Source organism: Leptosomus discolor, chromosome 5 (genome assembly GCF_034619465.1).
Source record: "Leptosomus discolor isolate bLepDis1 chromosome 5, bLepDis1.hap2, whole genome shotgun sequence".
NCBI lineage: Eukaryota > Metazoa > Chordata > Aves > Leptosomiformes > Leptosomidae > Leptosomus > Leptosomus discolor.
In genome coordinates this window covers 7693270-7747367 of record NC_141395.1, presented here as the reverse complement: position 1 = coordinate 7747367, position 54098 = coordinate 7693270, and the positions used below count along the sequence as shown (strand labels likewise).

The 54098-nt window shown below is 39.6% G+C and overlaps 1 protein-coding gene across 5 annotated transcripts; it reads left to right on the top strand.

Moving 5' to 3' along the window:
- Positions 1-1043: 1043 nt before the first annotated feature.
- R3HDM1 (R3H domain containing 1) lies at positions 1044-53855 on the top strand. 5 transcript variants are annotated; one of them, XM_086465612.1, is made up of 26 exons: positions 1044-1214; positions 9379-9420; positions 9869-9958; positions 15392-15506; positions 17749-17827; positions 19393-19452; positions 19534-19674; positions 22261-22369; positions 22467-22562; positions 23991-24028; positions 24111-24161; positions 24314-24540; positions 27220-27474; positions 30943-31097; positions 32551-32652; positions 36054-36314; positions 36818-36938; positions 41817-41977; positions 42575-42723; positions 44853-44956; positions 45546-45713; positions 48721-48884; positions 49095-49245; positions 50678-50760; positions 51405-51489; positions 52461-53855. In XM_086465612.1, exons 1-26 carry the CDS (start codon positions 1044-1046, stop codon positions 52826-52828), a joined length of 3546 nt encoding a protein of 1181 aa, XP_086321738.1. In that variant the 3' UTR covers positions 52829-53855. The 5 variants fall into 5 exon arrangements, with proteins under 5 accessions (XP_086321738.1, XP_086321737.1, XP_086321739.1 ...); XM_086465611.1 differs by having other exon boundaries at positions 48715-48884; XM_086465613.1 differs by lacking the exon at positions 27220-27474 and having other exon boundaries at positions 48715-48884.
- Positions 53856-54098: the final 243 nt, after the last annotated feature.

Here is a 54098-nt window from a genome sequence, read left to right as displayed (position 1 = left end):
TTACAACTAACATCTTGGTTGACAACTGTGAAAAAGAACTTTGGATTATTTTATTTTATTTTTGTGGGAGATCACAATCCCCAAACTGTAGGACATATCAGGTACTAAATCATACTTGGATTTTTCCATAATTCTGTTTGATTATTATTTATTTTCTATGAAGGACTTTAAGCATTCAGATCTTATTCTTTGTTGCTTTTAAGAAATGGAAAATTTTTGGTTTTACATCTTGCACTGTAATTGAGTAATGGCAAGAAGTTGTATTTCTTATTTGTTAGAGAAAATTGGGGTGGTTCTGTTATAGCTTTAATCATTAGAGTTATCTTTGTATAGTATTTAAAATTATTATTATAAATTATTATTTTAAGTTCTAATTACTGATAATGGTTGTTATTATCCTAATTACCAACGCTGTCTCTTTCTTTTTTTTGTTGCTTTTGAGAGAGTGCTTAATTTTATTAAGACTGGTTTTGCCACATTTAGTAGGTAAGATAGTTACTGCGTGCAGAGCTTGCCCAGTTGTTAACTGACAACTAGGAAACTTAAAAAGTTTTAATGAAATTTATGGATGTTTGCACAGTTGGCGCATTATGATTCATCTATTTGCTTTCCACCCTTTTAATATAACTATATGTAATTTTCTTTCATTTTCAAATGAGAAAAACTTCCCTTGTTTCTGTTGGAGCTAGTTTGATTTGGAGTATCTGAATGCTCTGGTATTTGTTTTAAAATACAGAAGGGAATATCTGCAGGTGTTATCCTATAGCGTAGCTCTTAGTTCTCATTTATATAGATGTCTGTTATTGTAAGCTTCTTGATAGAAGTGGTTAAAAAGAAAATGACAACTCTCTCCCTCTGATATAAGACAGGAAAAAATACCATAACAGGCGGGGGAATTCCTTTTGCAGCAAAATCATGTTTGTTTTGGGTAGCTGTTTAGGTATGTGATTTTATTAAATTAATTTAAAATTACTCAGTGATCCACTTTTTCTTTGTCCTAAAGGTTCCATATTTCTTGTAGAATTTTAAAGTAACTTTTTCTAATGAGGATGTCTGATATTCTTACTGTAAAAGATGAAACTGATGCAATGAAGGGTTCAGAAGCTGAATTTAAAGATACAGACCCAGTTGAAAGCCTTATAAAATCAGGAAGTCAGGAGCAGATTCAAGCAGAAAAGGATGAAAACTGTCCTGATAGCAAAAACAATATGCCGGTAAGAAGCTTTTAATTTTATTTTTCCCTAGTATATCATGTTAAATAAGTCTGTGTCGTCTTCTTCTCCCTTTTTCATGATCCTCGTGCATGTTTCTTTGTGTACAGGTCAGGAAAACTTGACTGGTGTTAGGGAAGCGAGTAGGATGATTATTGCTTCCTCTGTCCTCCTTTGCCCCACTTCTCTGTTTATATTCATGTAAATATGAGTGTCATTCATTTTTAATTGTTTGAGGTAGATGAGCAGTTTGCAGGGGAACCAAACAATTTGTCCACATTTGTGTTTTCCCGAGTGCACATGTGAAGTTGAGTCTTATTCATCGTAGCAGAACAAGAGAAAAACTCAGCACTTAGGATTCAGCAACAACAAAAGACAGCCTGACTGGGCTGTGTTAAGAATACACTATATAGTAATAGTGTGGTTTCATCAGAGCACTAAAACGTTGGGTGCTGCTTGTACGAACAAAGCATTACAGCGCAGCTCAGCATGTCTGCCCTGAGTAGGGGCGACCAATCTAGGGCTCTTGAGCTATGTGCAGCTTGTAGGTGGCTCAGGTGGAACTTTTACAGCAGAGCTGCACAGCATAAGGCTAAAGTAGTCAGACATAGGTAATCCAAATCCCCAGGTGTTAAGAGGAATCAAGTCAGCAGTGCTCCTGAGGCCAGTAGGTCTGGGTCCTGCCCTAGCCACCAACAGAAGGTTCAGCCTCGTTCTCCCTACATCAGTGGCAGAGTGAGCTGGTGAGCTGTTGTCCCATCTTGGCTGCTAGCTAGTACTCCCCGTAGCTTCCCTTTTCCTCCGTTCCTCACAGCTTGACAGTTTGATGCGTGACTTATTAGGTAGGAAAGCTTAGGCAGTCCTCATGCGTACGCTGAAGAGCTGATGCATATAAATGAGTGGCCTTGGCAAGGTGGGAGATGTACCTACAAAGAAATTGTATTATCACATTTCAAGTGAGAAGGAGGCAGGGGAAATAGTATGAAACTGTCTCGTGTTAAAGGAGAACACAGCAATAAGGATGGGTTACGAATTTATGGCAGCAGATTTAATACCTCTGAGGTTTAGTTGTGCAGTTAGTGTTTATGCTCAAGAGTCCTGGAAGATGGGTCTGTCTCACATGGGACAAAATAGCTAGCTCCTGGCTGAGGCTGCTCACACTGAAGACTGTAAGTGTCTTGGATGATAGCACAACCTTGAAAATGGGACAAATTTCTAAAAGAAATGACAGAAGCTTGTGTATGACAAAAACTAGTTTTCTGTAGGAATTTTGTCTGTGGGTTAATAATAAACAATTTTCTGATAAAAACCCTGATTGGGATATGGGGTATGGCAGTATTCTCTTGTGGGTTGCAAAAACAGGACAGTAGCTTATTAGATTCTTGTTATTGAGAACTGAGTGAAAGGTTCTTTTGGGAGCAGTTTTGTTCAAGACTAACAGCTCGACGTTCCACTGAGTGAAGTAAGCTCTATCTGTTATGTTAAATTGCTTCCAAATGAATCTTGTACACCATTGTAATAACAATACATTTTTACACTTTAATATCTGCTGTCTTTATTAAGGCTGGCATCGTTTCCACAATTTTATGTTTAAAAAAAAATAATCCTTAAATAGTTCTCATATAACGTATGAGAAATAACTGCTACTGAAAAGCTGGTAGATGTTATAGCTGAGATGATATTTTCTTTCATCAATGGAATATCCCAGTAGTAAGCCTTATAAATGAATTTAAGGTTTATTTATTTTCATGCAGTTAAGTAACTTGGAAAAATCTCATTCACATTTCCTCATTCAACAAATTTTAGTGTGGAGACTTGTATGAGACTCAAGTGGCAAATCTGCCTTCCTGCAAACAAATGTTGCTGTGTGGTCAGACCTCGTCTAGAGAAATGAATCTGTTGGTGCTGCAGTGGCTGTGGGGTTTGGTGAGGGGGTTTGTTGCTTGGTTTTGTTCGTGTACAGGACTGGTAGCTGGTGGCTGAAATAATGATCTAGCCTACGCAAGATGAACTGAACAAATGTGTAATGAAGGCTGTTTGGACAGAGCTTTACTGTCCTCTTCATTTAGTGTTGATGTGAGTGGTGTGTCCAGGAGTCTCCGTCAGAATCAGAACATTGCTGTTACAAGAGTAGTGTAATTAAAAGCTGAGTTTGTAGGCTGAGGATGTTGATTTCCAGAGAGGTAGGAAGACAGTCAGTTGCAAAGCGGAACCTTGCTGATATAAGCACTTTGCAACAACTGAAGTCAGGAAAAGTTAATGTCACTTGTACTGTGGTAGCTGCTAGTGCAAATATGTGTCATATATTTGAGGCTTTTTTTCATTGAAAGCATGTTTTATGCTAAAATACAAAGCAAGAATTTTGGCCTGTCCTTAGCAAACAAAACTTCTGGGAACAGTAGAGTAGTTGGCAAGTTTTTAACTAATGGATGATTAAATAGTTTGACTAGTGAAATTTCACTGGACTTACTATTGATTAAGTACAGGTTAAATGTTACTGTAGCGGTGGGGAAAAGAGCAAAGGATTTGCTGAGGAATGTTAGAGAATGTTATCAGAAGCTTATTGGGATTTGTTGTGTTCTTTTCTTTATTAACTGAGTATGTCAGAGGATGGGTTGTGGGGTGGGAGTTAGGGGGTTTGGTTTTGGTTTTCTTAGTTAGTAGCCAGTTGCCTAATAGGTTTCATACCTACTGGCAAACTACAGTAATATTCCTGAGTACAGTTACCACTTTATTTCTAACTTCATTACAGCCAAGTAAGAAACAGGCTATGATCTTTCCTCTGTCGAAACCTATTATGTTTGAATTCAGGTATGTTTCTGGATCTTCACAGTTCCAGAAACTGGTGATTATGTTTTGAAATGTAACTGTGGCTGTAAATTTCAGATTATCTTGAGATGTTACACATTAGTAACCTATTTGCTGTTGTGTGCACTGCTGGAGGTACAATGTGAATGAGAAAACTTATTAGAGTACGTGACTAGCACTCCCAATTTTTTTTAAGCAGTGTGAGAGTAGTATAATTGATTATTAGTGAAGATTTGTTTTTTTTAATTTCCATATTTTGAAGTGACCTTCAAGTAACATTTAAGAGGGACTGGAAATAAGAGGCACTTGGATGAAAAGTACTTTGACAGAAGTAATGTGCATGTCAGCACTACGGTAGTTTTTGTGATCAAACAGGCTTTGGTTCACCGGTCACTGTTGTCTCCCACCTGTTAATCTTATCCAGGTCAGGTGACCACATACTAATTCTGAATTAGCTAGAATACAGGGTCTGAAGTTTGTTGCCTTTGTCACTGGGTGGTGGGACAGGCAATACTTCATCTGCTATAAGGACTGCTGTTACAAAGATTGCGTGACAGGAAATAATGACAAAAATTAAATAAACAGCCTGGATTTATCTTGCAGGATAGTGCCTTTTATTCACTATTAGGATTATGAGGGGTTTTTTAACCAAAAAATATTTAAAATCTGTATAACAATTCACACTGGCTTATGTATAATCCAGAAAAGGAGGTTTGTTCTTACTCTGTAATCCATGCATTATGGGGATAGGGGGAAGAAGAATGTTAGTCTTAAATACGCTCATCTCTGCACTGAAAAATAACCATTAGTAAGTAGATATAAGATCTTTGATGGGATAGTGATTGCCAAGGCAGTAAAAGACACAGAGAAAGAAAGCTATATATCACTACGTGTCAGGAAGAGCACTCGCAAGCTGTGGAGAGTAAGACGAAAATACAACCAACAAAAAAAGCCTTTTGGAAGGATGGAGGCTGGTGCATGAATGCAGGAGTCCTATGCGTCCAGCGTATCACAGGGCAAGGCAAAAGTTGTTGTATTAAGTGTGTATAATTCTGTTTTGGATTTATGCTAATTAAGTAGAGAACCATGTCCTTTGGAGGAATTAGATTAATTTTTTTACTTAGCAACTAGACATCTCTTTCTACAAGTTTCATCCCTCCATACTACCACAAACCTGTGTTTTATTTTCCTGTTCCACAGCTTGAGTTCTCTGAAGCCTTTCTTTGCCTCTTCCCCAGCTGTTTTGGTCTTGTCAGGATTTACCTGTCTTTGTCTCCAAAATATGTGACAATACTTTTTAATAGATAATGATCAGGCAGATTCTGTTTAGTTACTTTTGAACTGTTGAAAATGCTTCTGTGTCCAATGGTGAAACTATTTTTCCATCAGTCATCCTCTATGGTGTCATGGAAAATTGCTGTCACTACTCATACAGGACAGCAAGTAACCATGGAGCATGCTGTTCTTCCCTTCAGTGTTACAAAGCTACCTGTGGTTGTTAGGCCTGTAGCCCTTAACTGGATTTAAAGTTGAGACCTAAGTTAGAAGAAAGGTGAAAAAATGCATGTCCTTAGAACACTCTTGGTTCAGGTCTGTCATGTCACGCCTGTCCTCTGAAACGCCCAAACGGTACTTCAGAAATAGATATAATACCTTCTCACAAAACCTTTCACACTTCTAAGTTTGCCATCTTGTGCCTGACCTGTTTTTATCCAGCTTGTTTAGACAGCATAGTGGTGATGGAGGAAGGCATGTAACAGCTTCAGATCTTTACTTTGTATTTAATATACGTGGTCTGTGGATGTATTTAGGAAAAAATAAAATAGGCAAATACTCCTGCTGAAAGCCTGTAGATATATATGATTATATGTGTTTGGTAAACTATCTTAATTCCCATTTTAATTAGAAATGAAGCATAGTAGTTGTCTTAAAAGTTGTAGGGTTTCTGTTTGGGTTTTTTATTGATTTTTTTTTGTCAAAAACCTAATAATTATTTCATTATGCAATTGTTTGGAATACTTGCTTTTAAATACTGTCTTGAAATCGTGCCCATAATGGCTTCAAATGGGGCATAAATTTATTTTTAATCTTGCTTTCATTAACACAGTGTTTTCTCAAGTCGGTAAAAATCTGAGAGCTGCAAATAAGAAATTGCTTAATTTGCACTCACTAAGGGTTGCATATTCTAAATAGCTATAAATTGTTTTTCACAAATAGGGAACAAAGATCCTATGTAGGAGCAAAACTTAATAAATGTAGAGAAATTAGGACAGAACTAAAATTCATAGACCTGAAAGAAGAGAAAATGTGCTTTAACAGCTACAACATGCATCGACTAACTATCATCCGGGAATTCCAGTGGAAATGTAGTTATCCTCAGTCGCTGTGGTTTTGCCTGAGAAAGGAACTGTGCCCATCATCTCCAAGTTTTGTGAGTGCGGTTACTGTTGATATCGCAGGACTCTGGGTTTTGTATTTCCAGGCGCAGACCTTGCATCACAGGCCTTGTCTCACATTAGCTGTCCCTGCAGTCCAGCCATACCAGATACACTGCAGTGCTTCGTACCTGTCAAGTCCGTGGTGCTTATTCCTCAGTTACAGCTGGTTCTGGGGGCTTGTATTTCAGGTTTTAAGATCCTTAAAGTCATGCAGGAAAGCAAGGAATCCATGCCTGTCAAAGGATTGTTTTACAAGGCAGTTGTTTCTAAATAAGAAGTCTTAATATGATGGCTGAGATTATACTTATCTCATGTGTAGCTTCGAGGTTTGAGTCATTTCAGTCAAGGGAGAATCCCTTCTAACTGGCTGCCCAGCTCTCCCCAGCGTTATTGGTGTTGGTTTGGTCCCTAAACATTGTCAGGTGCTAATGAAATTGAGCACCATCATATTCAAATACCTTTGTTTACTACCCTGAATATCCTATATTGCTTTGATTAACTTCTCCCCCATAGGTTGCTAACACCTATCTTAAAAGAAATCTTTAAATGCATCATAACTAACAGTGTCAGTTGGGTTGGCTTTCCAACCTGAAACAGAACGGTAATTCTGCAAGCGAAATGGAAGATGAGATACCACACACATAAAACACTTAAAGGAATCATCAAACTTGTCATATTGTGATTGAAATCCAAAAACCACATTATTTTTAAACGGTCTTACAAGGAATTTCAATTTTATACTAGATCATTTCAATTTCAGTATCTCAATTAAATTTTGAGTTATTTGATTCACTTGATCTGGCACAAGGAAACATACTTAAGTTTTGGCTGCAATGGATTCCTGAGGCTTTACTGAGGATAGGTGAGGAGGAGATACATGCTTTGTACAGTTCTTAATTAAAAGTAATTATGACATGGTTCCTGCTTCCCAGCAACAATTTTTTTCTCTGTTTTTTGTTTGGTTTGGTTGCGGTTTTTTTGAATCAGTCTTAAAAATAATTGAAATATGTGTGTCTTACCTAATTAGTGAGCAGTAACTTACATGTAAAGTTTTGGTTGAAATTCTGTTTGGCTAGTTTAAAATGTCTTATGTCCTGTATAACTGATTCCCCCCCACGCACTCTTTTATCCCCCCTCCCTCCCTAAAATGGTGGATCTGGGGTGTTTGTTTCCATATCCTCTTTTCAGTTATACACTGGCTTCCAAGCTTCCAAAATTTTGCAAAAGGCAGGCGGTTGCCCAACTGTAGATTTATGGGTTTTTTCTTGCCTGTTGTTTTGGCCGTGAACTGAGGGCCCCACTGGCAGTGCTGATTTGATTTTAAGTTTACACCACTTGATTTGAACCCACCTAAGATAATTGATGCTGGAGTAATTGACATGAGGCTGGGAAATCATCCAGTTCTTGAAAGTTTAGTAGCTTGATATAACAGAAACTTTGCCAGGGATGTGCAGAGTGCCAGCTTTCCATATGCAATGTACGCTTTCAGCATAGCTGATTGAAAGAAAACAGTATGTTGCAGGTAGCAGTAAAACCATGTTGTTCCAGGTATGAGAACATTTGAACTGTCTTTGCTGTTTAAAATCTTGGCAAGCTTCCCTTAAAAAACTGATGATAGGTTGCGTTAGTTTTCAGTGCTGCTATTTAAAATACTGTTATATAGTGAAATGAGGTTAAATGAGATCCCCTTCTGCTGCTCTTCAGCTAAGCTGACGCAACATCCAAAAAAGACATTTGGGACTTGAGGAAAATGAGAGAAATAGCAGTTCTTCTACGTTTACTTTGCTGTAGGTTAGGTGTTCTTTTTAGCAACATGTATGTCCTGCTAAGAAATTAAGGCATTTGATAGATACCTGCTCCTATGAGCCTAGGGCAAGGAGGGCTGTCTTCATGTAGTTTTCAAACAGTTTTTATTTAGTTTACTTCTGAAAGGCTACCACTTTCATAAAGGAGGAAATATTGTCCATTAAACAACATTTGAAATTATATTACCAATGTTGCTTTTTCCTTACAAGTACTAGACTTGTGCTTAGTAAAACCAGTTCTGTTAAAAGGCTTGCTTATTCATCAGTTTTAGTTCTACAGTGAAACCAGTACTTAAATTGTTATGCCACTTAAGTGCTTCTAATCCTGTGTAACTGTCACAGACCATTGGATTAGTTTTAACTATGCAGTTAAGAAATGGTTAAACACTTTTTGTTGATTCAAATGTGCATTTCAATCATGCATACTGTAGTAAAATTCTGGTAATGCTTTTTTTTTAAAAAAGAAACAATAGTAATAGAAGGATCTGGGAGGAGAAAGAGCAAATTAATGCACCGTAAGTTAGTAAAATGTGTCTGGGGAGAAAGAACATAGTAGTGCATAGTAAACTAAAGGGGAAAAAAGTTGACCAGTAGCCCATTTTAAGGTCCACTTTTTCATAGGTCCTAAGATGAAAGAAAAAAACCCACGTGTGTTAACCTGCTTATGATAGGTCATCATCTGTTCCCCTAGTAAAGGCAATGCTTTTTTCTTTCTTTTTTTTTTTTAATATGATTTTTCAAGGTAGGTTTCAGGAATAGGAAGAAAATTTATAAAAACCATGTCATGTTGCCAAGGCAATTAGGACATGAGAACTTAAAATGCAGGAGCTGGCTGAGAGAGCAAACTGCTGGGATCTTACTGAACGAGAATAATGCTTGCTTCCTGTTAAATTCCTCTAATATCTATTGTCGATAAATGAAGAAGAGAAATCAAGGACAAGCAGAATGAAACTGGGAGAGGATATAGTCCTTTAGCCAAAAGCACCTGCTGTTCCTTTCATAGATGTGACCAACATGTCAGTAGTAACTGTTAAAGCTTTCTCTTACATAGACTTTTGCATTAATAAAATTGTATTATGTTTAATACAAACCTTTTCTGTTGTGCCTATCATTCAGCGGCCAGTGCAGTCTTTTGGACAGACAGCAAAAAGGTCGAAGGTACGGTAGACTTGTGTGCTGGCATGCTAAGGAAGCCCTTCATGCTTGATAAAGCTTTGTTACTTTGTGAAAAGTGCCTTTAGTTTTATTTTTTGGCATTGAAGCTTTGTTTTTTTCTGTTGGATTTTTGTCTTGCTTAGTTGTCTGCTTTTGTGGTTTGCCTTTATATTTTTGGTGGCTTCTTATTGTTACGGAGAGAAACACTTTCCCAAAGATTTTATTTACTTTTTATTAGATGTGCTCTATTGTGCTGATAGTGCTTTAAGAAGCTGCGATTGCTTGGGTATTTTCATCCTAAAGCAAATTATTTATTCTATTGAAAATATTAAAAATGCAGTTTTCAGCCATTTTGTTTTACATAAAATGAACGGGAAAATAACGGCTTATGATATATTGATATAATTTTTTTAATAAGCCATAGTTTTTAATTTTACATACTTTCCTTTAGTCAAACACAAAGTTAAAGTTAGTTCGGAGCCTTGCTGTATGTGAAGAATATCCACCTCCTCCCACAGCTGAAATATCACAGGATCTCCAGGTAAAAATCACATTACTGAAGTTTCTGAAACAATTTGAAATAACTTATTGTTCAAAAGAAAATCTTTTGGGTACTCTTTAAATATGCAGACACCATATGATTTTAATTTTTAATACAGCTTTAGTAGAGGTGGTATTATCAGACAAAGAATTTGCTGCTTTGATTTTCTGAACTGTAATGGTTGATGTCTGAGGAAGAGGGGGTTGGTTAGTTGTTTTAACTTGGTAGTGTTACGGTGTACTTGAGGCAGGCTTAAATTGCTTAAGCGCTGTCTGCCATCAGTAAGAGAGAAAAATGATTGTGCAGCGTAATTTATAGGGGTTTTATATTTAGGAAATATGAACAGTTGCAAGTTCTGGTGTTTTAACTGAATTCCTGCATATTAGTCATAATTGCTGGTAGTTCTATTAACACATGCCCTGAGGTATGTCTGAAGACTATTCTATTAAGATGAAACAACACAGTTAAAGAAGTTCCTAAGTGCTGGACAAAATATCTAAACATACTTTAGAAAATTTAAAACAAAATCTCGCTTTCCTGACTTTACCTTCATACCAGCCTGCATTTTTAGAGCAAAACACTATTAGTGGTTTTAGTTCTGTGTATGAAGGAGGGGTGTCCAAATGCTTTTCTTTTTCACTCCTAACAAAACTGCAATGATCCTTGGTGGCTTACTCATAAAGCGTGTTGACTTATTTTGCTGTTATTTAAAAAGCTTCTAAACTGTTTTTTGTGAAAAGTCTCACTTTTCTTAACAAGCAGCGTACGGGGGTGTGAGGGGGGATTTGCTGGGGGGCGGTAATTCAGTTTTGGGGAGCACTCATGTAGATGTTTGTCAAGCTAATCAAAATTTGGTAAGATTGAACCACAAAGCGTCTAAGGTGTTAGGTGTTTTTCTTGGGGAAAAATGAAAAAATAATATTTTTTGGTAGTCCTTCACTAATATACCAGTATTTGAGGAGTTGACTAGAGAAATTTTGAAATAGGGCCTTCTAAGTTGGTGAAAGTTGAAGTCTTAGATTGGTATTGTCTGCAGAGTAAGAGATTAAAGGACAACAGAAAACAGTGATTTACAACCCTGTTGTAATGTTTTGCATAGGATTAACAAAATTGGCTGCAAGATCTAGTTCAGGCTTAGTTGTTTAGTCTGGAGCAGTAGGGTTTAACTTTTCCAGTCACTGTATCTAATTACAGGAAGAGAGAATCCTGATTTGATGGGCTGTTCATCCACAGTATGCTTCACACGTAAGAGATGTTAGGATTTTCAAAACCTCCAGCACTATACAACACTGTGCATTTAATGGTTTAAAACCAGGCATTTATAAAAAGCATGCTCTGCAGATGGCATTTGTTACAGTGCCCTCTGAGCATCTCTCCTTAGCTGCATACTGCAAGGTTCTTCTTGAAAGGAGTTATTGCAGTACTAGAAGAGGTGTAAAGGCCAGTTCTACAGAGTGAATTGAGTTGTGAGGTAATCTAAGTTCATACAAAAGGAATACTGTAACCAGATTGTATGTTAAGAAACAAAATTAGATCTAGCTGCAAGTTTTCTTTAGAAATGGTAATCTAGAAAAAACGGCTTACAAATCCTAGTAACTGTGCAAAGGATTGAGAGAAGAGATTTCATTCTTCCCTGTCCATTCAGAGAAATGTCTGTTGAAGGGAAGAGTTAGAAGTAGGAATTTGTTACACGTTCTGATGCTGGAGGTCACGTCCTATGGGGCACAGGTCTTCCGTGACTCTGTAACAACTCGTACAGGCAATTTCTTCATCCTTTTTGCGTTCTTTGCCAAAGATTCTTTGGGAATGGCACGGAAGAGTTCTTCTGTAAGCACTAATTAGCGGCTGGCTGCCTCAAGCCCCACAGTTTGAAGCGTGATGCGTATGCATTAATTATGCCTGGGACACGTGGGAGGTCCAGTGGCTAGGTGAAGTGAGAGGCTGTCTTGTGTGGCCCTCTCTGGCAGCACGAGAATAACCTCTGTGATTGCTTCCCCTTGCTGGAAAAGTCGCTGCTCTGTTGTATCAGTGATTGCAGCTGGTAAATGGCTTCCAAGTCTGTGTTCATACTTAAAATGGATTTTAAGAGTTAAGAATGAAATTCAGGATAAAGCTGCTGATGATACTGGAAGAATCCCAGTTTGTAATGATTAGAAAGCATTAGCCTTGATAGGATGAAAATACACCTACTCAACTAGGAAGTGGTGTGAGTTTTGGGATAACTCTGTAGTCTTGCCTGTGACTGTTTCAGTCACCTCTTCCACAACAGCGTGTACAGCAGCTCTTGGCAAGGTAAAACACCTAGGCACGTGCGGGTGTTAAGTCACTTAGCAAGTCACGGCTGCCACTGCTGGCTGCTGCTCCTTGGAAGGCTATAGTGAAAGAGGACAGACCAGAGAAATTGTCTCAAGCAGATCAGTTTGGTTTCTGCTTATATTTTCTTGAGCAATTGCAACATGAAAAAAGACACTGCGCCTTACTGAGAAACCAAGGTAAGAGCTCACCAATTTTTAAGCCTTAATTGTTAAAAAGTACTGGCAGCCCTTTACTAAAAGGTGCTATGAAAGTACAAGCTTATCAGTTTATTGCAGGAGGAATAAGGTAACTGATTTATTTCATCTTTTATCTTTGTGAATACACTGACTTTTTTACTCTCTTGCCATCCTTTGCCTAAATATCAGGTGCTGGGATTGTTCTGGTTCTGTATGCTCTAATACAAAGTATGAACAGTAGCAAAGGATGATCCATTTCAGCTCTTTTTAAGGGAGGGCTGTTTTCATATGAATTATAGTTTGTTATTATGGGTAACAAGTAAATAAACTTTCAAAAGATTGAATTTTTTTCTTCTTTAGCAAAATAAAACAACCCAAAGGAGGGGGAGTGGGGGGAGAAGACCAGGGTCTGTAGTGTTGGTTTATACTGACTTGTGTAAATTCAGGTGGTTGTTGGTTTTAGAGGTTGCTGGTAAAAAGCCAAGACCCCATGATGCAGGCGCTTTGAGTTATTCTGTAATGTTTCCTGACTCTGACCTTTTTCTCAAGTGTTTTAAGCTGGAGGAATTCATTGGGTTTTGATGGTTTTGGGGGTTTTGCTTTTTGTTTGACTTTTTCTTGTTTAATCAGTATTTGGTGACAGTTTCTTCTGCTACAATGAGGGCTTCAGATAGGAGTCTGTTAAATCAGTATGCCAGCAGAGACCCGCTACAAACAGAGTGGGATTAAAAGAATTTTAGGGAATAGACGTTAAAAGATTTTTTTTTTCAGCAGCTTTCCAGTCAAGTAGGTCATATTTAATTAGATGTTACAATTTTATAGCATGAAATCACAAGAAAATGCCCTTTGTACACGGTTCTACTGTATCACACTTTGAAGTAGAATTGGTGGTAGTAGAAGAACTGGCTGTTCAGATGGCTATTCTTTTTTTAGCTCTTGTTGGGAGAAGTATGAAAATGATTACTTGCTGAAATCCGTTGACTAAACTAGTGGTGTATGCTTTTAGTTTTGGAATAGTGTAGTCAATTTTCTAGTGAAAGAAAATCAGACTGAAATTTTCCTTAACTTACTGATAGTTTTGTAGAGTATTGTAAGGTGGAGAGAAACATATTGGTGGATCAAAGTCAGAAATAATTTCTTAGTAAGGCATAAACCGTGTTTCTTTTTCAAATAACTTATGTAGCTACTTGGTGAACAGTAGGTATAATGCACTTTGTAGTGACAAATAAATTGCTCACTTATGTTATATTCAGGTTTATGAGGTGAGGAATGCAAATATTTGTGTTGGATTATTTCAGGTTTGTAGCCAAGTGAATTCTCAAGACTAGGAAAGAATTATACAAAAGAGTTAATTATTAGTGATTGGTAATGGTTTTTATCAGACTTGAGTATAGATAATCTGAAAAGCTAAGAAGCCTTCATGCATGTAATGCTGTTTTGCAGGGTGTATATGAATCAAGAAGTTTAATTAGAATATTTCATGTGGGGAAATACTGTAGAGCTGATAAAACTGTCAGCTAATTTTTTTTTGTCATTTGAAAAAGTCGTTACTCCAAAAATGCATATCAAAACTAGTTTTTAACCATAACCTCATTAATATAGGGTTCCCATTGCCCAGGTCTGCAGGGACCAAGGGAGGGAGAGCAGTTTGGTGTGCCAGGGCAGGGAGAAGCATTATTGCGGGTTGTGCAAGGATGTGTTTGCATGTGAAACAGTCTTTAGCCTTGGTGAATCCTGACTATATTTAACTCTGGCCGGCTTACATCAGTGAGATCAAGTCTGTGGAATGACACCTGAGGAGAAGCTTAGAGCAGGTGCCTGGGTATGGGTAAGAGTGGGTTTGAAGGAAGAGTAAGGACTTGCGTGGGAAAGGTTTAGGTGCGGGACAGGAGAGTGATAGGCAAGAATGGGTGAGGGGCAGGTTCTTTGGGTGGGGAAGCATCAGCTGTTCTTGGGTTGCAGGGTGACAGTGTCAACTCAGCTGGCACCTGGGGGAGCAAAATTGATGTTTGAGGGAGTTAAAGATAAAAGGTAATGGTGGAGTGTTGCTCTTACAGGACTGCCACTCATCCTCTTAGACTCATTCAGACACATGGTGTCTCTGTTTCCCCCTGCCTCGTCTGTTTTTGCCGTCTGAAATATGTTAGTCCTTCACTGACAGTCTTGTTAAAGAGTAAAGAAGCATGAAAAATGAACTACAATCTTCCATTATTTAGGGGACCATTATGTCACTATAATTTCAAAGGGAAGCTCTTTATTTGCTATATTCGGGAAACGGGTTTTATGATAGCTCACCTACTTGTACAAAACACGGATTTTGAGATAATTACACACAAAGTTACTCTGTTAAAATATACAGGATTAAGAATCTAAGCCTTGAAGACAGTAAGGTTTGCAAATTTTGCCTTGATACACCGTGTTAGTAAAATTTCCCCTTTTTGTGGATCTAGGAATGCTAGATGGAAATACTTGTTTTCACTTTTTTCTTCATGTTATAAACCAAACTGGAACTTGAATTAAGCTTTTATGGTCAGGAACTGTGAAGGAATGGGGGGAAAAGCCCAGCATCATAGATGATGCATTACTTAAATTTTTAGAATCTCTATAAAATGTATGCATCTGAAAAACTAGAATATTTTTGTATGCGTATCAAATAAGATGCTTTAGATTCACTCAGGGCAAAATAGCATTCAGGGCCTGGAAGTCTGCATAAATTCTAAAATGTATATGGTACTTTCTATGCCTTCTCTATAGATTTTGTTTTACTGATAAATAATTTCCATCTTGTGGTCATGTAAAATGCATGTGGGATCAGAAAGAATATGAAGGCAATTATTTTCCTTGTTACTTCCTTGTTTTGCAGGTACTATAGTACAAAACAGTTCTCCTGCAGGTATTGTTTGAAATAATTTCCGTGATGACTGATTTTTACTCTTGACAGGAGAAAATTCAGATCCAGTTGTCACAGTCTTTTGAAAAAGAAGAAAAGCCTGCAAAAGATGAAACAGAAAAGGAAAAATCCACTGATAAACTGTCCAGAAAAATGTTATCAAGAGGTTTGCTATCTGTCATTGTGCTTTTAAATGTACTGTGCGGTAAAGAATATTTAGAGAAAATACAATTTGCTTTCCAGTCATCATTGCATAAACATTGCTTGTTTGTTTTGTTGGGGGTTTTTTGTTTTGTTTTGTTTTTTTTAGCAAATGAAGCAGATAGATCAGATATCTTTGAGCAGGAGAGGGAGTTAGTCCCAGAGGATACAGTGCTTTCGAGGCTTCGTCAAACACATGTACTCAAGCAAATGCTCTTCCTTTTCGCCTGTCTAGCTGTGCAGACCAGCATGAAAGCAATTGTGCTCAATTGTGTCCAAATGTTCTTTGGAAAACTGACTTTACTAGTCAGTAGAAGTTATTATCTTCTTCCTAGACTTTGTTACAGGATTTGTGAAACTTAAGTGAGAATGACAACTACCTTTGTACTTTTTCTGATTTTTATTCAACAGAAGTCGATGTTCTTGTTGATTTATTTTACTTTTGATAGTATCTAGAATTTTTTTATAAAGTTTTGGAGCAAGGGTGGAACTACATAAGTAAAAATGACAAGTATTACATTTTCACTTTCATATTCCTGCATTCTGGATTGAAGATCTACTCTATCTACTGAAAATCTTTGGTTTTAAACCTGAAACAGAACTGTAAAATTGATGACATAAACCTGTCTATGCCCACATTATCTAATTCCTCTTAAAGGCAGAAGACTTTATGCATTTAAGTTGGCAAATCATTGTACAGCACTTGCTTTAAATGAAGGATCCAAAATGTTTATCTAAACATCTTGGATCAGCCGGTGTGTAGGAAATACCTTTAAAGCTAGAATTGTTTTTGAGAGAGGTGGCACTTGTCCGTCTTGTGTCCCTCAGTTTCATAAGGCCTTCCTCATGTGGCATTTCAGCGCATCTTGTCCCAGCTGGAGCCAGGTATTTGTGAAATAATAAGCACTGGGATGGAGGACTTAACTGCATTTATAAATCTGTGGCTTTGAAATGATACCTTAAAAAAATAAGATGTTCTTTCAGAGCTAACTTGCTCAACCTTTGAAGTGCACGCCCATCTTCTAAAATTAAGAAAGAAAAAACCCCAAATCCTATCCCACTTCCATCCCCCCCCTAAAAAAAATACCCAACATGTTGGGTAATGATGAGGAGTTGAGAACAAAGTGACAAAATGACTAAGGTAGAGGTAGCTGTTCTAAATTCACCCAGTATCTCCTCTGGAGGTTAATTACCTCCCAATTTAGGATGTGCCAAAATAGAAAATGATGGAATTTAAGCATCAGTCTTCTAGTAATTATATCTAAATTATTGCTCACTTGCAAATTAAGAAAATTAAAGTAAATAATTATTCAATCTTAAAGTTGTTTTACCAGGCATACCTTTTTTTTTTCCTTCCCCTCCTCAGAAACGAAAGTAATCCCAAACCATAAATGGCTCAAACTTGCTTGGTTTCATTTATACTTTCTCGATGATGTGTGGTCAGGACTGATAGCATAACAAGCTCTGCAGATAAAGGACCACACTATCATTCTTCTCTAGGGAACTGAAGATTCTCTGTCCTTAGGTGGACTTGGATATTCTCCAGGAAAAATTTAGGTCTCATTTTTGAAGACTGGATGCTTTGGTCACCACGTTTCCCATTACATCAGGAGGCTGCTCTGCTGGTGCTGTTGCTGCTCATGAAAGAGCCTGCATAGCTTCTCTTTCCACCAAATCCTCCCCTTCTTCGTGCAGTAGTCCCCTCACTGCTCTCCATACTGACCACGAAAAGGCCTGGAACAGCTAGGACCTAGGCTTAATTTTGAGCTGTGCCGAACTTGAGACTAGGTTACCAGTTAAGTAGTTCTTGGAAGAAATCTACTTCCAAAAATATTGATAAAACACCTATAGCTTGGAATTTGAAGACCTGGAAAACTTGGAAGGTTGGTGGAGATGAGGTGACTCAACGTGATAGACTGCTTCAAAATATATAGCAATTTGTTAACAGGTTGGCAGTGCTACTGAAACTGTTGCTTCTGTATTATGCTTGAATTAGGGGATTGGGGGCTGATGATGTTGGGTTTTCTGTTTCATTTTTCACTTGTGAGCCTTTTCCTTGGAAACTGGAAGTGTTTAATTTGGGGAATGACATGCCTAATAGTTATATAGTATTGATCCATACATGGTATTTTCAGCAGTAATTGGAAAAAAAACAGTATTAGTGGTTTTCCAAAGTGTAATTTTGCTCTCTTCCCCCTCACCCGTAGATTCCAGCCAGGAGTATACAGATTCCACTGGTATAGATCTTCATGAATTTTTAGTAAATACATTAAAAAACAATCCCAGGTAAGCATCAGTAATGTTTAAAAACTTTCTGGTTTCCTTTCTTGTTGCCTGAGGCTTCACACCCCCTGGTTGGTTGGTTGGTTTGTTTTTTCTCCTCTTAAATGTCTAACACTACATGTCAGTCATTTAGGATGAGATTTCGTTGCATAGGCTGTCTGAAACACCAGTCCACTGTCACTTGTGTGTTATATGAACAGAGGTTCAGGACACTGAAATGGTTTAAATGTTTTTAACATTTAATAGACAAATAATGAGTTCTGTCTGTGTGCAATTCTGTCCCTGATGGACTCTAGTACTATACCTCTCAAATTTGTACTCTTAGCATCTGCGTGTTAGAGACCAAACTGCCGTCTCCTCCTTTAATCTGCCTTGCACTGAATTTATAGACACAGGAATTATTTTTAAAGCTGTACCACGTAGCCGGAGTTAGAGATACACATCTTCACTCTGCACATCAGAAACCAAACCTGACTGAATTCATCATTTGTTAGCAACAGAGTTGACAGGGTTCTGTTGCTGTGAGGTTTGCACTACACTGCTGTCTATCTCGTTTGTTCTTTTCCTCAGTGGGGTTTCATACTAGGTCTGGGGCTGTACGTACAAGGCAAGAAATTAACCTGGTAGACTGGTAGTGCTGTCACAAAACCTATTCCACTGCTATTTGTTATTCATTCATATTATAGTTACGATTTCCAATGTGATAATTTATTTGGATTGCATTTTATTGGTTAAAAAATTTAAAATGAGCTACAATAAGGGGCCAACGCTGTTTTCTCCTGTAAAGTAAAATCAGAAAGCTCGGCCTCTGCTAGACTGTTTTGTTGTTGCTATTTGAAGTCTTAAAGCATCCCAATGAAAACCAGAAATTGTAGGTGATGGTCTGCTCTGGGTTTACGTGCGCAGTAACTGGGAAGCTTAGTCATCTGATGTGTGCAAATTATGAACTGTGCGACAGCTAATTTCATTACATGTTAATGATTTATTGGGACTGGCATAAGCATTTTTAACATTAATATTCATTCCTATCACCTCGAGTTTAACTTTTTCATAACTCTCTTAATATCACATTGCCTCGTGTGCCAACTTTTAAGCACTTGGTTGTTGGTATGTTGTAGTAGTGCCTTCCAGTATCAGTACTTTGTCACTGTGTCTCAATGATCCCATGATGTGCTTCCCATTCCAAGGGCCAGTTCAGGCCTCTGCAAATCTTGCTTCCCATGCTAACCAATAAGAAACAACCTAGTCACTGCTTTGTTGCCACCTTGAGACTGTCTTCTCAATGACTGTGCCTCCTGTTGAGCCTACTGAGCAGAGATTACTTGGAGCATCTTTGTGTTCTGATTTCTGAGACGAGAACAGTATGTTTCACTAGGCGGGTTCAAAACAATGTAGCTTAGTGAAAAATGAATGCTTTGTCCCAAATACTGCATTTGACACCTGGTGGTCCTATTTACAGTCTGCCATCATCCCTTGATCTCAGATCTTATCTGTGTATTCATAACATGAATACAGCTGTACTTATTGGAGTGTCTCATATGTGAGTTGCTGTGTTTTTTTATTTTCAGGGACAGAATGATGCTGCTGAAATTAGAACAGGAAATTTTAGATTTCATTGGTAATAATGAGTAAGTACTCTACTCTTATAGGAAAAAAGAATTCAAGAATGTTCCTGTTTGTTTAATAAAGCTACTGTTCCTTTCTTCCAGACTTCCAAGAAAAAAGTTTCCCCCAATGACATCTTACCATAGAATGCTGTTGCACAGGGTAGCTGCTTACTTTGGATTAGAGCACAACGTGGACCAGAGTGGGAAGTCAGTCATAGTAAATAAAACTAGCAATACAAGAATGTAAGTGTGAAAGTCTTGAAAAAACTTTTTTTATGCATAGATAAAAGAGCTGGGATGTATTATGCAATGCTGCTGCATCTGTACAGTGGGGCTCTGTCTACTCATTGGGAGCCATGCATCAAGGAGAGGTAGTTGCAAGATCTTTACTGTTCATGTTCCAGTGCTGTGTAATAATGTGGTCTGTTTCATGTTGCAACTTTTTTTGGGGGGGAAAAAAAGATGTTATCTGTAAACTAAGAATTCTTGTTGCTTTTCTCACAGAGATGCATTGCTAACTTCTTTCCATGAAATATGATTTTGTATCAACTGTTTATCTCTTTAAAGATTTACACCAGTAAAGGGCTGGTTCTGCTTTCCAAAAGAATCAAAGAATGTACTTTGTACACTTAACTTAGAACAGGGTCACTTCTAGTTTGGTGAAGGGAGGGGACAAGACTTGCACAACTTTGTCTTTTGTACTCTAAAAATCCGCTAGGAAAATTTGGGCATTGTAGTCTTTTTTTGCAATAATGTTGCTTACAGATCTCACGTGGCCTTACAAACTAAACATAGCAGGGAAGACAGACATCTCATCAGTGGAAGCGTCACCCAGGTTAACGAGGCACAGCATGCTACTCTATACTGTGAGGGCTGGGGAGACTTTGGAGAAACCACTAGGCAAATCCATATTACAAAAAAAGTAGCATTGAGGCCACAGCAACTCCAAAACCCGTGCGTAGCTGATGTTTTCTTTCAAAGGACCCAGCTGTTCTCTCTGTCCTCTGCACTTGCTCTGTCTCCTCATTCGCGCTCAGAAAGACAAAAGGACTCATGTGTTGGTATATTTATACCACCTAGTTTCTAGTTTAACTTAAAGCGTTTGCCTGACACCATGTTATGTTGGTGTGTTTTATTTGTTTGGGTTTTTTTTAAGTACTCTATGATTTGAACATGAAAATAGGAGTTTACAGTGCCTGCATCCTAATCTCAGTCTCTATCTACACTCTCCATAGCTTTGGGAGAAAAAAGTCTAATTATCCACCCTAACCTTAGGGTCAATAGAACCAAAATAATATGCCACACTGAAATTTCACTGCAGTAAACAGTTTCCTCCTCAAAAGTTTCTGGAAAAATACATAGAGCCTAAATATATGTTAAGTAACTTACATATTCATGTATGTGTGTTTGCTTTGGCTATACATTCTCCATCTAAATTGACTTATAAAGCCACACATTTCCAAGTCTGTTGGCTTTGCATCTACCAGCTTCTCTAGACTGAAGCTTCAGTGTAGCACTTCGAGTGTGGAGTAAGAACTATTAAAAGATGATTTCTTCGTTTTTATGCTGCCCTTTTTTTTTTTTTTTTTTTTTTTTTTTTCCCCTAGTCCGAATTGAAGTAGTTTATGGCCTCTGGAAGCCCCCTGTAGGTGTAGTTACTAATTAGCAGGCATTTCATCTAACCTGCAGACATTAAGATTCTTAATGTTTTCAGTATTCTTATTTTAAATCACTTTGGATATAAAATAAGAATTTAGAAAGAAAACCTTGGAGATCTGCTCCATGTTGAATAAAACCAAACTTACCTTTTCCTCATAGGCAGATTCCCGGCTCCATCGCCGATCAGTGATGTTACTGACATCAACAACCCAGTGCATACTGGGACGTCTCAGTGGAGTGGGAAGTTGGTGATTGCAGGGCAGTAAATTCAGGGACCTTTAAAAGAAAGAGGTAAGACAGTCTAAAGGTTCTCTGAAATGCCTGCTAATTATGTTTGGGCATCCAGTAACGAAGAGTTAGGCCTGGCTGTTGTATAGAAAAAGATCTCCTGACTCTATACAGTTGTCCTGGGTAATGAATAAAGAAACAGAAATAGAGGAGAGTGTACATATGTTTTGTCTTTGATTAGACAAATATTTCCTGGTTGTCTGAGAACTTCCTACATTAGCAGTAGTTTTATTGTCTAGGTACTTGATATCTATTTTTAATAACGAGAGTTTACAAAATATCTCGTTTTCTTTCACAAAGTAGATAAAATACCAAAACTATATATATAATCTGTTGCTTCATCCTCTCACTGTAACCTTGTGACACTCTTGCTTGCCTGCGTTGTACTGTTCTTCTCTTGCTTATTTCTACTTAATTTTGTTTTAGGAGTTGTAAGTTTCAATGCTTTCTCCTCTATCTTCTTATCTTCTGTTTTCCCTTGAAATGAATTCTGAGGTATTACAGCTCTAGCAGAAAGCACCTCTCTTCACTTCCATGCATGCCCAATATCCATTGCATGGCACCAGTCTGGATTCAAGAGCACTTGTGATTCCCCAAGGGCATGTGGTTTGCTTGCCACCTTAATTGGAAATTGAAGCAAAAGCTTTGAAGGAGGAAGAGATTTTAAAAGCAGGTTTGTTATGCAGGACTTGTCAGGGGTACACATCATCTTGTGGTTTTGGTACCTCTTCCATTGCCAGGACAACCAAAATCTGTCACTTCAGTTAGAATATTAAGTATATTTAACGTCAATCTTGAGTATATTTCAGTTTGTTCCACTGTGGATCCTATAGGATATGCTTGCAAAACCATAAATCTTCTCTTTCTAACAACTTTTCACAGACCTGACCAAAAGTTTTGTGAGCATATAAAGGATGAGAAGAGTGATGATTTCCAGAAGCGGTACATCCTTAAGAGAGATAACTCTAGTTTAGACAAAGATGACAACCAGGTAAAATACATGTGGATTATTTCCTTCCACCTGCTGTATTTGACTGTGTATTTATACTATTTTCCTGTAGAAGTTGACACTGTATCACTTAATTTAGATGAGAATACGATTAAAAGATGACAGAAGAAGTAAATCCATAGAAGAACGTGAAGAAGAATATCAGAGAGCTAGAGAAAGAATATTTGCACAAGATGTATGTATCGAAGAAAATCTTACGGTGTTTTGTATGAATACTTCACACACATACAGGCACATGTGGTTTTTGTTAAAAGATACTTCTTTCCAGGAAATTTTCTGATCCTGAAGGGAACTGAGCAGATAAGACTCGTTAGTGTGGCCTGAGTGAGTTAAATGATATTGAAGTTACCTGGAAGTCTTCTGTTTTCTCTAATCACTACTGTATCAAACTCAAGCAGCCTTCAGGAATTACTTTGATGCATTACCTATTTCAATGCATTATTTTACCCCTTACTGAAATTTAAGTTATGAAGTTTTGGTACTGCAGTCATTTCAGCCATTGCTCAGAGCAGTAATTGTATTTGAAATTAAAAAAAAAACCAAAACCCACCCCAAAACAAAACCCCACAAACAAAACAAAACAAAAAAACAAAACAAAAATTATGTTTCTTCTCATTTGTGTCTATATGAAACACATCTTGCGACTGGTCACAGTAAAGTGATTTGAATTCCCATACGTGAAATTGCAGTCAGAAATCTGGTCTCTCTTGATTGGAGTTACCAACATTGTAGACTGTAATTCAATCACAAGTAGCGAGTGTATTTAATTATATCGAGTGAAACGGAACAGATATGTCTTCAAAAATATGTGTTACTTCTAAATAATCCAATTATTCTGACATTTGTCTGTAGCTCTTGCACATCCAAAACCAGATTCTTGATCTGAAGAAAAGTGATGAGCTCTGAGAAGCTACTTTGCTATATCCAAATATTTCCCAAAAGCCTTTCTTTTTCTTCCTCTTTGTTCACCTTCGTTACAAGTAAAGAGAGCAAAATTTTGGATATAAAATTACCTTTTCCTTTTGCATACTCATTTACCATGTATTGCACCCTTAGAAGCCTCGTACCAAATGTTAGAAGTCACAGTCAAGGACAACGTAATTGAGGTTAATAATAGCCTTTTTGATTGTATATTCTGTCTGCTTTTTAGCATAAGTGTACTTGTACCCAAAGAATTCAGTACAGTTATTGCAGTAGCCAGCGTCGCCGTCTACTTCGCACTCCCCAGCAGAAGACGAGGCAGCTCAGGTGGTGGTTACAGCAGGTGGGAGTTACGTGAGGCAGCGAAGGCCCAAGGGAAGAATTCTAACTTCAGAAAAACACTGATAGAAACAAAATGGTCAGCATTGTAACTATTCTAATGCTCGCTTTTATTTCCTGCAGATGGGCCTTTTCATATTGTCTTTTTTTTTCCCCGTAACATGGAAATTGTCTACCAAAGAAGTTAAGTTTTCAGGCAGCTTAGTATAAAATGGATGCTGTAAAAGTCTGTGTAATACAAAAGCCTCCAAATTGCAGCATGTTTTGTTACTGTGCTGTAGTAGAGGTTCTAGATGCCATTCATATTAATTCATATTAATTTCTACACTTCTTTGCCCCTCAGTCCCTGTGTTCCCAAGAGAATTATTTCACTGATAAAAGGTAAGAAAATTTGCAGTTTAATTCTGTTTTATTTTCCTATTTTCTTAATAAATATTAAGCTATCTTATTAAAATGTCAACAGAATCCAGGAGGAAGAAACTAATAGTACACAACAAAGACGACAGATACTTAGGTATTTGATGCTTTCTTTAAAAAAAAAAATAAAATCTCAAAGTATTCTGCATGCATTTCACCTTTTCTTTTCTTTCTTTCTTTTTTTTTTTTTTTCTTTTCCCTTATTTTGCAATTGATGCTTGTGCTAAAAGTTTAGTTTATAACTTACAGAATCAATAAGGAAGCGTCAGGGAGATCAGCCAACAGCCATCAGAGCAGTACTGAGAATGAGCTGAAGTATTGCGAACCCCGTCCCTGGAGCAGCACCGACTCTGATAGCTCCAGCCGCAACCTGAAGCCAGCTGTCACGAAAGCCAGCAGCTTCAGTGGGATATCAGTTCTGACAAGAGGAGATAGCTCTGGAAGCAGCAAAAGCACAGGCAGGCTGTCTAAGACAGGTATAACAACATCTGTACGAATACGTGGTTACGGAGTGGTGAGGTGCCTGGAGGTGTGATACGGGGCGTGCGGCGCAGGTGCGCGCCCCTGCAGAGGCCGCAGTCTCGTAGCTGCTCGGTGCCTGCAGCTCCCGCCGCGTCCGTGGGTGCTGCACGCATGGGTGGCTGCAGACGGAGCCCTGGGGTGCAGAACTGCCTTGGGGAGCTCCAAGTCAGGAAGCAGGATTCAGAAGTGCATTATAGATGGCTTTAAGCTAAATGCATTTCATCTCGTGCAAAGGGTTTGAAAGCATTTACCAGCATAAGTACTTTATGCAAAATAAAAATTTAAAGTTCAACTCTAGTTTCAGTGTGGCAAAGCTGCGCTGTGCAGTCTGGGGAACTGCTGCTGTCCTACTAGCTAGGAAAAAACAGCATTAAAGCCTGTGAAGTTGGTTATATTGTGTTATCTTTCAGTGCCATTGTTAAATTTAAATGAATATGGCTGAAAAGATTACTCGATGTTTAGATCACTGAAAAATCAGATCAGTGGAACAAAGCGTAATCTTAAGATTCAGAAATGTTGGGGGAAAATACTCGGTTTATAAGAGTCTGGGTTTCAAAGGTGTGTTGACTTGTAATTAATGTCGTAACAAAATCTCAGAGAAGATGGATATAAATCTTCTGCGGTTGAAAAATGAAATTTAGTAAATATTTGTATTGCAAATGCCAACGTAATATGATCCAATAGATAATCTTGGTTGTGCAGAATTTTGAGGCTTGTTTGTAATACGTGGGTGGGTTATGGATGCACTGCCTCAGAATTTTCAGTAGAACTGTAAAAAAGCAGAATATTGCTTGCTTGTATTATGCTTGGCTTTGACCTTATTTATAAAACTTGTTTCTAATGAAGTTCTGTTTAAATTTTTTGCTTTTCCTTAAACCACCACTACCTTATAGGTATATTGCCACACTGCTCTATCTTAATGCAGTAAAACAGTTACAAATTCTGTTTGTCCGTTGTATACTGGTATAAAAAAATACATTCCAAGGTACTTCGGCATATGCTGTAAAATTGTGCCATCATACTGAGTTACTTAATTTAGCAATGTAGTACTACTATTTGGCACAGCTTGAAAAGAAACTCCAACCTGACAATAGTGTATATATAAAATACGTTCTTGGAAATCTTTGTTTTCTAAATTGCAAGAACATAAACGGATTCGTAAGATTTTGCTGGAAACTTTATTTTGGCGTTCTGAGAATTAATATTCAAAGTCCAGAGTGCCTATCTTGGCGGTGGTTGCTTCACTGCCGTTACAGGTTGTGGTGATTTTGCATGTGTTGAGATTTGGGTTGGTTTGTTTTGATCAGGGATGTAATTGGCTTTAATTATGGTGGTTTCAGCCTGATTTCTCTACATAATCTAGAAGTGAATACAGCTGTAAACAAATCTAATCAAAGTGACTCTGGTCAGGTGAAGATTGTGTGGTGGAGCTGGGATATGCGATTTTTCACAGTTTACAATTAATAGCGTTGTATTTCACTTCACCTAGCAACAGAAAAAATGCTTCAAGCTGTACTGTCTTATCATACAGACAAGTAAAAGGGTTACAGTGAGCAATTTTTATGAAGGGGACTGCAAAGGAACTTCGAACAATAACTAAATTTCATCACAGCCCTTTTTGAGTCTTGCTTTCTCTTCTAGATTATATAGAGGCTGCTAATGAAGAGTTCTTAAACAACTACGTTCTGTTTCCAAGTACTGCAAGTATCATAGTAAAGACTTAATAAAAAGTGTGATGAACTGTATACCTAGAGACCTAGGTATGCAGCGATCTAGGAACGGTTCAGTCCTACTGACCTCTCCACGTTGGACTTTTGGAATATTGCTTTTAGCTGCATGCGTTGGCTTTCAGAAAGCTCAGGGTCTGATTCTCCACTGCCTTGCAATGTTTGTAGTCATTCATAGCTGTAAAGTGATTATTGCTTTCAATCAGCTATTTCACACTCCTTTCGAACTTTGAATTGTTGCATAAAACTAGGCTAAAGCTCCCATATTACCATAATGTTCTCCAGCTGTATTCTTGATTTCAGACTGAAAATTGTTGGAGTAGGAAAAATACAGTTTGGGTTTTTTTTTTTTTAGCATTCTGCGATTTATCCAGCCAGTGAGTCAGAGAAGATCTCTGACATCCCGTAGTAAAAAGAACGTGCCCGCTGCGTGCGCGCAGGCTGTGTCTGCAGAGATGTGAATTCCGCTGGGCCGTCGGGCCCTGCCTCCGCGTGACCCCGCCGCCTGCGAGAGCCGCAGGCTGCGTGCGCGTCGCGCTGGTGTTGCCGTCGCCACGTGTGCGGGCCTCGCTTTGCAGTGCGTGCCCAACGCGGGGATGAACTGCGCGTGAGCCGAGCCTTGGCGCACCTGCACGCGTGCAGGCACGCGTCTGCTGTGCAGAGAATCGGAGCTAGAGACCTCCGAGAGCTCACCGTACAGTGCAAAGCAGTGCTGAATGGACCCTTGGGTCGCAGAAGGGGTCGTGTGGTGGTGTTCCAGGGGAGCTGAAGGGGGAGTTGATTGAGGGCCGCTGTTTAATAATGTACTTAATGCTGAGCTTTAAGGGTAAGCGTTTGCAAGTATGTGTTTTGAGTATGATGTTTCTGTCTCTAGGTAAAAACAATTTCTCATTACTCCTTTCCTAGGTTCAGAGTCTTCTAGTAGTGTAGGGTCATCCACGGGTTCTCTTTCTCACACCCAGCAGCCTCTTCCAGTGCCAGCTCTAAGCCAGCCTTCTCATGGCACGCCTGCCGTCTATCCAACCGTCAGCAGTAGTAACTCTCTTTCCTTTGATGGTGGCATAAGCGGGCAAGTGGCACCTACTAGCACTAGCTTCTTTTTGCTTCCCTTGGAAGCGGCAGGCATACCGCCTGGCAGTGTTCTGATCAACCCTCAAACAGGTTGGTACACGCTTGTGGATGTTTTTGTTACAATTGAGAACTTGGGGAAAAATGCGCGCGTGTTTACTTAAGACTGAATGTCAGTATTGTCCTTTCTTTTTCTCTTTGTTTTCTTTTCTGTGGTTGTGTTTGTTCAGTGCACTTAATTTAAAAAGAAAGCATGATTCTAGGATCAAAGGAATGAGTAAACTCACTTGATTTTTACTAGAGTTTTAACTTACATGTAAAAGTTTAATGAGTGACTTGCACAAAATATGAAAATCCTGTGATTTATTAACCGGAATGCAGAATAACTTAAATTAATTGTTTCGGCTTTTTTCGGGAGAGGGAAAAGTCTTTCCTAGTGCTACTATAAAACAGTTTCAGTGAGGCGAGAGAGCCTGTAGAAGTATTCATACTGACTTGAAAGAATTTATCATCCTTCATCTTGTTTGTCACATCATATTCTTGGGTTTCTCTGCTCATGACACTGACTTAATACTAAGTGGAAGAGGTAAGCATGAGATCACATGCTGTTCCTAAACTTCTGTTTGTCAGTTTAAAACAGGATTAATCAATGTTGGCGTAATTGGCCAATACTGGTATTTTTAGTAAGTAGTAGGAAATTGATACTTCATAATGTAGATATGATGAGATGTTTAACTACGGGTCTGGATTAAATGACTAGTCAGCATTCTCTGGGCAAACTTCTACTTTATTGTAGAAGTTAGGAAATCCTGAAAATTTTAGTTTTAGTTTACCTTTTTATGTAACACAATGTAGTCTTTGGAAAGTTATTGTATTTTTAGTTTAAAGATTTCCTTGTAGAAAGTAAAATACTTCAGGATATATTTCCCATTATTCTAAAGTAGATGGACTTTATTATGTTTGAATATAACTGCATGTGATGTTTTAAACTAAATTTTTCTCACTGGAGTTGTTAAAATAATCAGTTACTAAATTATTTCTCTTCTATGTCTAAAAGGCTTAACATGGAAATACATGAATTTCTCTTTTTCTTTAATATAAATCAATTGCTGTTACATACAAAATTTGAGTTTTTTTTTAATTAATGATTTTGCACATCGATATGCTGCCTGAGGTTTCTCTTAAAAGCCTTACTGTATAAATGAATAGTTTAAGCCAGCCTTGCTAAAAAGCTGGTTACAGGTGACTAGCTGTAGCATCTAAGTTTCATAGACAGCCACTGAATTTGGAGGAGGGTCCATCTGCCATCTTGGATATAGGTTCTGGGCAACAGCACTATTGACTTCGTTTTTCTGGTTCTACTGTGATAGTCGTGCCTCTTATACAAGGGTGTTCCATCGTGTGTGCTGATTGTCTGAAGACAACTACAATGATCAGTGAACAAGTTTTGCTAGAACAATAAGTGGATTTCGTGTTTGTGTGCACTGGAGTACTTCGTACTCTACGTTAACTATGAAGGATGTTGGCTGTCACTTTTCATGTTATGAGTTTATGCTCAAAATCTTTAGTTACTGTACAGCAAAACAGATATTGCAGACACTGAAACGATACCTTCAGCTTGAAGGTACTTTCATGTAAACAGGGTACAGTTTTGTCACTTAAATAGCGGGTTTTGAGTCATCTTCATTTCAGTTATGTGCTTGCCGATATTTTCCATGCGATTAGCTTCACTGTCTTCCTCCTGTATTGTTGGACATGTTCCCTGTTGCATTGATGGGACTTCCACGCAGCAGCAGGGAGGGGCAGAGAAACAAATGGGATTGTGAAAGTTTTTCATCTGAGAGCATCTTGTGCTTGCACGCCCCTCAGAAAAGGCAGCAGAGACTTGACTCTGATGTTCATTAAAATTAGCTTGACTTTCAAATTGTGATTCTTCCTACATTTTATCCATTTTTTTAATGTATTTTAACCAGTCATTAATAGTCTTTCATAACAGAATGTTATGTTAAAGTCTAATGAGTGTCTAATGGAAGCTAAAGTGCACTTCCAGAACAAGGAACATCTTGGTTCAGATAAAGTTTCAACTTGCAGTGTACGCGAATCATCGTACTCTAATTGTTCATCTGGCTTTATTGTTCCAAATGACAGTCAGAGTTCAAAAAACATAGATTAGTTTCTCAGCATTTCTGACAGAGGATCTTGTGACCTTAGATCAACAGGGTCATTCTTCTCAGCAGTTGAAGACAGTAATCGGGAAAGGACAGTTCTTATTCAGCAACTACAGGAAACAAGTTAAGCTTCTGTGATTACCAGAAAGTGGTAGAAAAAATAAGAAAATCTGACTCCCTATTTATGTTCAAGAATGTTCCCAGTTCTTGAGCATTAAAGAGGAACCCATTAAGCTAAATTGAATGTCGCTTGATCACTTGCAGTCCAGCTGCATAATACGTAGCTTACTTTTGCAAGTCTGCTCATGCTTCCTCTCTGTCTCTCGCATTAATTGCCGCCTCGGTGACTTTTCCACTTCTGCGTTGGCCAGTTGCATTTAAATATGGTGGGACAAAGAAGTCTGAAGGAGCGTTAGTCTGCTTTGACAGAGCCTGGCTAGGGTGCAAAGGCTTTAGTCTCAGTTTGTACCTTTCTGGAAAATCTCAGACAAGAAAATACTTCTATCAGAGGAGAGAAGAATGTACATCAGTATTTGCACCTTAAGCATCAAAATAAGCCAGTGCAAGACAGGGGTCATTAAGCAGCTAGACACAGGTCCTTGCGAAGTCATTTGTTGTTCCTGTGATTTGTTTTGTTTTGGTTTTTTTTATCCTCCAACCCAGGCATCCAAATAAATCACTGTTTGTTTATCATTTACTTTTAAGTAGTTTATTTTTTAACTTTTTCATTAGTCCACTGCTATAATATTCAGGTTGCAAATTATTAAATAGGAGAATAATACTACATTGTTTCATTTGAAAGCTAAAAGCCAATTCATCTATGAATAGGGGAAGAGAGTCCTTTAACAGTAATCTCATTACTAATTATGGGAAGATCATTCCAGCTACTGCTTTATATATATATATTTTTTTTTTTAATTAGCCTTTAAGCTTTCCGGTGTTCTGACTGGTGTTCTGAGTGATTAAAGGAAATTCGTTTAATTGCCTTTTAAAAGGTCCTTAAAATAGTATTTTTAGTAGAGTTTTCCTTTACTACTCCTGCCATTTCAATCCACTTTGTTAAGAATGAGTTTTCAAGACAAGCAAGATACAGCAAATCCTTATCTCTGTTCACTAAGTAAAGACTGGAGTATCCCTGTTTACCTTCAATGTTTTGGTTTTTAACTGCATGTAGTTTGTCAAATGAGGCCTGTTTAGTCATTGCTATTATAAATGTACTTGTGGGGATTTGGCATAAATCTGTCACACAAAACAGTATGACTTCACTTATTTTCAAATGTTATTATTTCACTCATTTTTGCCTACTGTAAATACACTTGTCTTCATTTTCTTTAAACTTAGATGATGCAGCTGCCTGTCATTCGGTTGTGTTTGTTCTCTTTCCCCTCCTCAGGTCAGCCATTCCTTAATCCAGATGGCACTCCAGTTGTGTACAATCCTCCTATGCCTCAGCAACCTGTTAGGACCCAAGTGCCTGGACCTCCGCAACAGCCACCTCTTCCCGCCCCGCCTCCGCAGCAGCCAGCAGCTAATCACATCCTCTCACAGGTGCACATGTCAAACACGATGCTGGTAGCGATGACGGATTCTGTCCTGTTGCTGTGCGATGACGAGGATCAGTAGGTTTGGTCTGTGAAGCGTAGGTTAAGAAGTAATCGCTACGCGGGTATGGGTAACAGGACTTTTCCACCCCTCCCAGTCTTCAGAACTGTTAGTTCTGCGAATAATTGAACGTGGTAGGCAGCCTGTTCTTAAAAATACAGAAGATATTTTAGTACGAAAACGTTGTGGTACCAAGATCATGCCAAGCGTGGATTGCTCTGGAAGAGGCCCTGCCTTGTCCTTAGCCGCCCTGCGTGGTTGCCCCTGGCATTAACAGTAAAACAGGCAGCGGACTGGGAAGAGCGTTAACCCACCTGAAATCCTTGTCTCCTGGTCTTGAGGTTATTTTTCAGGCAGGTGCCTCCTTAGGCTGTACTGCACAAGCGGTACTCGTGGCACCGAGGAGGTAGCTTAGGACTGGTGGGGTGTGGACGCCTCTAGTAGCACTGTGGCTTATTCTGCTCAGAAAACTGCACGCTGAAGTACAGGATATGTTTTATCCTCACCTTGTGCAAGAGGAATTTAGTAAAATAGGCCGGAGTAAAGGTGACCTCAGCCCTTGAAGAAGAATAAAAATGAAAAGAGTGTGTATGGGCAGGAGAAGGGAGGCTTCTACCTCTTTTCACAGCAGCTATTTTGGGCACCAAGCAACTGGCTATTGTCCCTGTGATATTTTCAAAAAAACTCTCAAGTTTTATCAGAAAGTTACTTACAGAACTTCACCTAAAGTTCACTTTTCCTGCTTAAATCTTCCACTGAAGATACCTGTGTATGCCACAGCAGAGATGGTCTGTTTTGAAAAAGGCGCATTTGTTCGCATTCTCCATATCTAGTTTACAGAAGCGTGTATGTGGTATTCGCAGTTTTCTTCACAAATTCTTTAGTGCTTCTATGATGCCTTCTCAATGGATGCTGGAGTTGGACCTGCCCGACACATTATCAGCAATGATTCCTCTCTGATGATCAAATAACCACAATCTAGAGAAAATATTTTAGTACTGTTGAATAAGTGAAAATCATATGTTTTAATCTGTGATTAGTAGTAAATTCATTGTCTTTAGATGCTTTAAAACAACTTCCATTTAGAAGGCATATGTAGTTTTTATTTTATAATTTCAAAAAAATCTCTCTAAAAGAAACAGTAAATGTTGAAGAGAAGCAATTTGATAACTTATAGCTAATGTATAATTTCTGCTGGGAGACTGATGTTGAAAATTACTTCTGTTTGAATTCAATGCAGTCTTGAGCTTAAAAAAAAGTACCTGTTTTCTTTCTGGTAATGGAGCGTAGTTGCTTTTCTGGAGCGTAGTTGCTTTTTTCTATTACGAAAGACTTTGACTTTGGTTTCACTTCTCTTACTCTGGTGTTAACCATGTTTATAAACCTGTTGTTTCTTCAGCCTATGCGGCCTCTGCAGCCTTCTTCCCAGCCTGTTCAGTACTCTGCAGTCTCTTATCCACCCCCGCTCCTGCCAGTCTCCTCTACACAGCAATATTCTGTGGTATTACATCTTCTGTTCATCTCCTCTCTGCCTGGGTTAATCTTTAGTGGATGCTGACCTTTGCTTGGTTGTTTAAGTGGTGTGCGATTCCCGTGTAACAACTGGCTAGCTCTTCAATCGCAGTGGAATATTACCTGAGTGGGGGAAAACAGTTCCTGAGATTTTTATGTGTTTATTTCAAGTTCAGCAGAAATGTTACGGCTATATTTATATATCTTGATATTTATATATTATTTCTCTTTATAAAGGAACAGCTTTTCAATGCTATTGTTTTGTTAGCCAGTCAGCACCTTTTTATGTCTCAGAATTAACTTCCTTTCTCGCTGCTTGTTTCTTTGTCTGCTCTTTCTTCTGCTGAACCCTAATACATTTTGGGGAATCAGCTGTTCTGGTTTTTTGAGGTTACATTTTCTAACCTCTTTGCCAGAACTTTTAACACTCCCACTTCGCTAATGTCCCTTGTTTAATAAATAGAAGCTAGAAATGAAGTATCGTAGTCTTACATGTTTAAAAAACACAACAAATATAACCAAAAACCCCCCCCATACATACAAATTGAAACTGAAACCCAGTGAAGGAGAAGAGTTATCCAAGGCAGAATCCCAAGTAGAGTCCAGGTCAAATACTGAGGCTTTCCAGCTCCCCGGACTGCTCTGATACTCTAATGAATAGACGTTTTGTTGGGTTTACACGGCAAGATTTTGGTAGCAAGGGGGCTGCAGGGGTGGATTCTGCAAGAAGAAACCAGGAGCTGGCCCCATGTCGGACAGACCGATTTCGGGCAGCTCCAAGACTGACCCTGCACTGCCCAAAGCTGAGGCAGTCATCGACGCTGGTGGCGTCTCTGTGACAACGTATTTGAGAAAGGGTAAAACCGCTGTGCAGCAGCTGTGAGGGAGAGGAGTGAGAAACAAGTACGCAGCCCCCAAGGTCAGAAGGAAGAAAGGGAGGAGGTGCTCCAGGTGCCGGAGCAGAGAGGCAGCCCGTGGAGGACCGTGGTGGGGCAGATACCCACCTGCAGTCCGTGGGGGATCCCACACCAGAGCAAGTGGAGATGCCCTGAAGCAAGCTGCAGCCCGTGGAGGGCAGGAGCAGGCGGCTGGCAGGAGCTGTGGCCCAGAGAGAGGAGCCCATGTAGGAGCAGGTTTTCTAGCAGGACCTATGACCCCGTGGGGGACCCACGCTGGCGCAGTCCGTTCCTGGGGGACTGCGCCCCTGGAAGGGACCCATGCTGGAGCGCTTTGTGAAGACCTGCGGCCCGTGGGAAGAGCCCACATTGAAGAGGTTCATGAAGGGCTGTATCCCATGGCGGGGACCCCATGCTGGAGCAGGGGAAGAGCGTGAGGAGGAAGGAGCAGCAGAGACAAAGTGCTAGGAACCAGTCACAACCCCCATTCCCCATCCCCCTGTGACACTCAGGGCAGGAGGTAGAAGAGTTGGGGGTGAAGCCGAGCCTAGGGAGAAGCAAGGGGGTTGGGGGAAGCTGGGTTTAGTTCTGTTTTTATTTTTTACTGTCTTGTTCTTTTATTAATTGGCAATAAATTAAATTCATCTTCCGCAAGGTGGGTCTGTGTTGCCTGTAATGGTAACTGTTGAGAGACCACCCTGTCCTTTCCTTGACCCATGAGCTTTTCATCTTGCTCTCTCCTGCTGTATTGCGAAGGATGGGGGAGTGATAGAGCGGCTTGGTGGGCAGCTAGGAGCCAGCCAAGGTTAACCCACCATGGTGTTACACAGTAGCTGTTTTAGTATCTATTCAGAGTTTTTGTTTTGTTATTACTTTCGACATTAATCAGAACATATTTTCTAATAATCGATGCAGATTTATCTAAATTTGCTTGCCTGCATATAATTAAAGGCATATTGTAACTGTTACTGCACTTCAGGTACGCAATTCTAAAAGGCATTGCACTTCATGGGGGGTGTTTGCTGTTAGTGACGTGGTTTCTCCTGTTGTTTTAGAGTTTGAACAGGTCTGCACTGCAGTCAGTATCACTTACCTCCTCAGGAAGGGAACGAGAATGGTTAATTAACCACTGTGAGACATACCACTGTAGGACAAACTGACCAGGCCAGAATTTATTCTTACTGGTAGTGTAACAGAAATAAATAGTGTAAAAGAAATAAACAGAAAGAAATAAATAATAAATTCTTACTGGTAGTGTAACAGAAAAAAAGAAATAAAAGTTGCTTGGGTTTATCTGCTGGACATTTTTAGAGGTAATGCTAACTCACAATTAAATACCAGTATCTCCTCTCTAAACTAGGTGTTACCAACAGTAGAATGTAAAATCCAATGTAGGAAAGCATTACAGTTACATTAGCAGACATCATTAGGGAATGAAATGCCAAAGGCAAAGTTAGATTGTTGATCTAATGAAAAGAAGTCTTTTTAAGCTGTAAAGGTATTCTAAATAACGTTTTAGGTGCAACCTTATATTTCCAGTGGTAATTAAGAATACCTTTAGCCTGGGAACTAGAAAATTGTATCATAAACCATGAACGTAGCTAATCAATAAAAGACAGAACTTGCACCTACTGTTTCTTGATTAGCTCCTGTCATCTTCAGGCTGATCTAAGAGAAGATCAAGTGGTCTTAAAGTATTGTTAATATTCCTCCTTCTTAGGAGAGCCCACTTTTGAAGCATGAACCAAATCTTCCTGTTTAACAAAAAAAAAAAAGTACAATACTAGAGATCACTTCTCATTCCCAGGGTGTCGATAATTTGATGCTGAATTGCTTGTAAAGAAAAGGAGCTTGGGGTTACAGTAATGGAAGTTTCAAATTTCACGGGACTTCTGCAGTGGTTAGTGCAATCAGTATCATAGTTTCAGATGTTAATAAAATACAGATAGTAGGTAACCACTTGAATACATTCCTTGCAGCTGTTTACTTGGGGAAAAAAAAAAAACAATCCTTGCATGTAGTATGATACCAAATTAGAGGAGCGTACCTTGTTATTCAGGATCAGAGCCTCATTAATTTAAGCTCGTAAAACCAAAAATTACTTTAGCAACACTAATGCCTTCTGCTGTTTTACCTGGCGTTAGATGTTTTCACTCAAGCTTTGGAGTCCAACCAGAAAATGTTAGTGACACAAATTCTGACTTTATTGTTGACAACTGAATTCTTACAATACCTAGGTAGATGTAATCCAAAAAGGGAACGTTTGCAGTGGAGTGAAGGCTCTGAATGGCTGTCCTCCCCTGCTGTCAGCCCCGAGGAGCACTTACTGCTGCGTTCCATCGTGTCCTTCCTTGTTGTTCGTTGGCTGATGTTGCGAACGCACAGTAATTGAGACGTGCCGATCTGGAACTTACAGAGATACTTGGCTATTTTGTTCTTTCTCTTCTCGATTGTACCTTTGTGAACGTAACGTCTCCTTCTTTAACCGTTACAGCAAGACAACCTGGGATCACAGTTTAGCCATATGAGTCTTGCCCGCCAGCCGCCTGCTGATCCCGCTGAACCTCACGCTGCGATGTTCCAGTCCACTGTGGTCCTCCAGCCCCCACAGCAGTCCGGTTACATCATCGCAGCTGCTCCCCCTCCGCCGCCCTCTGGCCAACCCGTCTCTGCTCCAGGCTACTCGACCTCTGGCCACCCTGTCACCCAGCAGGTACTCCAGCAGCAGGGATATGTGCAGCAACCTGTGCCGCAGGTACAATGGCTCTGCTTCCACCCTCCCTCAAGCTGTATTTAATTTAAAACTGATCCTGCTGTTCTGTTCATGAGCTTTTCTATGCTGTGGGGCTCCCTGTTAAACTGCAGCTCGGAGCACTTATTCCTGGGGTGGTGGGTTTTTTTTTTCTGGCTTCTGTGCTTTGAAATGAATGACTTCAGTTTGCTTGAGGAGCAAGAATCACCCACGTTTTCCTGTAGCTGGTAAAACTCATGTTCTGCGTAGTTTTCTAGTGTCTCGGATGTTTCTTTGTGGAAATTGGGAATTGTCACTTCTACAGTGAAAGCAGAAGAAATCGGCTGTTAAAGAGGGAATTTATGTAGTACAAGTGTTTTTTTTAGCTGCTGAACTCTTTAATGTTAGTTGCACCTTTCAATAAGTTTTTCATCGTTTCTTTAATCACGTGATTGTTTTTGCATTTAGATGTCTGCCTCCTGTAAAGGTGCAGGTAGTGAATCTCTTTACCGGCTGTTTGTTTTTAGATGCCAGCTTGTTACTGTACCCCCAGTCAGTACCCGCACTCCAGCCAACAGTACCGGCACGTTTCTGTCCATTACAACACTCAGCAAAACCAACCGCTGGCGCAGCCTGGGCAGCAGACAGGTTTGTTGAACTCTTTCAGCATTTCCTGGGAACACATCATGTGCGTTTTCTCCTGGGTTTGCTTTTTAAACTTACTGTGCTGCAAAATTTCAAATAAAGCAGAAGTTCAAATATAGGACACAAAGTGTAACCAACCTAAGGTGGAAAAATTTGAATCAGTCGTTCATGAAACTTGAGATTTGAGCCATTACTATGAGTGGCTGATGCTGTAGCTTTAATTGTCGGATAATCTTTTTTTCTTAAGTTCAGAACTGAACAATTAAAAAACTTGCAACTTAGTTACTAACTTTTTAGTGACTTCCTTGCAAAGTAAGATGAATTAGTACCTTTAAATGATGTAACATTGCAGAGACGTACCTTAACTGAAAGTTTGAAACAAAAGATACTAATTTTAGATGTTGTGCCATGAAGAGAGTGCTGTGCAGAAGCTACTGGTGATACTGATTTAATTTGTCTTTCTGTCCTATGATGAAAGGTATCTGGTATTGAATAGAATACATAATGAGACTTAAGTGCTTAGAATTAGTTTTCTGCTCTTCCTATTTTTAGTAAAGACTTTTCAACTGTTTCTGAGTTACCTTTCTATGAATGTGCCCAAGCTGTATTTCTGTCTTTCTTTCCTGTTGTCTTTTTTCCTTAAAACTTGTAACTGTACGTACCATTATTCTCATAATCTGTACTCAAAAATATTGTTATGACTTCTTCAGTAAGATTTGGATTCCTGAAACAAATTTACTTCTGAGCAATATCTTGACTCCCAGACAAAACTTTCACAAGTAACCGGGGATGTTTGGAGGCAGACATCCTTACAGGCTTTTATGCCATGTTTTAGTTGAATAAGGTAGCGTCCTTTTGAGTTTCCTTCGGGAAGAAGGATTTTTTAATTCCTCCCCCTGTCCCCAGCTGCGTGTTGCTCTACAGGGAAAGGATGAAAGATCAGCTTTTACAAATACTAACTGGATTTCTTTGTAGCTGTTCTGTGAAGCAACCTGTAAGAGAGGGATGGCTCCCTCTTCTGCAGTTCTTCTAGGAGGTGCTCCAATAGCAGCAGCACGCGAAGCTGTTATTCAGGGTTCAGCTCACAAATTTACACAGGATTATTTCGTTGCAGAATCATCAAGATGTGATGCCTGCTTATGGTAGGGTGGTCAGGTCGTTTTAAACTACTGTTGGTACCTGCTGGCTGCGAAATAGGTCACGGCTTTCCACTCTTCAGAAGTGGAAGTATATTGACATTTTTTCAAAGGAAAAGCAGTTACTCATTTTTGCAACTTGTTTTACCCGCTGGTGTTAGAGATGTGTTATCCAACTGTATTGCACAACCTGCTTTCCTTCCTCAAGAGTTTTTAATACCTTGACTGCTTAATAGCTGAAAGTCTGAGGCTCAGCTGGGGTTACTTCTCCACTTAGGGGGACACCTTCTGTGCACAGTACACGAACTCCAGTCAGAGAGAGCTCAGGGTATATATGTAGCTAAACAAAACAATCTGAATTTGAAAGCGTGGGGTGACGGTGCATCAGCACCACGATGCAAAGGGAGGAATCGGTTGCCGTTAGGTAAGTAAGTTTGTTTCTTGTACGGTTTTAGCTCTTTGTGCTTTAGCCAAATTTCACTGCCTGTAATGTGGACAGGGTGAAAAGCATCAGCAGCTAAATTCTCCCTCTGTGTCCTAGAAGAAATAAAATAAGCCGTGCAGAGAGCTGCTTTGCTGCTTTGGTCGTGTACCTGTAACCCTGACATCGAGGGATCGTGTTTCCGTAGTGGAGGGGTGGTCCTGCCAGTTCAATCCAACATCCAGTCCTGTTTGGTTACTTGGTGTTTACTAGCACTAAAGGTAGAGAGAAGTACCCCACTCGCAGCTGCGGCACTAGTGTTTAACTCAAACTCTGCCCACTGCGGGCTCTCTGACTGCTGCCCAGGCCCGTCTCGGGGTCCCGGGGATGGAACATCCCATGTCATGCTTGCTGTTCTGTAAACTGCTCGTGAGGGGCTCTGCTTTGGCATGAGCTCGTGTAGATTTACTTTAAACTATAATTATTTGTATTAAGTTGACACAAAGCCACATCTGAAATGGCTGACGCTTGGCAATGGCTGGTTCGGAGACAAAAGGCAGCAAGTTACTTGGCTAATACAGCGATGCGTCTGTCAGAAAGGAGAATTAACAAATCTTGTGTTACGTATAAGCCGTGGGTTTTACTCATAAAGTGCTTATGAACTACGAAAGAACTTTCCAAACACAAATTTAGGTAAAAGATGGCAGCTTCTGAGAGCATGGCAACCGAAGCCACTTTTGGTTTAATACTGTGAGTGGCCTGACTTTGAGCTGTTGGATTCGGGGCCGTAACACTGTCTGAGAGGTTTACATTTCTCACAGTGAACCGGTCTCTTTTTCAGCTGCTTCCTGGCTTCCTTTTTACAGGGGTTTCAGGGGAAATATATGGGGGGTTCAGTTGTAATAAAAATTGCTTTGGTGGCCCAAAAGATGTTGGGAGAAGAAAACACTCCTCAAGAAAAAGGCGTTTCTGATTGCCATGCTACCGAGGGCCCAGTTCCCCTGAGACCTAACCACAGGTTGGTTACAGACCTTCCCTCAACTACAGCTCCTGCAGGAGCATCAGCTGAGGTTCCAGCGAGCTTCTGCTTCACAACGGCCACGGATAAAACGGTCACGCTTGTACTGATGGCTGTGACAGCGGTAAGCAAGCTGTGCCCGTAGCTTGTTAGCCAGGTGATGGTACTTGCTTTTCTGTTCTCGAAGAAAGGCAGTTCCTCGCTCTCACTGTGTTATTCAGCAAATGTATTTCTATATTCTATACGTTAACTTTCCTCCTATTAACAGTGATTTCTTTGTAACGGTGTAAATACTAAGAAGCATGCTTCTTTTTTATCTGCTGTTTCAGAGTATTTCTGTGTAATGAGACAATCTGCTGTGGCAGGTGTGGGTTTTCTGCTGAGTGCTGCACTTCTGTCAGACCCCTGTCTATGCAGAGGTGAAATGGCGAAGCTAAAAATAAAGCATTCCTTGGAACGCTGTGGGGAACCTTCTCGGCAGCCAATTTGTATTGTTCCAGTTCTCTCCGCTTGCAAAATTGATCGTGTCTGTCTCTGGAAGTGCCAGAAAAAGCTGAAAAATATTCGCAGCTCCATTGCAATTTCTGGGAAATGAGGGGTTTAGACTGCAGGTGTATTGGTGGGATCTGTCACAGACCGCAGCCCCGCGTTCTGCTCTTTAGGTGCCGTAGATCACTGTGTAACGCAGGGCACTTAAGCGGTTTGTTCGTTACAGATTTGAGACGGATTTTTGTGCACGATTCAAACTTAAGTGTTATTAAAAATTTTAATTACTAATCCTAGTTGAAGCATGCCCTGTTCTGAAGTTTTGTGTAGGACTCTGAAAATATTCAGTGTGTTGTGTTTCCAATGAATAGCTGTCTCGGTTTTAACAAACTTGAACCTTCTTCCCTTTAATTTTCTGAAGCAATATTTGATGATATTAACAGTCTTTTCTCAGTCTTCGTTGTTGCAATTTCTATAGACACAGCCAGCTGAGGCTGTAATTCACAGTGTTCATTGTACGCTGTACGTATCTCATCACTGAACATTGGTGGGTTTGTTTACCAGACCAGTGTTTTGTGTTAACTGAATTATTTTCACAATAGACGATGCAATTTTTTTAAACACAGTTCAAAAAACATCGAAGTGAGTTTTTGCAGCTGTATTTCCTTTGTTATAGTTCCATGCCAAGGTAGGGAGAGCATGGGGAGTGTCAAGGTCAGTGGGATGTGAATGTGCCCAAGTTAAACACAGGCTCTCCTTGCCGTCAGTGCATCTTGACAAGCCCAGTCCTGTTGTTCTGGAGCCATAACTGGCTTTGTCTCAGAAACACTGATAGTTACGGGGTTTTGCTGATGCGGTAAGTAGCACGTACCTGTATAATAGAGTATGACAAAAAGACCTTTGCTTGTGCTCTGCATGTGTTTTGATCACGGTAGCAGTTACCTACTATATGGTTAAAACAAAAACCAAAAAAGACAGCGGGAGTTAAGGTTGGACCTAATAAATGCACAGATTTCCTCTTTGGCACTCATGTTTGGGTTGGGTTTGGTTTTGGGGGGTTCAGGGGGTTTTTAGGCCATTTTTGAAAGAGCAGAGGGTACCAGTTTAAGCAATAATAAATTGTTGTAGAGGCACTATAGAGTGGTGAATGTGAAAATCTTTTTTTTTTTTTTTTTCCTTCCCCCAAGATAACTTTGAATATAAAATGTCTTCCACTGTACACAAACACGGCTTTTACCTGGAAGATTTTTCTCAGGTCCCAGTCGTTCTTCGCATTACAGATTTTGGTAGAAATTGCCCGTGTTAAAAAGATGTGCACAGGTGCCTTACACAAATTTCCTTGAAGTGCGATTCAGAATCACAGTCAAGAAGATGCCCTCCTCCCTGGGGCACCGGAGGTGCTAGCAGAATTTAGCATAACTAGACTTTCAAAACTAAAGTACCGAGAATGGTCTTGTTCATACAATAGGCAATTAATTGGCTCTGATATTATCTAGCATGCTTTGTTCAAATGCTTTCAGCTTTCACCTGTCAAATTGGGGTGTTAATGCATGTAGCTCACTTAAGAGTGCAGATAAGTACCGCGAGCATGTGAGAGCAGCCTTGCAGAGAGTACGTACAGTACTTCGTGCTGGATCCAAACGAATCAATCTGTTCATTTTGATGTTGGCTTCTTTCTACGTGCGTGGTAAGTTCAACTCTTAGGAACTTGCCAGATGTAAAAAGCCATTGGAAAATGTTATACATACACTTTCACTATAGGCAACTGTGTGTCAAATGTGTTCGTTATTTTAAAATAAGATTTAAATGTATAATTTCAGGTTACCAGGTTTTGCCTAACCAGCACCAGCAGCAAAACTACCAGGGTTTAGTTGGAGTTCAGCAGTCTCAGAGTCAAAATCTAGTCAGTGGCCAACACAACAACGTTGGGAATCAGATTCAAGGTGTGATTGTTCCATATCCTTCAGTGCCATCTTATCAGGTGGGTACTGCATTCGTAACTTTCCAGTCACACTTCTGTGTGTTTGAGTGATTTTTTTTTTTTTTTTTAATTTTTTTGTTATTATTATAAGTGCATTGCTTTGTAATGGTAGAAAGCTGCAAGCAGGTGTCAAAGGTGACTCTGGGGACAGAAAGTGGAAAAAAAACCCAAACAAGTAAAAAACCCACAACAGAAGTGAGAAGAAAATGTGTCACAAGCGAACAAGTTCTCATCCTGTTCAAAGCCAGGTGCTGTGCTAATTGCAACTCAGAGGATGGGGAAGAAAAAGCTCATAAGATTTCCCTCCCCATCACCCTGCTTTCTACTGTAGGGAGAATCTCTTTTGTTATTTGATGGAGTCCCTTGGAACCAGCATTTCCATTTTTGGCCAAGAAGATTTAAGTGGGTCTTTTTATAAAGCAGTATTATTTCAACTACTGTTATTGTTAGTCTTCTAGATTTAGAGAACTCCAGCCGATCTCTCAGTCTCTGGGGTTTTTTTTTTTTTTTAAATTCTTACATAAACTAGGTGATGGTCAAGTGGCAGAAAGAAACACTGTCTGCAGAAGAAAAATCTTAATGTATTCTCAATTGTAGGTTTCGGTGCCTCAAGGTTCCCAAGCAGTGCCCCAGCAGACGTATCAACAGCCTGTTCTAATTCCCGGTCAGTCAAATCAGGGACTGCCCACCACCGGAATGCCAGTTTACTACAGTGTCATTCCGTCAGGTCAGCAGAATAATTTAAGGTGAGTTGAACTCGGTGATTTGATTTCTCAGCAACTAGGCTTAATTGCCGAGGGGTAACTGACAGGATCTGCTACAGTATTGCATATATTAACATGTATTTTAAAGGCAGACTTACAGAGATTTTATTATCTATTTATTTTTGCTCTTACACAATTAACTAAAACAGCCAGTACTGCTTTAATTGGGACGTACTTGTTAGGCTGGAAAACATTGTGTCACTTCCTGCAATACTTTACTTCAGTTCGTCTTCAGTTTTCTGCGTTCCTTTCCTTACACATGGGAGATGACTATCCATCTTCACTGGTTTTGTCAAAGATGCTACTTTATTGAGATGTAGGGAAAAGAGAATTTGAATCCCAGAAAAAGACCGACTTTCTTCCTTTTTGAGAGGTTTGTCTGGGAGGAGCTTAGCTTCCTTTGTCCGTGTGGCTAACGGGGCCTGCTGGCAGAAAGCTGGCTGTGAAACAAGCACAGGAACTTTGATTTGGTTTTGTTTGATAAATAGTTAACTTTCTTTTTTACTTACGCTGATAACAGCGAATTGGTCTACATGTACAGACCTCCCTGCGCTTATATCTGTAGACCCACGCCATGTATTTGTGAGAGAAGAGCCAGGCAGATACCTAAAAGGATTCATTAGGATTAATGCTCGTTACAGATTTTTCTAGTTTTTTGAACTTACAAATGTGCAGCACTTAAAAATACCTGGCTTGTGGCTTTTAAACAAGCAGCGACGTACGAAACGTGCCTCATCCTGCGTGAGTGCAGAGACTTAAGTAGTGTTTGTGTCATCGCTGCATGACTTCATCTACTTAAATCTGAATTATTCTTCTTTATATGTGAAGGTTCTTTTTACCCTTTTCTTCTGTATTTATATTTGAGGTTCAGTGAAGTCACAGGTAGACATAATCCCAGATATTTTTTGAAGGAAGCTTTGTTGCTTGATCTTTTGCATCATTTAAACGTCCCCCTCATTTGAACAGGGAAACATTTGTTGGGAATTCAGGGCAGACTAGCAACTAATGGCAGCATCTTGGTTTTATCAAACTAGTGATGTTGCAGCGCTTTGACCCAAGGCAAGGAGAATGCCGGCCTGCAGGGACTGAATAGTCTCAGACCTACAGATCACTACTGAAAGCTGTAATCAGTAGAGAGATGAGGAGCTGTGTGAGGGCACACATCCCATGCAGATATAAATCCGTCTGTTCTGGTTTTCGCTGAGTTTTGTCTGCTTTAATGCAAGGGAATCTTTAATTTAAACTTACAATTGAACTGTGGGACAAAGGATGGAACAAACTTTGGTGACAACACAGGTAAAAATACTAAGTCCAACAGGATTACACCTATTTTTTTTCCACAATTTGAAGTAATAAAGGACTTTTTTCTCATTCCCTCAGAATGTTTGTCTGTTAGTACAGGAACGAAGTACAGGATTCTATAGGCACCATTCTGATGGTGGCCCACCAACCTGATGTGGTGTGATAGAATTTGCCGATGTCTGTTATTTACCTGGTTTTCCCCTGAATGCCCTGAAAAATACCGGGCATAAACTTGTAAAGTTATCCTTTTCCTACATGTTACAAACGAATGAAAGGTGATTTATCCCCTTAAGTCATCTGCCTCTTCCCACACCCCATTTGGTAAAGCCACGGCAAGGCAATCGCGGCTTTACGCTGTGTTACTTCACACCGAAGCGAGGTGTGCTCCTTTGGCGTGCTGAACCAGCTGGCTCGGCTGCATCTGAAATCCTCACGGCAGGTTCTGTGGGGATCGTTAACTGAGACCTAATTCTGGCTAGTTGGGCAAGCCAACAAACTGTCTTTTTATTAGTATAAAGACATGTAGAATAATGATATAGCACTACTGACACAAAAATAGTATCTCAAAATCGGTGAATTAGCGCAGCTTCTTGATTCTGCGGGGCATAAGTTTTTGTCAAGGAAGAGATGTGAAACTTCAGTCCTCTGAAGAATGAGTAGATTTGGGGGTAGGTGGGAAGATTGGTGATTTTAAAAGGAACAAAATCTCAGTGATCTGCGGTACATGTGGACAGCAAATGCAGCAGCCGTGATTAAGTAGATGTGTAGCGCAAATGCCTGTTAGTCATGTGCTTTTTTTGTTATTACAGTTCATCAGTAGGATATTTGCAGCCCCCTGGATCAGAGCAGATACAGTTTCCTAGAACATCATCACCGTGCAACTCACAGCAGCTTCAAGGACAGCAGTGTGCAGGTTGGGGCAATAAAATTTTTATTGAAAGACTCCCAAAATGTCTAGCTATTATTACTTTGGGTGATTGGATAATTGTGATTAAGGGTTTGATTTAGAATTAACTACTGTATTATATTTCATTCTGTGTTCCATTTTTGAAGTTACACTGGAGGCAGGCTAACTTGACATCTCAATTTGTTTATCACTGAAAGCTCTCGAGTTACTTTCTCAGAATTCAATAACATACATCGCCTTGTGTGTCTGCTTGTGAGTTGAGACAGAAGGGGGTACTATACATCATCAGCAGAATGACTTTCAGCGTTTCCTGAATAGCTACATGGGTCTGAAAATGTTGAGATTTGGGGTTACACTTGATAGAACGAGCAAGGTGCATTCCGGAAGCAGTGTGCTGGGCTCTTCTACTCCAGAAGCGTTCTAGGAGTAAGAGTATCGATTTTTCTAAAGGTGAAAACTGTAAGCGTCCTGGGTTCTGACAGAGAGGAGAGGTAGCTTTTTGGGGCTGAATAGCTAAATGAAATACTCTGAAGCTGTGTGGGGTGTTTTGGTTTTGTTTTTATGGTAGCCTCATTTACTGCTTTTACTTTCATAGTTTATAGCAACCATTCAAGTCAGAAGCCATCACCTCCTACATTATTGCCACCTTCATCAAAGTCAAAGCCACAACAGGCTGCTTCCATTGTGCACTACAGCATAGTGTCTCCACCCTCATCATGTAAAAGTTCGCCCACTGGTCTTTCCATCATGCAGCCAATAAAAGGTATATTTTATTGGGATATTCATCTAAGCCATTCTGTCTAGAAACCTGTTGTAAATGGTCAGATCGATTTCATGGCTTAAGTGCTGGAACAACTGCAACTTGAGTGCCATCTCTGCAGACACTTGTTTTGTAATTCTCACCCGAATTGCTGCTATTGTAACTTTTAAAGTGACAACTTGGAAGAAAAGCCAACTTCATGAGGGCAGCTTGGGGGCAGCCTTCAGCAGATGTGACTTAGCAGAGGCACTTAAATCAGGCTTGGAATGTTTTGATCGACAAAATATTTGGGTAGTTTTTAGAAGGTGTATAAATAGCAGCCTGAAGGACGTGTGGGAACAGTGGTGACATACAGCTGTCATATCTGTGAAATGTTTATAAATGTTAATATCCAAATGCTTAAAACCTCTGAATTTCCCCACAAAATTGATGGACTGGTCAGGAAATTAAGAGCACTAGGGTAAGCCTCCGAACAAGAGGTTATAGAAGAGCCCTGCGATCATAGCGGTACCGTCGTTACTTCATCAACGGGGAATTTGGGTTGGTTGGACAAGAAGAGGTGATCTCCAGTACTGCTGTCTCAATTTTGGTGAGCAAGCAATAGATTAAACAGCCCTCAGTCAATGACCTAGATTCCACTGAGGAGGATGTGCTGCTTGCAAACATTTATCTTTCTAAGATGATTTTTAGGGCCTGTTTATTATTAAATAGATAACATGCAGTTACATGGCATGATGGCTGGATTAGCAGTGTATTATACAGTTCATGGGCAGGTTTGGTTTGGTTTCCATTTTGCTTCAAGTTGGTTTGGCTTTAATTCTGGAAGACTGTCCCTTCAGGGTGTCTCAAATCGGCCTCATGCTAGTTTGTTCTTCTGCCCACCTAATCTGTCCTGGAGTGCGGTTTTGAAGGCCTGGTTCAAACTCGTTCAACTGCAGTTTAAGGAAGTCTGGGGAGGGGGAAGCTCGCCATGACCTAGGGAGACAGATTTTGAGAGAATCAAGAAAATCATGCTGTTCAGTAAGTGATCTGGAGAAGGTGAATCAAGGCCCCGGAGGTGAGGACATATGCAGACAAGCAGCAGAGCTGTGCTGCTTGTTATTGGAAGAAGTTAGAGAACCAGAGTGCAAATCTGGGAAGCCTTTTCTGGGCTTCCCTTCTCAGGGGTTTTGACAGGCGTCTGCAAACTGACTTAGGCGTTCTATGACACTTCGTTTTGTCAGGATGCTTGTTTAGGGAAAAACTCCATTTATTTTCATTAACTGAAATGCTGTGGAACTAGAAGTAGTAGAAAGAACAGGTTTTTCTGGATGTGGAAAGTTTTCTTCTGCAGTTTAAGTAGCATTTTCAGAGGGTGACACGTTTTTAGAAATGGTGCTCTACATGGATTCGAAAGACAAGCGTGTTTCTGTTGGGCCTTCAGTTCTTGCAGAACTCAGAAGAGTATGCTGCAGAGTAAAATATGTAATATTATAAACCAGAAAGATGTATTTACATATTTATAATATTTATAAATACATGCATAAAATATTAAAATGAAAGTAATTTTCTTGTGTAAAATGTGTGTATGTAGATGGTTGGTACATCTCAGGTTTACATACAGGGATTACAGAAGTTTATGGCTTTACCACTTGGAAACAGTTGTGTTATGTATTATTCTGATTAGGCACTACATATCCATAAGCAGTTGTATTTTATTTGGCTGCACAACAAAATAGGAATATTTGCAATGTGGCTTTTATAGGGACAGAGCAGGGACTCTTGAGTTTGTCCTTTGCTAAAGTTGGCCTGATATCTGGTGCTTCCATTTCAATCTGTAACACATGGGTAGAACTTACTGCTACTAAAAAGAAAGTATAGATGTGAAAATATTGCTAATAGTACTGCATATATTTTTATAAATATCAATATAGTAAATATTTCTGAATACAGTATACAAAAGCTAATGTAGTTTTAATATTATGAGTTCATTATTCTACATCATCTGGTTTGCTTTTCGAAGGAGTCTCGTTTCTTTTTGTGAAGCCCAAGGGTAGTGAAAGCAATAGCCCGTTTTAAAACACACAAGATGAACGCACTTATAATCTGTATCTGGCTGCTCCTAACTGATGCTGTGACGTAGGCAGTGAATTTAGAAGTGTGTAGATTCCCTCTTTAAAGGTGGATGATTAAATTATGTTTAAACCGTGTGTTTTAATTGTGGTTTCTGAGAAATGCTCTAAACAGGGTAGAGCAGAGAAGGAAATTGCCCACAACCATTCCCAAGTAAACAGGACGCTGCTTGGCACCAGGTCAGAGGGGGCCAGCAGCTGCGCTCTGGGGCAGCCTCTCAACTCCACGTGCAAAGCCCGATGGAGCAGCGTTGGCTCTTTGGCTGTTCGCCCCTGACTCTGGCATCGCTGTAGCTCCTGCAGCAGCCAAGTGGTGCAGGGTGGGGGGATCTGCCCAGAAATCACAGGGCAGGCTCGTATATAAAACCTGTAAATATAGGTCATTTTGCCTCAGGCAAAAGATCGATTCCAGGTCTTTCCAATGTATGTCGTTGTACCAGAGAAACCATTTGGAGTCCGTATTGCTGTAGATCATGTAAAGCTAACTAGGTAACGTCCATTTTTCAGTAAAGCAATTTTTGCTTAATATCCCATGTTCTTCAACACACTGCTCTGACAGTAACTACAGTGAGCGTTAATACTTTGAACTGCTATCAAGCAAAATGACTTCTTTCAAAGATGTTCTCAATAATAAGTTTCAGTGGTTCCACTATCTCTTCTAGTTCTGGGAAGCCCTCTCTAAGCTAATCGTCGCAGATGTATCTGATAGTGGAAATGTAATTGTACAGAACATACTGCTTTAGTTTGCCAGAATTCAGCAGCTTGTTTAGCAAAACATTCATTATGTTACTTCCCTTTTTTTTTTTTTAATTTACTGCTAAACTGCCTGTTCTGCTAAAATGAAAACTGAAATATATGAACTAACTGTATCCTGGTGATTTCTTCTCTTGTAGCGGTAGCACCACCACCAGGTGGAGGAGTAGTAATGATGCAGCTAAATATACCTAACAATCCTCAGCCTCGGAACCATTCACCTCCGCAATGGAAGCAGAATAAATATTACTGTGATCATCAAAGAGGGCAGAAGTCCACAGAACTTAGCACTTTAGACAGTGCTGCACAGGTACGAGGTTTCTGGTTTGTTTTCCAGGATGACTTAAAATTTGCATAAGTTGCATCTTTGCAGGTTTTTTCCAAAAGTTCTTTTTGGGAAATAAAAATCTGCTGTGCTAGTACTCAATACAGCAATTTTAACTTCAGTCTTTGAATGCTGGAGGTGGTGTTTAGCTTGTTCAACTAGGTGGTTCCTCAAACACTGACTTGTTTGTTCCAGTTGCAGCATAGTCCTCAACTAGGTAGTCCTGTCACCTCACCGGCCCAATCACCAGCACCAGCTCAGCTATCGAACATGAAGAACATCCGTCCCACCTTAACACCTCTTTCCATTGTGTCCCAGTTTTCTAGACCTTTCGTCCCTGGACAAGGTATACTTTTAGTTACCTAAAATGCGTGTGTGCTTTCTGTTGGAATGTTTTCAAACACAAGTTACATGAGGATTTTCTGACAAACCGTGGCTCCCTTTAGTAGTAACGCTATTGAAGCAGGATCATCAAAGCTGTCCACTTGAGCATCGTGTAAAATTTCACCTTATCTCTCTGCACCGATACCGTCCCCCATATTCTCAAAAGCTTTTGATCATCTTGTTACTGTGAGAGCTTCTGTAACCCATGAGCTTTCTCGTGTGTGAAATTCCCCGCTTCAGCATGGAAGATATTAATAAAATGTTTGCTATAATGTAGCTTCAAGTTTTAACCATAAATCAAGAACTTGACACACATTGTCACATAGGATATAATTTTAGAGCTACAAAAGATAAAATAAATGATGTGGGACTGGCTGATCTTAATACGTGGGCATGTTGTCTTTTGGGGGAAAAGATACAGAAATGCCACGTGGAGATGAATGTTCTGCCCAGTGCACTTTTTAGTTGATGATGCACTGAATCAAACCACAGCCTAAGCAAGAATTATTCATTCCTTTGCAGAAAAGCTAGAGCCTTTAGCCAATGCTGTTGCTACTTCCGTTAGTATTTTGGATAGTGCCCACCCAAAGGCAGAAAAACTTCCTCGTAAAAGGATTTCAGCCCTCTGCTGCCTTGTTAACAGAAGAACAGAAACTAGGGGGTTTTCACCAAGATGTGATAGTTGATAATGTTTAAAAACCAGATTATTAAAAGAAAGCTTTGTCAGTGAGCAAAGACGTCCTAGTGTAATTCCCAAACTTGAAATTAAAGAGTCTGTTTTACAGAAAGATTTACTTTGAAGCGAAACTTACAGAAAATTCTGTATGTCTGTCTTACTGAGAAAGAAAACTTCATTTTCTTGTCTGCCTTTGCCTCACCCGCTACATAACCTTTATGTCATTGCTTTGTATTCCGATGGGGGTGTAAAAATTCCAGGCTGCCTGGTGTAAAGCGCACCTCTCCGCCTTCTGAACCTTCTGTGATTACTGGGAACTTCTGTGCCATTGTCTTTGTGGATCCTTAGAGCAAACAGGAATGTGAAGATGTACAGGAATGTAATTGGGGATATAACCATGAAAATGATTAAATTAGTACACAGAGAAGAGCTTTAGCCTCATTAAGCTCATTTTGAGATGAGAGGATTTAAGTAAGACTGCAATGAAAAAAAAACTTGTAGTGTGTTTCCTTAAACACAAGCAGCTTGTACCTTTTCTCCCTGTGATCAGTATGTAACCGACTGACACTTACTTAATCGTGCCAGATCTCACGTTGTTAGCCTGGCTGAATACACGGCTCTGTGCGTAGTTACTCTGCTTTCTCTTCTGGGTATGATACGTGTTGTCAGGGCAGGTTTCACACCACAGAAAACCCTTCTAATTATCTTTCTCTTTAAGGAGATGCCAGATACCCACTGCTTGGCCAGCCCCTGCAGTACAATCCACCACCTTTATTACGTGGACAAGTATCGAGCCAACAGGTACTGAAGAGAACAGTCTCCTGGCAACACTGAAAAAAACCCAATTCAGGACTATCATTATAACCACCATGAATAGGGGAGTATGTTATTGCATTGGGAAGTAATTGAGCAGGGGGTGCTTGTTTTGCAAGAAGGCTTTTATTCTGTGTTGGTACTTCCCATTGTCCTTGTTTGTTGTGGGTTTAAAAAAAAAAAAAAAAGTGAGAAACATTTTCCTGGAATTTAGCTTTAGGCACAGTGTAGATTATGGATTTATTTTTTTTAAGCAAAAAAGTTTTGCCATCTCTTTAGTTTTGGGGACAGACACATAGAACCCCCACCTTTACCTTGCTTAGTTCTACCCTAGATCAGCCAGAAGATGTTGTGGGTTGGGGCTGGGGGGGGCAGGTGTTCTTACAAGATTTAAGGTGATTTTTTTTTTTATCACTTCCTGCCTTTCTTCTGAAGGCAAGGACTGATTGAGCCTGACTGCAGGATTGCTAAACTCCAAGACTAAAATTGGACGTGAAAGTCTTTTCCCTACCATGGTAGTGCAGGTTATTTTCCAGACATTCCCCTGCACCATTTTTCACTGAGCTAACCTAGAAATTTTAAGATACTGGTGCATTGTCATTAAAGTACATCATTTATGTCAATCTTTCTAGTGTCAACCTGGAAACAGACATGGAAACAGGGGAAAGAAACCAGCAAAGAAGGCTGCTTCAGCGGATCTTGGTGCAGGAGAACCAGGTATAGAATTGTGAATTATGGTGATGGATGGGAATGTAACGAGGAGAGCACAGGTGAGAAAAGGGCCAGAATGAAGAGTAATTGGACAGAAAGGGACATGACAACGCTGGAAACATATGGAGGGAGAGGAAGACTTGATGTGGAGAGGGGGGCAGAGGGAGGTTCAATGAGAAAAGGGTAGGTCTGAAGGCTGGGGAACAGACCAGAGATAATCAGGATGGGACAGTACTAAAACGAAAAGCAAGTCTGTCAGCTTATCGGTAAGGTCTGTTATATTGTTACATTCACTACTGTTACATTAAATATACATGCCCCTACTTCCTTTGACTTGCGTGAAATGTGAAATCAAACGTAAACCACAAATTAGTTTGTGCTCCCTTTTGTTTTGTTTTTTTCTCCTTCTAATATAAATAAGCACATGGATTTGGGGGACATATCAGGAGATCTACAGATCAGCTCCTTGGAGCTGGTAAAGATGTCATCCAAATAAAACCTTACATCATCTGTCTTCCTATCTTTACTGGAAGGAATTTTTCTTGCAAGTGTTACTGCTATCAGCTCTTTGCAGATAGTTACAGATAAATCAGCCTTTTGTAACAATTTACTGGAAAGGCACTTTTGAGAGAGGACAGACTAGTTTTTTAGCACGATGATGTGCGAAGAGTTAACGGGCGAGGCCAGTGAGACACTACACTGAGTTCTCAAACCTTCTGCGAAATCAGGTGTCGATTATTTTATGATTTCCCCCTCTCGTTTGAGGGCTGGGTTTGTATCGTCCGCTTTTATTTGTACACTTGTGGCTGTAGCTGAGTGTGAGAGCGAAAGGCTCTCTAGACCACCAGGAGTGGACTGCCTGTGTATTTGGTATCAGCCAGCTGGAGATACGAGTGTGAAATAACTCATTTTCCATTGTGTTGGTTGTATCGTTAAGTACAGTGACCAATTCAGATTCAATGTTTTTCTTCTTTCAGTTGTGGGAAAAGTTCTAGAAATCACTGAACTGCCAGAAGGCATAACTCGTATGGAAGCAGAAAAACTATTTGGAGAACTTTTAAAAGTTGGTGCCAAGATTCGGTGGCTAAGGGATTCACAGTGTCTACAGACACAGCAGCAGCACCATCGTCGTTACTGTGGCGGCGGAGACAGCAGTGTGAACACTGAGCCATCCAAACCCAGTGACTTGGCTTCCACGTACACGGTTCTAGCCACGTTCCCTACGATGTCAGCTGCTCAGAATGCGTTGAAGAAACAAAGTAGTACCTCAGTGAACAAGTTCAGGCTGAGAACAAGCAAGAAGCACTACGACTTTCATGTTCTGGAAAGGGCTAGTTCTCAGTAGCAGTTAGACCAGTGGACACTCAGCCTTTACTACTTCCATGTCCTCCTCTCCTCGATTGGCTTGATGTTTCTGCTCTCTTCAGAGAGACTCCTGGGATGTTTTGTCATGTAACATTGGCCATTGAAGAATAAATAACCCACTGATCCAGCAAGATGAAAAAAAAAAGTACAGAGTTAATCCCAGACAAGAGCAAGGAATCATCTTTGAGACAGGCAGCTTTCTACAAGGAATGCTGCTGAAATGTCCCCTACTTTTATAGTAGTTTTGTTTTATATTTTTGAATTCTTGTATCAGATCCAAAGTTCTATTGTACAGCAAATGTTCATAAAAATCCACATTCAGATTTGTATTTTATAATCCCTTTTCACAGCCAGCACACAGCTGTCCATTCCAAGGCAGGAACCTGAGGATTGGTGGAGGGGAAAAGAGAACCATTTTCAAGGAATTACACTCATTTTCTAGCAAACTACCCCAGATCTTCAAGTTAACCTGTTCTTTGTCCCTTGGTTTTTTTTTATAAAAAGAAAAAAATAATTTTAGTAACTAACGCTTTAGATGGTCATTTTCTTTTGAGATTCATTCAAGCAATGTCAAAAGAAATTACAAGTAGGTTGTACCCTTGAAGGATTCGCTTCTGATGCAGCAAGTTGAATAATTATTTAAAGGGCAATATGAATGGGTTACAAAGAATGTTCACTGAATCACATTTTAATAGTTCTTTTTAGCAAAAGTGTGAAGAAACTAAAAAGTATCTTCACAAGTGACAAAATGTTTGCACTTTAATTGTGTTCCCACCGGTATGGATCTCTTTCTCTTCCTTTTCACGCTAAGATAATTGTGTTTGATATGTGCTGGAAACCTTTTTAATGGTTTAAGTTTTCATCATTTGCAGACACTCACTGGACATTAAAGATTCATCACACAAGTGAAACAAACTTTTTTCAATTTGTGTAATTTGCAAGGCTGTACAATGTGTGCTGATGCAAGCCTTTTTCAGTTCGAGAAAATAAATGTTTACAAACACAAACTTTTTCAGTGCACTTGTTTAAACTTCTAGGAGTCTTCTGAAACCTGGATGAACACATATTAATGGTTTGGATCCCTTCAAATGAGAGAAAACAAAAATAACAAAAATACTAGAACTTCTCAAAGAACCACTACTGCTCTTTGTTGTCTTGAAGCATTTATTTACATTATCCTGCCCATAATTTTTAAATGTTTCCCTATATAAGTAAAAAGAGAGAGGAACTGATCAGGCACAATAAGGGAC

What these genes read in the sequence shown, in the direction of transcription:
- R3HDM1 (XM_086465611.1), top strand. Translation starts at nt 1,044, where the DNA reads ATGAGGATGTCTGATATTCTTACTGTAAAAGATGAAACTGATGCAATG. An exon ending in AGACAGCAAAAAGGTCGAAG is followed by an intron (nt 9,421 to 9,868) that starts GTACGGTAGACT and finishes ACTTTCCTTTAG; the next exon opens with TCAAACACAAAGTTAAAGTT. An exon ending in CAAAGACGACAGATACTTAG is followed by an intron (nt 24,162 to 24,313) that starts GTATTTGATGCT and finishes TATAACTTACAG; the next exon opens with AATCAATAAGGAAGCGTCAG.